The 59200-nt window shown below is 48.4% G+C and overlaps 1 protein-coding gene and 1 pseudogene across 1 annotated transcript; one reads left to right on the forward strand and one right to left on the reverse strand.

Annotated features, from left to right (window-relative positions):
• Window positions 1-15714: 15714 nt before the first annotated feature.
• Window positions 15715-15900, reverse strand: LOC118982566 (uncharacterized; annotated as a pseudogene).
• A 4718-nt stretch (window positions 15901-20618) lies between these two features.
• Window positions 20619-27275, forward strand: LRFN3 (leucine rich repeat and fibronectin type III domain containing 3). The gene is made up of 3 exons (XM_037039613.1): window positions 20619-21757; window positions 23182-24630; window positions 26658-27275. The coding sequence occupies exons 2-3, from the start codon at window positions 23198-23200 to the stop codon at window positions 27112-27114; spliced, it is 1890 nt and encodes a 629-aa protein (XP_036895508.1). The 5' UTR covers window positions 20619-21757; window positions 23182-23197; the 3' UTR covers window positions 27115-27275.
• The last annotated feature ends 31925 nt before the right edge of the window (window positions 27276-59200 follow it).

Genomic DNA, 59200 nt, shown 5'->3' on the forward strand with positions numbered 1-59200 from the left:
CCTCAACCATATGGCAGATACCAAGCAAAAACAGCCCCACCAAGCCCTTCTTGAATTTCTGCTCCACAAAGTTGGAGGAAAAAGAAAACGATCATTTTAAGCTGTTTAGTTTGGAATAACCTGCTCTGAAGCAATAGGTAACTGAAATGCAAGACGGCAAATTCAACCTGCACTCTAATCCTAAAGCAGCCAGAAATGTAAATGAGTGACTGGGTCCTGGTGTGGGAGGACAGTGCAAGGTGAGAACCCTGGAGCACTGAGGAAGCCATGCTGTGCGGCTGGGGGCTGTGTTTGCCCCCGATCTGTTCCACATCCTCCCCTTTCCGCCCGCATCCAAGGCCACAGTTCCCAATCTCTTCCTTCGTTCGTGGCGGGGGGCAGAAAGAGCAAATGGGGAGTCAGGGCATGATGTGAGGAGGAGGAGGCTACGGGGGCCAAAAGCATTTGGATTTTACTTGAAGTGCAGTGAGAAGTCATTAGAAGGTTTTAAGCAGGGAAGTAATGTGATTTGATTTATGGTTTTGAAAGAAAACCCCCACCCCACCCCCGCTGTAGTGTGAGGACTGAAGGAGGGCTCAAGACTAGCCGCAGGGAAACTCGTTTGTAAGCAACTGTGACAGTCCAGGTAGCACAGAAGGGTGCTTGGACCAGGGTGTTAACAGTAAAGGGGTGAGAGTGGAAGGGCTTGGGAGAGTCTTGTGTCACAGAAATCATAAGAGGGTGTTCAGACAGGAACAATCTGGAGAACTCATTAAAATGCCAATTATCGGGTTCTATCCCCAGAGATTCTGGGTCAGTAGGTCTCTGGCAACAGAGAATTTACATTTCTAATTTTGACCTTAAAAAAGAAAGTCACACTTACGTTACTAGCAAAAATGGGTTTATCAGCGAACAGCAAAGAATTACGATTTGGGACATGTGAGTTTTGGCAAAACCATAGGTAAATCTGGAAAATGAAGAAGACGAACTGTTCTTTCACAGAGAAAACTGGGAGTTGGGAGGAGCTGTTACAGGGAGTTCATGCGAAACGGGGAGTTGGAAGGATAGTGGCTTTTCATTGGCTGAGTTGCTGCCCAGCAAGGAGAAAAATCTTTCTTCCTCCTGCTAGGGTAGTAAAGTAGATACAAGATATATCTTACTGTTGGAGATAGAAGATGTGTCTCTTCCAGCTCCGGGAAATTGAAGGGAGAGTGTGAGACCGCCCCCTACAGGTCCTCCTGACTGCAATTTAGTTTTTTCCTTTAAGTGTCACACTAACAGGTCATGCGCTGCTGCTGCTGCTGCTGCTGGTCGTCTAGGTCTACACTTTGAAAACCACTGGTCTAGAACAACACTTTCTAATATAAACATAATGTGAACCACATATGTGATTTTAAATGTTCCAGTAGGCACATTTAAAAAGTAAAACAAAACAGGTGAAAACACGTTTAATAAAATATTTTACTCATATGTTTTCTTTTTTTAATATATTTTATTGCTTATACCATTCCAGTTGTTCTATTCCCCCCTTCATTCCCCTCCACCCTGCACACCCCTCCCCCACCATTCCCCCCCTTTAGTTTATGACCACGTGTCTCAAGTTCTTTAGATTCTATATTTCCCCTACTATTCTTGCCCTCTCCCCTATCTATTTTCTACCTACCATCTATACTCCTTATTCTCTGTACCTTCTCCCCCCTTCTCCTCCTCCCACTCCCCAGTTGCTAACCTTCCATGTGTTTTTCATTTCTATGGTTCCACTCCTGATCTAGCTGTCCTCTTGGTTTGCTTTTGTTTTAGGTGTGGTTGTTAATAACTGTGAGTTTGCTGTCCTTTCACTATTTGTGGAAAAAAAGAAGATTTTTATCTTCTTTTTCTTAGATAAGTCCCTTTAACATTTCATATAATAAGGGCTTGGTGATGATGAACTCCTTGAATTTAATCTGATCTGAGAAGCACTTTATCTGCCCTTCCATTCTAAATGAAAGCTTTGCTGGATAGAGCAATCTTGGTTGTAGGTCTTTGGATTTCATGACTTGGAATATTTCTTTCCAGCCCCTTCTTGACTGTCAGGTGTCTTTTGAGAAATCCGCTGACAGTCTGATGGGTACTCCTTTGTAGGTGACTGTCCCCTTATCTCTTGGCGCTTCTAGGATTCTCTCCATTTTAATCTTGGCTAATGTAATTATGATGTGCCTTGGTGTGTTCCTTCTTGGGACTTCTTTGGGACTCTCTGAGCTTCCTGGATTTCATGGAAGTCTATTTCCTTTGCCAGACTGGGGAAGTTCCCCTTTATTATTTGTTCAAATAAGTTTTCCACTCATGGCTGTTTCTTTTCCCCTTCTGGTACCCCTATAATTCGAATGTTGGAACATTTAAAGATGTCCTGGAGGTTCCTAAGCCTCTCCTCATTTTTTTAAATTCTCATTTCTTCATTCTTTTCTGGTTGGATGTTTTGTTCTTCCTTCTGGTCCATTCCATTGATTTGAGTCCCAGTTTCCTTTCCATCGCTATTGGTTTCCTGTGCATCTCCCTTCATTTCAATTAGTTTAGCTTTCATATGTTCCTCTAATTTGTGACTATAATCAACCAGTTCTGTGAGCATCCTGATCACCAGTATTTTGAACTGTGCATCTGAGAGGTTCGCTATTTCTTTTTTGCTTAGAGTTATCGGCTCTGGGGCTTTGAGTTCTTCTTGAGCCATATTTTGGGCATATGAGGGGCAGAGCCCTAGGTGTTCACCAGGGCGGGGCAACTCAGTTGCTGAGTTGTGACGCTGTATGTGGGGGCGGGGTCAAAGGAAAGCAATGGCGGTTCCCTCTGCCACCTCCCCCGCTGGGGCCACGCGGTCCTTCCCACTGTGAGCGAATGTGCGCCCGCAGTCAGCCTGCATGGTCCATCTCACTGCTCACTCCTCTGCTGGTTTACCTGCGCACCAATGTGTCACCGGGGTCAGCCTGCCCTGCACCCTCACTGGGTCCGCACTGCTACTCTAGCTGCCTGCGCACCTGGGTCAGGGGGATCTTTCCTGAGGGACCCTACTCCGCTGCTGGCTCTGCCCCTCTTACCAGTCCCCATTGAACGGTTCGTTGTTGTTGGACTTCCATATAGTTCAATTTTCTGTTCTTTGGCTGTGTCTTTGTTCTCCAAACCTTTGTTGTATTCAAACTTGGTTGTGGGAGAAGGCACAGCGTTTCCACCTATGCCTCCATCTTGGTGGAAGTCCCCTATTTTACTCATACATTTTTCTTAATTTTTAAATTTCTATTGACTTGAGAGACAGAGAGAAAAAAACATCGATTTGTTGTTCCACTTATTTATGCATTCATTGGTTGAATCTTGTATGTGCCCTAACCAGAGATTGAACCCACAACTTTGGCATATTGGGATGACATTGTAACCAACTGAACTACTTGGTTTGGTATTAATTATATTTTTATTCATTAATATATCCTCAATTTTTAATATATATTTTATTAATATATCCCAAATACTATCATTTCAACATGTTATCAATATTCTGAAATTCTCAAGTATTTTGCATTCCTTTTTTTAAAACTAAGTCTGTGCAATCCCAGTGTGTATTTTGTACTTAGAGCACATCTCAATTATCACTAGTTAAGCTATCATTAGCCACTTGTATGGCTAATGGCTACCATATTGGACAGTACAGCACAGGGCAGTTATTGCAGGGCTAGCCAGTTAAGTATGGTAAATTGCCTCTGAGTTTAGCAACATGGAAGGGCTTTAGCAATACACAGGGTTGTTTCTGTAGAATAGAGGGTGAGAGATGGAGGGGAGAGCATGTAGAACTTCCTTACGTTTGGAACTTCCTTAAGTTTGTCTGTAATTTTATAATGGATGGATCAAACTGACAACACTTATTCCCAACACTGGATATTAACATTACAAAAAAAAAGAGAGAGAGAGAAACATCCAGGCATTACTATGTGCTTCCTCATCAAAGGACTTGGCATCACCCACAAAGTGTACTTACCCTAAATTGCACCTCCATTTGACCCAGCATCTAGATCTACCAGGTTGCCAGACATACAGGGAACAGAAAAGCACATGAAAAGACACTGAGAAGAACTTCTTGCTACGATGGAGGTGTAGGTAGACACAGTGTGCCTCCTCACACGACCAAAAGAAGGACAACAACAGTTTAAAAACAAAAAACAACCAGAACTGACAGAAAATTGAACTGTATGGAAGTCCGACAACCAAGGAGTTAAAGAAGACACATTCATCCAGACCGATAGGAGGGCCGGAGTCAGGCAGCCAGGGCAGAGGACTCTGAGCAAGGCAGTGGCTAGCAGACCCAGTGAGGTGGCGGATTGTAGAACCAAGCATGCAAGGCAGCAGCTGGCAGACTGGGTGGTCTCACATTTGCACACAGATAAACCAGGTGAAACAAAGGGGGAGTGGGATGGACCATACAACCCAGGGTCCCAGTGCAGGGAAATAAAGCCTCAAACCACTGATTGAAAACACCTGTGGGGAGTTCCGGCCAAGATGGGGACGTAGGTAGAAACCCTTCACTTCCCCTCACAACCAAAAGGAGGATAACAACCAATCTAAAATCAATAAACAACCAGAAGCACCAGAAAGTCCAACTACATGGAACTCTGACAAGCAAGGAGTTAAAGAAAAAATCAACCAGAACAACCAAACAGCTAAGGCGGACCCCACAGGTGGGCAACTAGAAAAACCACCTCGAGGTGGCTGAGGGGTGGAGCTGCATGGGAGGGACTGAACTGAGGGGAAAACTGAGACCCAGAACTGGTTGTGGGCTACAGCTGGGGTTGCCAAGGTGGAGGATACTTCCAGTCTGACTCAAGAATCTGTTGGAAAGTGCGCTAGACACGAGCAGGCGAGCTGCATTGCTCCCTCTCTGGCCCCTCTCCCCCAGACAGCACAGCAAAGAAGGTTGCCCTGCCAGGGTGAATACCTAAGGCTTCGCCCCTTACAAATTATCAGGTGCGCAGAGACAAAGAAATATGGCCCAAATGAAAAAACACAGCAAAACCTCAGAACTAAGCAATGAGGAAAATGCCAACTTAACTGGTGGAGAATTTAAAGCCCTGGTAATCAAAATGCGCACAGAACTGATTGAGCTTGGTCGAAAAATGAAAGAACAAATGAAAGATACCCAAAATGAAATAAAGCACAATAGTCAGGGAACCAACAGTGACAAGAAGGAAACCAGGATTCAAAGCAATGATTTGGAACAAAAGGAAGAAATAAACATCCAACTGGATCAGAATGAGGAAAGAAGAAAAAATGAAAGGCTGAGAACTCTCAGGGACAACCTGAAATGTTCCAATATCCAAATCATAGGGGTGCCAGAAGAAGAGCAGCAGCAAGAAATTGAAAACTTATTTGAACAAATAATGAAGGAGAACTTCCCCAGTCTGGCAAAGGAAATAGACTGCCAGTAAGTCCAGGAAGCTCAGAGTCCCAAAGAAGTTGGACCCAAGGAGGAACACCCCAATTACATTACCCGAGATTAAAATTAAGCAGAGAATCTTAAAAGCAGCAAGAGAAAAAGAGACAGTTATCCACAAAGGAGTTCCCATAAGACTGTCAGCTGATTTCTCAAAAGAGATCTTACAAGTAAGAAGGGGCTGGAAAGAAGTATTCCAAGTCACGAGAGGCAAGGACCTACATCCAAGACTGCTCTATCCAGCAAGCTTTCATTTAGAATGGAAGGGCAGATAAAGTGCTTCCCAGATAAGATCAAATTCAAGGAGTTCATCACCACCAAGCCCTTATTATATGAAATGTTAAAGGGACTTATCTAAGAAGATTAAAAATATGAACAGTAAAATGACAACAAACTCACAACTATCAACAACCACACCTGATACAAAAACAAAAGCAAACAACTAGAACAGGAACAGAACCACAGAAATGGAGATCACATGGAGGGTTAGCAACAGGGGAGGGGGAAGAGGTACAGAGAATAAGTAGCATAGATGATAGGTAGAAAATAGACAGGGGGAGGGTAAGAATAGTGGGAAAAGAAAAAGCCAAAGAACTTGTATGTATGACATACAGACATAAACTAAAAGGGGGGAGTAGGGGTGGGAGGGGGTGTGCAGTGTAGAGAGGAGTGAAGGGGGGGAATGGGACAACTGTAATAGCATAATCAATAAAATATATTTTTTTAAAAAGACATTGAGAAGAGCAACCAGCCAAATCAGAATGTGAGATGAATGAGAGGGAATGGGAATTGTCACAGAATAAAACTTAAAGAGGTACCAACAAAATGCAATCAATGTATCTCGTTTGGATTCTGAGTTGAACAAGCCAACAGTTAAAACACACTTAGAAGACAGGGAATTTGGAGATGGGCTGATGATTAGATAATATTAAGAAAATAATTTTATGTGTGATTAAAGATGTTAGTTTTTTAAGAATCTTGTGTATATATGTATACACACACACACTTATGGGCGAAATTATGAGGGTTTGCTTTAAGCTAATTCAGTGAAGGGTGGGGGACAGCAAAAAATTAGATTGGCCATATGTTGATAACTGCCTGTGATGAGTGCCTGGAGAATCATTACATTATTTTCGTGCACAACTTAACATTACTGTAAGTATATATAGCCATATATATACTTATTATATACATTATATATTTATACGATATATATTAGAGAGGAAGGGAGTGAGAGAAACAGTGGCAGAGGAGCTTGCTCCAGGGTATACACAATTGTGGGCATTTCGCTCTTCCTGGAGTAAAGGACTATGCAGCCTCCACTGCTGTCCTATCTTCAGCTCCCCAGGCTGCGCCTCCAGGGCCAGAACGTCTGTCCGTACCCACCCTCCAAAGTTCAGCTAGAGCCACAGAACCACTTCCCTGGGCAGCACCACCCTCCTCCAGAGGCTGGGGTTAGGTCCTCCACCCAGCAAGTCTCCACTCTGCTCCGGAGGAGGCGAGCTGAAAAGAAGGGGTCACTGCCTCGAAACCAGAGCCAGGTGGGGCAGAAGCTGTCGCCCAGCCTTCTGGGAAATGCAGTTCCCGTGCCTGGTTGGAGACACTCTTTAGCCACCCCCATGCAGGGGCTGAATGGTGTGTTGCTGCCCCCACGTGGTGGCTGAGCAGTTCGGCTCCGGCCTCTGAGTGGTGCTAAGCGGCTGGGGCGAGTGTGTGTGACTGGAGCTGCTCAGGGCTGCCCGGGGAATCTCTGGGAAGTCTTTCCAGAGACGAGGCTCACTCCTACGCCAAGAAAGGCTAGTTGTAAAGAAATGGGAAGCAGAGACTGCTATGAGGGTTAAATGAAATCAAGACACTAACTGGTGGCTGCATATTATCATTATTATTATTACAACTAGTACTTAATAGAGTAAGTACTTACATGCTAGGCACTGTTTCAGGGATTTAGATGCACTGTCCCATTTAAGGTACAAACAGCCATTTGAGGTGCTATCATCCCTCCGCATCCCTTTAGAGTCAGAGAAAGGATAATTTGCCCAACGTCACTCAACTGCCCAGTGGCAGAACTGAATTTGGGCCCAGGCTGTCAGGCTTCCGTCTGTGCTCTTCTTCACTGCAAATAAAATACCCTTTGATCGCTATTAATTTATCCCCAAATGGTACTTAGCACATGAACCAACTCAAGATGGCAATTAGCATGTGGCTCTCTGGGTTGGAGATTATCACACACATGCCTACCCACGTTTGTGATTAGCCCAACTCTAGGACAGAGTTAACAGTGGTATCAATGTGTAGTGAGCACAAGAATCAGCACAGGTTTGTGTTCATAGGGACCATATTTCTGGTTAGCACTTGAATCAGTAGTGGTGTGTGTGATGAGCTGGAATCGTTAGGTTTCTGATTAGCACCAGGGTTTGCCCACAGCCATTATGTTCATGCCTGGAAAGCCGTATCCCCTTCCCCCATTCCTTCCCTCAACCCCCATATCCACCATCACCTGGTTGGCAGGCTCAGTCACTTTCTTGCCCCTCTCCTGTCTGCCATCTTGTTCATAATGGAGCGTCGCAGTGGCAAACTCAGGTTCAGAGATTATCTGTTCTCTTTCTGACTTATGAGGAGACACAGTTCCAAGGCCTGGGTTGTGTGTGATTGACAGGCATGTTCCCAGCGTTGGGCCTGCAGCACCGTGAGAGCTCAATAAATAATGAGCAAAAAATCATTGGACACTCACCATCATCCTTCGACACTGACCTAAGGGTTTGTCAAATCAAACCAGATTCACGTTGCCCTCAAAGGGGTCAAATTTGTGATCACCCCCTCCCCCAGAGGCAGGAAATAGTCAGTTGTGTGGGTGGTTAGGGTGAGGCTGGGAACTTCTCCCTGGAGCAGGGTTTAGTGGAGTGATGGAAACAAGATTACACAGCCTCTTCCTGCTGCCTTTCCTAAGGTTGTGGATCTGGTGGTGATTGATTTTTGGATCAATTGTAATCCAAACTGTCTTTGAATAATTGTGACTGGGAGGGAGTTGCCCAGACTAGGAATATGTTCTCAGCCCACCTTGCATCCTGGGTGGCCATGGGACTCATTCTCTACAATGAAATATCGGCAGAAGGAAACTGTAGGCCTCTGGGACAAATGTTTGAAGAAGTTGGTGAATCTTCCTCATCCCATCTCCTTACATTTGCCAAGTTGATTATTCTGAGCCCCGGAAAATAGTGGAGGCACAACATTAACAAGTCTGGTGTATGAATCAACAACCGGATGGAGGATAGCTGACAACCACGCAGGACACCCATGGTGAGAAATGAACTGTCACATGAAGTCATTGAAATCCAGGGGGTATTTGTTATAGCAGTTGGCATTATGCTCACTAACACACTGATCCTCCCCGAGCCCCTGATATCAGTAAAGCTCGGGCACCAGCCACTCTGTAAAATGAACCTCTAACCTCTGATTGTGGTAGTCAGGCTTTTACATGTCAGGTCTACATAGTGGCCCAAAGTCTCTATGTTTGTATTTAAAGTTGTCAGTAGGGGACTTGCAGGCAAGATGGAGATGTGGGTAAAACACGCCTCGCTTCCTCGTACAATTAAAGTAAAAATTACAGTTAGCCTACAAAACAAATATCACCCAGAATTGTCAGAACATGGAGCTGTATGGAAGTCCAATGACCAAGGATTTAAAAAAGACACACTACTCCAGACAGATAGGAGGGGTAGATATGCAAAGATACATGGAGAGGTGTGGAGAGGCACAGAGAGGCATAGTGGATAAAAATCAGGAGGGATATCCTGGGAGCAAGGGATCCCAGTCCCAGACCTGACCACCTAGCCCAGGGTTTCAGCACCAGGAAGATAAGGCCCCATAACTTCTGGCTGTAAAAACCAGTGGTGTGTGGGGCAGCAGAAGAAACTGTGGGATTCTCAAGAGACTCCTCCTAAAGGGCCCGCAGCCGACTTAGGACTCATGCAGACCCACCCCCTCTGGGATTCAGCACCAGGGAAACCGCTGGAAGGGCATCACGGGCACATGGGGAGAAAGTGAAATGACTGGCAACAGGGTGAGTGCCAGGAAACAGCCTCCTCCCAGGCAAAACTCCAGAGGCCAGGTAGCAGCATTGTTCCCTCTGTGAGCCCTCCCCCCATACAGAGCCACACAGTAGTGACCTCAGTTGCCCTGCCCAGGTGATTACCCTAGGCTCCATCCCATAGAACTTACAGGTGCGCTTTTCTACAATAGGCCACACCACTAAGACAGGGAGTCAAAGCAGATCTACCTAATACACAGAAACAAACACAGGGAGGCTCCCAAAATGCAAAGACAAAAAAAAAATGACGCAAATGAAAGAACAGAACAAAACCCCTGAAAAAGAACTAAACAAAATGGAAATGAGCAACCGATAAGATTCAGAGTTCAAAACACTGGTTATCAGGATGCTCCAGAAACTTACTGGGTATTTCAACAGCATAAAATAAAAACCCAGACAGAAATGAAGGCTACATTAATTGAAATAAAGAAAAATCTACAGGGAACCAGCCCTGGCTGGTGTGGCCCAGTGGAGTGAGTGCTGGACTAAACCAAAGGGTGTCAGATTCAGTTCCCATCAGACCACAGGCCTGGGTTGTGGGCCAGGTCCCCAGTTGGGGGCATGGCAGAGGCAACCACACATTCATGTTTCTCTTTCTACTTCCCTTCCCCTCTCTCTAAAAATAAATAAAATATTTTTTTAAATGTACAGGAAACCAACAGTGGAGGGGATAAAGCCAAGAATCAAATCAACACTTTGGAACATGAGGGAAAAAATCAGTCAAAACAGCAAGAAGAGCACCACTAAATTGCACAGGTATTCTACCACAGAAGTTCACACCATAAACCCAGAGAGTCAAAACAGATCAATTTAAGAAGCTGAGGCTAATAAGAGGAGTATCACAAACAATGGGAAGATAAAGAAACAATCCCCAAATGAAAGAAAAGGTGGAAGCCTCAGAAAGAATGTTAGATGAAATAGAGGCAAGTCAGCTATCAGCTATCAAACCACTGATTATCAGGAAGTTCAAAGAGCTCACAATGAGCTACCAGAAACTAGAGGGGAGCTACCATGAGCTCTCCGCAAACTATATCAACATGAAAAAGGAAATAGAAACTATCAGCAAAGGCCAAGAAGAAATGAAGAATACAATTTCTGAACTGAAGAACGCAGTAGAAGGAAGGAAAAGCAGAATCGATGAGGCAGAAGATCGGATCAGCGAGTTGGAGGACAAAGTAGAAAGAATCTCCCAGAAAGAACAAGAAAAGGAAAAGAGGCTCAGAAAGAATGAGGAGGGATTAAGAGAAATGCAAGACAATATGAAACATAATAATATCCAAATAATAGGAATACCAGAAGGAGAAGAAGAAGAACAAGGCATAGAAGACCTATTTGAAACAGTAATGATGGAAAATTTCCCTAATTTGATGAGAGAAAAAGTCACACAAATCGAGGAATCACAGAGAGTCCCAATCAAGAGGAACCCAAAGAGTCCCATTCAAGACACGTCATCATTAAAATGGCAAAATTCCAAGACAAAGAGAGAATCTTAAAGGCAGCAAGGGAGAAAAAGGAAGTAACATACAAGGGAGCCCCAATAAGGTTAGCTACTGACTTCTCAATGGAAACACACGAAGCAAGAAGAGAATGGCAAGAAATATTTCAAGTAATGAGAACCAGAAGCCTATAACCAAGGCTACTTTACCCAGCAAGGCTCTCAATCAAGATAGAAGGCCAAATAAAGAGCTTCCAAGACAAGAGAAGTCTAAAGGAATATGCCTCCACCAAACCAGCTCTACAAGAAATACTAAAAGGACTGCTTTAAGAAAAGGAAGAAAAAGAGAGAGACAAAGAGGAACTCAGGTATAAAAATGGCAATGAATAAGTACCTATCAATAATAACCTTAAACGTAAATGGATTAAATGCTCCAATCAAAAGACATAGAATAGCTGAATGGATAAGAAAGCATGACCCACACATATGCTGCCTACAGGAGACCCACCTCAGGACAAAAGACCATCACAGACTAAAAGTGAAAAGCTGGAAATAAATTTTCCAAGCAAACAAACAAGAAAAAAACCCGGGGTAGCAATTCTAATATCAGGCAAAATAAACTTCAAAAAAGGGGCCATAAACAGAGACCCAGAAGGTCACTTCATAATATTCAAGGGAAGAATCCACCAAGACATTAACATCGTAAATATATATGCATCCAACATAGGAGCACCCAAATATATAAGAAAAATCTTAGAGGACTTCAAGAAAAATATTGACAGCAACACAATTATAGTAGGGGATTTTAATACCCCACTGTCAAAAATGGACAGATCTTCCAAACAAAATATCAGTAAAGATATTGCAGCATTAAACAACATCCTAGATGAAATGGACTTGACTGATATATATAGAGCCCTTCATCCCAAAGAAGGTAAATACACATTCCTTTCAAATGCACATGGAACATTTTCCAAGATAGACCACATGATAGGACACAAAACGAGCCTCAACAAATTCAAGAAAATTGAAATTATACCAAGCATTTTCTCTGACCACAAGGGACTGAACCTAGAAACCAACCACAAAGAAAAAAACCCAAAACACTTAAAACCATGGAGACTGAATAGTATGCTGTTAAACAATGAATGGGTCAAGATTGAAATTAGGGAAGAAATCAAAAAGTTCCTGGAAACAAATGAAAATGAACTCATAACAACCCAAAACTTATGGGACACAGTGAAGGCAGTCCTGAGAGGGAAGTTCATAGCAATACAGGCTTACCTACATTTCAAACAAACAACCTAACCGGACACCTGCAACAACTCGAGAAACAACAACAAAGACAGCCCAGAGCAAGTAGAAGGAAGGAAATAACAAAGATCAGAGCAGAATTAAATGACATAGAGCCTAAAAGCACAATTCTAAGGATCAATGAATCCAGGAGTTGGTTTTTTGAAAAGATAAACAAAATAGACAAGCCTTTAAGTAGGCTGATCAAGAAAAGAAGAGAGAGGACACAAATAAATACAATCAGAAATGAAAGAGAAGAGATTACAACTTATACCACAGAAATAGAAGGAATTGTAAGGAATTACTATGCAGAGCTGTATGCCAAGAAATTTGAAAACCTAGATGAAATGGACAAATTTCTAGAAAAATATAATCTTCCAAAACTCAATAAAAAAGAAGCAGAAACCCTGAACAGACCAATAACAGCAGATGAAATTGAAGTAGTAATCAAAAAACTCCCATCACACAAAGGCACGGACCAGATGGTTTCACAGGAGAATTCTACAAAGCATTTAAGGAAGAGCTAACCCCTATTCTTCACAGACTATTCCAAAAAATCCAAAATGATAGGAAACTCCCAAACTCTTTTTATGAAGCAGCATCATCCTAATTCTAAAACTAGATAGAGACACAATAAAGAAAGAAAACTTCAGGCCAATACCGCTGATGAACATAGATGCTAAAATCCTCAACAAAATATTGGCAAACCGTATCCAACAATACATCAAAAAGATCATACACCACGACCAAGTGGGATTCATCCCAGGGATGCAAGGATGGTTCAATACCCACAAATCAGTAAATGTAATACATCACATAAACAAAAGCAAAGACAAAAACCACATGATCATATCAATAGATGCGGAAAAGGCTTTTGATAAGGTACAACACCCATTTTTGATAAAGGCACTCAGCAAAGTAGAAATAGAGGGAGCATTCCTCAATATAATAAAGGCCATATATGAGAGACCTACAGCCAACATCATACTCAACAGGCAAAAACTAAAATCTTTTCCACTAAGATCAGGAACAAGACAAGGTTGTCCACTTTCACCACTTCTATTCAATATAGTATTGGAAGTTTTAGCCTCAGCAATCAGGCAAGAAAAGGAAATAAAAGGCATTCAAATCGGAAAGGAGGAAACGAAACTGTCATTGTTTGCAGATGACATGATAGTGTACATGGAAAATCCTATAGACTCTACCAAAAAACTGCTCAAACTAATAAATAAATTTGGCAAAACAGCGGGTTACAAAGTCAATATCCAGAAATCAAAGACATTTTTGTATATTAACAATGAATCAGCAGAAGCAGAAATCAAGAAAAAAATCCCATTTGATATAGCAAAAACAAAAATAAAATATCTGGGAATAAATCTAACCAAGGAGGTAAAGACCTATATGCAGAAAACTACACAACATTGAAGAAAGAAATCAAGGAAGACACAAACAAATGGAAACATATATCGTGTTCATGGATTGGAAGAATTAACATCATCAAAATGTCCATACTATCCAAAGCAATTTACAGATTTAATGCAATACCTATTAAAGTGCCAATGGCATATTTCACAGACATAGAACAAACACTTCAAAAATTTATATGGAACCACGGAAGACCACGAATAGCAGCTGCAATTTTGAGAAAGAAGAACAAAGTAGGAGGGATTACAATACCTGATATCAAACTATATTACAAGGCCACTGTAATAAAAACAGACTGGTACTGGCATAAAAACAGGCACATAGACCAATGGAATAGAACAGAGAGCCCAGAAATAAACCCAAATCTCTACAGTCAATTAATATTGGACAAAGGGGGCAGTAACATAAAATGGAGTAAAGATAGCCTCTTCAACAAATGGTGTTGGGAGAACTGGACAGCCACATGCAAAAAAATGAAACTCGAGCACCAACTTACACCATACACTAAAATTAATTCAAGGTGGATAAAAGACTTAAATATAAGCCGTGAAACCATTAAAGCTCTAGAGGAGAGCATTGGCAAGAAAATCTCAGATATTCCACGCAGCAATATTTTTACTGATACGTCCCCTAGAGCAAGGGATATAAAGGAAAGAATAAACAAATGGGATCTCATCAAAATTAAAAGCTTCTGCATGGCTAAGGAAAACAGTATCAAGATACAAAGAGAAGCAACTGTTTGGGAAAACATATTTGCCAATGATACCTCAGACAAAGGTTTAATCTCCAAAATATACAAAGAACTCACTCGACTCCACTCAAAGAAGACAAGCAACCCGATTAAAAAATGGGCAGAGGACTTGAACAGACATTTCTCCAAGGAGGACATACAGAGGATCCAGAGACACATGAAAAGATGCTCGATATCGCTAGCTATCAGAGAGATGCAAATTAAAACCACAATGAGATACCACTTAACACCAGTCAGAATGGCTATCATAAACAAAGAAACAAACAACAAGTGCTGGAGAGGTTGTGGGGAAAAGGGGACTCTAGTTCACTGTTGGTGGGATTGCAGACTGGTACAACCACTATGGAAAGCAGTATGGAATTTTCTAAGAAAACTAAAAATGGACGTGCCTTTTGACCCAGCAATTCCACTGCTAGGAGTATATCCTAAGAACCCTGAAACACCAATCCAAAAGAACCTATGCACCCCGATGTTCATAGCAGCACAATTTACAATAGCCAAGAGTTGGAAGCAACCTAAATGCCCATCGGTTGATGACTGGATCAAAAAACTATGGTACATTTACACAATGGAATTCTATGCTGCAGAAAGGAAGAAGGAGCTCCTACCCTTTGCAACATCATGGATGGAAATGGAAAGCATTATGCTGAGTGAAATAAGCCAGGCGGTGAAAGACAAATACCATATGATATCACCTTTAACAGGAATCTAAACAACAAAACAAACAAGCAAGCAAAATGTAACCAAAGACACTGAAATACAGAACGTGCTGACAGGGTCCAGAGGGTAGAGGGGAGAGAATCACAGGGGAAAAGGGGATGGACTTACATGAATAAGTATGAAGGACACATGGACAATAACTAAGGTGGGGGGCAGAGATGGGAGAGAGGTGGGGAGCACTGGGAGGGGCAGGGCTGGGAATACAAGAAAGAAACTGTACTTGAACAAAAGTTAAATAAAAAAAAATAGGGGTGCCAGAAAAAGAAGGGGAGGAGCTAGAAGTTGAAAACTTACTTGAAAAAATAATGAAAGAAAACTTTCCTACTTTGGTGAAGGAAATAGACATACAAGTCCAGAAAGCACAGAGACTCCCCCCAACAAAGGTAAACCCAAAGAGGACCATACCAAGACATATCATAATTAAAATGCCAAAGGTTAAAGATAAGGAGAGAATCTTAAAAGCAGCAAGAGAAAAGCAGACAATTACCTATAAAGGAGTTCCCATAAGACTGTCAGTGATTTCTCAAAAGAAACTTTGCCAGCTGAAAGGGACTAGCAAGGAGTATCAAAGTGCTGAAAAGCAAGGACCTATATCCAAGATTACTCTTATCAGCAAAGCTATCATTTAGAATGGAAGGGCAGATAAAGTGTTTCCCAGATCAGTTAAAACTAAAGGAGTTCATCATCACCAAGCCATTATCATATAGCAATAATTGAGCCTCGGATAAACCTCATTGGCTACGATACTGCCACTGCGCAAAGCTAAGCCATTATCATATAAAATGCTAAAGGGAATTATATTTTTAGAAAATAAAAAAATCAAAGTGATGAACATCAAAGTGGCAATAAATTCACAACTATAAATAATCAAATCTAAAAAACTAACTAAGCAAACAAGCAGAACAGGAACATAGTCATAGATATGGAGATCATTTGGGGGGTTATCAACAGGGAGGGAGAATAGGGGAAAAGGTGAAGGGATTAAGAAGCACAAATTGGTAGGTACAAAATAGACAAGGGGATGTTAAGGACAGTATAGGAAATGAAGTAGCCAGAGAACTTATACGCATGACCCATGGACACGAACTAATGGGGAGAGATTGCTGGAGAGAGTAAAGGCCCAGGGTGGAGGAGGGCAAAGGGGGAAAACTCGAACAACTGTAATAGCACAATCAATAAAACATTTTAAAAAACAAATAAGTTGTCACTATATTTGTCTTTATCTTTGCACAAATGTAAACTTTTTCTCATATTCTTATGGAAAGCTTCCATGTTAATAGCTGAAAATCCTTGAAACACACACTAAAATTTGCAGTAGGTCTTCCACTGTATTAAGCAGAATGTCACGCACAGGGTCTTGTGGTTGACCTGGAGAAGTTGTTGCTTGCCTGGGATCCACCAGTCTGATGTAGGGTGGTTAGAGTATGTATATGGGGAGGGGGGGAGGTACACTAATCTTCCTGCTCTTCTCTTTTGACTTTTCCATATGGGGTACACCTTCAAGCCTGATCTTTAAAGTGAGTCCCCAGTTCTCAGCACTGATTTATATAATAATTACAAAGCTGAGCTAATTCCAGTGAACCCCATGGTTGGACTGGAGTTGGTGGGTGCTGGTTGAGAATAAAGGAAAACCACCTCCCTCCCTTCTCACTCTGATACCCCCTAACTTGGAAGGGGCCTAAGTTTGTTTATTTATAAAGTAACCTTTTTTGCAGGGGCCAGGCAGACTGACTTCATTAATATGAGTGTATTTGTGCATACATGTGTGTATGTGTGTACCTATCCCTTGTAATTGTTTGATGGGACTCTAAATACAGGGTCGGGCAAAAGTAGGTTTATAGTTGTTTATATGGAAAATAATATAATAATTAATAAATGATAACACAAGAATAAACTATGTTTCGTGTACTTACAACTGTAAACTTACTTTTGCCACATCCGGTATGTTTCTTGTATGTGTGTGATGTGTAATTCACACATGTGTGCAAGAGTCCTGGCTGGGTAGGTCAGTTGGTTAGAGCATTTTTCCCAATATGTCAAAGTTGGATGTTCCTGGTCAGGGCACATATTATACAAGAAGAAACCAATGAATGCATAGATAAGTTGAAAAACCAATCGATGTTTCTCTCTACTCTCTCAAGTCAATAAATAAAATTTAAAAAGAGAGAATCTGCCCTGGCTGGTGTAGCTCCGTGGATTGAGTGCTGGCCTATGAACCAAAGGGTGGCTGGTTCAATTCCTAGTCGGGGCACATGCCTGGGTTGCAGGCCAGGACCCCATTTAGGGGAGCACAAGAGGCAAACACACATTGATGTTTCTTTCCCTCCCCTCTCCTCTCTCTGTAACTAAATAAATAAAATCTTTAATAAAAAAACAGAGAGAGAATCTGTGTGTAGTGTAGAATGTTTCTGCACATGTACCTTCTCACATGTCTGCGAGTCTCTGTGTGTGTTTTTAAGTGTGCCTTTATGTATGTCCCCTGAATTTGTGCATAAGTCCATGTGTATGTGTGTTCCATATGCCTGCTGTGTTCATGTGTTTTCTGCTGAGCCACTGAATCCATGATGTGCATGTGTGAGTAAGGGTGTGTCCCCCGTGTTCATCTCTGTATATATGGGCAAATTCTGTGTATGGATACTGGAAGTCCTCTTTCCACCTAGGTTCCCTCAGCTCTCAGGCAGCTTAATCTCATTCTTCCTGGTGTGGCTGTTTCTGCTGCTTCTGTGTTCTTCTTCAGACACTGAAATTAAGTAAATGGAGCGATTAAGTGGAGTCCCCAAGACAACCATCCTACTAGAATCCCTTTCCGGGAGCTAAATAAGTACATGCACACCCATGCACAGTACTATCTAGGCACCCCAGGGCCCCCAGACTGCATATGCTATGGCATTAACATACCAGTGAGCTGCACACAAACAGCACAGCGGATTTCTTTGTCCACTTGCTTCATTCGTATTTATCCTTCAGGTCTCAGCGTATAGGTCCCTTCTTCCAGGAAGCCTCTTTCAGTGAAGACAGGACCTGGTGCTGTCTCAGTCACTACTTTGCTGCAGTGTCATCTAGCTCACAAATCTACAATATGTACAGAACTAGCATCTTTGCCTCTGCCTGTCTCTGTTTCCAAACCCCTCTTTATGTCTCTGAATACTTGGGTCTCTTCGGCACACATTTGAGGTGCTTCACCCTCTCAATTCACCAGTTTTTGACATGTCTGCGGGGAGGAGTTCTGTGCACATTGCAGATGTCCCAGGGTTTAGCCCAGTGATTCTCTCAAAGTGTGATTCCTGGACCAGCAGCAGTAGCATCACTTGGGAACTTGTTAGAAATACAAATATTTGGGCCCCATCTCAGACCCACTGAATCAGAAACTCTCAAGATGGGGCCTGGAGACCTATGGTTAACAAGTCCTCCAAGTGATCCTGATACAGCTAATGTGTGAGGATCCCTGGTCTAGCTCACACAAAGCACCCCTCCCTGCTTTTCTGCCTCAGATCACAGATGGTTCTCCGTACCACCCCCTCCCTCCAAAGGGACAATAATCACCCAGGTGGTAAGAATGGGTGGATACACCCTAGGTGGTGTGGTTCAGTGAATTAAGGACTGGCCTGAAAACCGAAAGGTCACTGGTTTGATTCCCAGTCAGGGCACATGCCTGGGTCATGGGCCACGTCCCCAGTCGGGGGCAAACAAGAGGCAACTGACCGATGTTTCTCTCCCTCCCTTACCCTCTCTCTCAAAGTAAATAAATAAATAAAAATCTAAAAAAGAAGAATGGGTGGATAAATGCTCCACCTGCTCTGAACGTTGCAGGGGGAAAGAGGATGAAGGACACTTCTGATGTGTTCTAGAAGGTTCCTTAATGTTCCTCAGAAAAACTGAGCCCTGGTTGCCTGGAAAGGAAACCTGCTTTTCATCTCCACCTTTTATTCATTTTTCCCCTCATTTGTTTCAGTCTGCCCCCTCCCTTGCTCATTTCTTGGAATCACCCCCCAACAAACCAGTTCCACCGAATTCTAATTCCAGTCTGCTTCCAGGATTATCTTCAGGTGTTTCCCTCTGTCTCCCACTACCTTTGCCATCTCTATAGCATCCCTGAAGCTTCTGTGTTCTTCTTCTGAGTGTCTGTGTAACCAGTGTCCACTGTGCTGGGCCAGGAGCGCTGATGAACTCTGCTAATGATCTGGAAAGATGAGCACTAGAGCTGAGTTCATTTTAGCTGCAATTTTTCAATACACATATGTGGAAGGGGCCAGAGTCTGTTTTAAAACCTTCAACAGAGCTAGGGAGGCCAAGGTGGTTGTCCCTGCCCTGACCACGGTCATTTTACTCCTCTACTCAGATGAGGATTGCTAGGGGTGGTTTGTGACCATCCAAGTTCCCCCAGGCTGGGACCATGACCACAGACCAAGGTTGTGTTCCCTCCCAAAAGATCAGGTCCCGAATGTTGCTATAACCGAGTCCCCAGGTCCAGCTTGTAGACCACTACCCACATCCCTCTTCCTGCAATACCATCACCAGGAGACATGTGGGACACTCCACCCTTCCCTCCCCTATTCTCTCACAAGCATCAGGATAGGCAGACTCGGCTCCTGGTCAGTCATGTGTTGGTGCAATTCCAGTAGGATCCTCTGTGGGGCAGTGGGTGTGAATGGGGGGGAGGGAGGAAATCAATGGACACACTTTCCTGGGTCAACCTGGCAAGCTGCGTACCTCTTTCCCATTTCCTATTTTCTCCTTCCTCCATGGGCTATCTGGTCAGTATGTCTTAATATCTACCTCCAATTCAAGAGGACACAGGGTCTTGGAGCTAAATTTTCCCTTTGCGGCCAGGGCAGTGAGACTTGGGAAGGAGCAGAGTCTCCCCTCTGGCCTCAAAGATTAGGCCTGTTCCTGGGTGGGGTCCAGGTAAGGAAGCTCCACCTGTGGAAAGGACATCCAACGAGGTGCTGCTGAAACAGAGGGGCAGAAGGAGACAGGCTTGAGGAGCCAGGGACTCTGGGATAGAGGGCCACATTCAATGCTCTGAATGAGAACTGGACACACACACACACACACACACACACGCCCATCCTCACAGCTGAGTTGCCCAGCTCAGTCGCGTCTATCTCTTTCTCTTTCATCCACCTACTGTGTCTCTTTGACTTTCTCTGTTTCTGTCTTTGTCTATCTCTGACTTGTCCTCTGTGTCTCTATTTCTGTCTGGGTGTCTCACTGTTTCTGTATTTCCATCACTCCTTCAATACGGCTATATCTTTCTATCTCTCTGTATCTCTCATTCCACTCCTCTTCGTCCCTTAGTCAAAGTCTGCTCATCTTTCTTGTCTCTGTCTGTATCCAAGGATCCTAGCTCCCAAGCAACACCAGGGCGACTCCATGGAGGCGTGGCTGGGGACTCGCCTTTGAACGAGGGAGGGCTGCCTACACCTTTAAGCTCGCGCGCGCGGGGCCTGCGCCTTTAAGTGCGAGCGCGCGCGCGGCCCTGGGTTCCGGCCGAGGAGGCCGCGGGAGCACCTGGACCCGGCCTGCAAGCGCGGACCCCGTCCAGCCCCTGCAAGGCCTCCCGCCGTGGCCCCCGCCCCGGCCCCAGCGGGGGAGGGGGGGTCTCTGAGAGCGGCCCCTCCCCCCTGCGCCCCCGACAGCGCTGCGGTGCCTTCACCCCGCTGGTCCCTGTCTGTTCGTCTGCTGGCGCCCAGGCCTCGCCCCACCGCGGCACCGGGGGCTTCCTGGCCGCCCCTACCCCCACTGCAGCCGACCCCTTCACTACGGGACAGCCCCTGCTACAGTCAGAGAAGCAAGCCGGTAGCCGCCACCACAGACCCAGAGCCTGCACCTCTACATCGGGGGGCCTGCACCCCAAGATTGGATCCAGAGATCTGGAGACCCTGGAACCCTGATGGGGCTGGAACCCCAAGACCTGGAGTCTGAACACCAGTATCTGGGGCTAGAATCTCAATATCAGTCCGTGGGACCCCAATATTTGGAACCTAAGCCCCAAGACTTGGAATATGAATCCCAATATTTGGAGCCTGAACCTCAAGATTTGGCATCTAAAGTCCCCAATCTGGAGCTGAACTCTGAATTCTGAGCCCCGGACCTTGAAATCTGGGATGAGATTCCCATGCCTATGCCCTGGGTCCACTATTTGGGACCTGAACCCTGAGATTTAGGCCTCAAATTTCAAAATCTGAACCCTGGCATTCCAAGGGGCCTAAACCTGAGTTCTAGCTTGAAGTCCTTGCTGCAAACCTGAATTCTGGAATTTGGGACTAAAGACGTCCAAACTTGACTTAGCACCCCAATAACTAACCGCAGCACGGCAGTACCAGATGCCAGGACTGGACTTAGGACTTAGACCCTTAACTCTCCATTTGGCCCTTTAGTATCCCAAAATGAGCTGAGCAGCCCTGACTCCTTGAACAGCCCAAAAGGGTGCTTGGGTCTCTAAAAGTGGACCTTAGCGGCCCAATAGTTGGGGATCTTGGACTCCACGTATCAAGGTCTAGAGACTCCATGACCACATATCTGAGCTGAGACACTACAGGGAAGGCATGACCAAGCACCCCTACCCTTGACCCCCTTGGAGCCTGAGGACTCTGCTCCCTGGGGCAGCTTCTAGCTCAGGTAAGGCTACCCCGTGACTCATGGTGGGGAGGGACTGGGGAGGGACTTTGTGGCTTGGGTGGAGGTAGGTCAGGACCCAAGAATCCCCTGGAATTCTTGGGGTTTCTCCCGGAAACAGACACTGTGACCTGTGGGTCTCCCTTCAGTTCCTCTGCCTCAGACACTGTAGACATTTGGCCAGCCCTGTCTCTCTCTGATCTCTTCCCCATTTGATGGTATCCCCAGGTCTGTGACCCACTCCCAGTCCGTCCTCCAAATTCTTCCCATCTACCTTGTCTGACCATTTCCAGCCACCTCTCCTGCCAGCCTCTCCCGCCCACCACTCCTCTCTCTTGTCTCCTTTCTCTGCCACTCTCTCTGACCATCTTTCACATTTGTGTTCACTGCTCCTCTGTCTGGACACCTCTGGCCACCACTCTGTCCACCTCTTCTGTCTTGGATTGTCTTTAAAGCTCTGTCCACAGCTCCTTTCTCTGGCCATCTGTCTACTGCTTCACTCAGTGACAATCTTTGATACCTTTGCTGTGCTCCTCTTTCATCATCTTTCATTGGCTCTCTTGCGCTTGTCCAGCCCTGACTCTCAGGTGTGGCCTCCAACTGTGTGACCATCTTTGACATTTCTGTCTATGACTTCTCTCCAGCTGCTTCGGCCCACCTCTCTTCTCCAGCTTCCTCTGTCCGCATTTCCTGCTCTGACCATCCTTCACCATCTCTCTTGCCCTGCTCCCACCCCTGACCCTAATGGTCAGTTGACAACCACGTGACCATCTCTGGCCTTTACTGACCACTTCTCTTCTCTGTCTCCCTGATCGTTTCTAACATCCCTGGCTGCCTTTCCACTGTCTGATGACCCCTCCTCACACCTGTCACTCAGCTATCCTCTCCTCCTCTCTGGCTTTTGACCCTTTCTGACCATCTTTTATCATTTCTCCTGGATCTGACCATCCCTGATTGATGCCCCTCTCTTTGCCGACTGCTTATGTTCTTCATTATCTCTAACCATCTCTTCTCTGGTCATAGCCAACTACTTCTAATGACCCTCACCCTAACCACATCTTCTCTCTTTGGCCTTCCTTGACCATCTCTCTGTGACCATGTCTAAAGCCCTCTTGCTTATCTTCTACCCACCTTGACCAACCCCTCCCATTCTCTGACGATCGCCAATCATTTCTAACTACATCTCTTCCCTCTGACCATTTTTGTTCATTTCTGCTCCCTCTGTCCTCCCAAGACATATCTGTCTGAGTCTTTGACCATTTTCCCCAGCTTTTGATATGTCTGACCATTTCTCTCTGACCATCTTTAATCAGCCCTTCTGCTCTCAGCCCATTGTGCCCTTCCCTCCCGGCCTTGGACCACCCCATCCCCCCTGGCACCCTTCTTCCGGCCTTAGCCTGCCCTAACACCTCCCTTCTTCCCTGCAGGCCACCCCTGCCCGAGATGGCCATCCTCCCGCTGCTCCTTTGCCTGCTACCGCTGGCCCCCGCCTCATCTCCACCCCAGCTAGCCACACCCAGCCTGTGTCCCCGCCGCTGCCACTGCCAGACACAGTCGCTGCCCCTAAGTGTGCTGTGCCCGGGGGCAGGCCTTCTGTTTGTGCCGCCCTCACTGGACCGCCGGGCTGCTGAGCTGCGCCTAGCAGACAACTTCATTGCAGCCGTGCGCCGCCGCGACCTGGCCAACATGACGGGCCTGTTGCATCTGAGCTTGTCACGTAATACCATCCGCCACGTGGCAGTCGGCGCCTTTGCTGACCTTCGCGCCCTCCGTGCCCTGCATCTAGATGGTAACCGGCTGACCTCACTGGGTGAGGGTCAGCTGCGCGGCCTGGTCAATTTGCGCCATCTCATCCTGAGCAATAACCAGCTGGCAGCACTGGCGGCTGGTGCCCTGGACGACTGTGCCGAGACACTTGAGGACCTCGACCTCTCCTACAACAACCTGGAACAGCTGCCCTGGGAGGCTTTGGGCCGCCTGGGCAACGTTAATACACTGGGCCTTGACCACAACCTTCTGGCTTCTGTGCCTGCCGGCGCCTTTTCCCGCCTACACAAGTTGGCCCGACTGGACATGACCTCCAACCGCCTGACCACCATCCCACCTGACCCACTCTTCTCCCGCCTACCGCTGCTAGCCAGGCCCCGAGGCTCACCTGCCTCTGCCCTGGTGCTGGCCTTTGGTGGGAACCCACTGCACTGCAACTGTGAGCTGGTGTGGCTGCGGCGGCTCGCAAGGGAGGACGACCTTGAAGCCTGCGCCTCCCCACCTGCTCTGGGTGGCCGCTACTTCTGGGCTGTGGGTGAGGAGGAGTTTGTGTGTGAGCCACCTGTAGTGACTCACCGCTCGCCACCCCTGGCAGTGCCTGCTGGTCGGCCAGCTGCCCTGCGCTGTCGGGCAGTAGGGGACCCTGAGCCCCGTGTGCGTTGGGTGTCACCCCAGGGCCGGCTGCTGGGAAACTCAAGCCGTGCCCGTGCCTTCCCTAATGGGACACTGGAGCTGCTGGTCACTGAGCCGGGTGATGGCGGCATCTTCACCTGCATAGCAGCCAATGCAGCTGGCGAGGCCACAGCTGCTGTTGAGCTAACTGTGGGTCCCCCACCGCCCCCGCAGCTAGCCAACAGCACCAGCTGTGACCCCCCGCGGGACGGGGATCCTGATGTCCTTACCCCACCTTCTGCCGCCTCTGCCTCCGCCTCCGCCTCCGCTTCTGCCAAGGCAGTTGACACTGGGCCCCCTACTGACCGTGGTGTCCAGGTGACTGAGCATGGGGCTACAGCTGCTCTTGTCCAGTGGCCAGATCAGCAGCCTATCCCAGGCATTCGCATGTACCAGATCCAGTACAACAGTTCAGCTGATGACATCCTCGTTTACAGGTGCAGTGTCAAGGCAGTGGGCAGCTTGGATCAGGGAGTAAGGTCGAAGGAGGGTTAGAGACAGGGCTACTGATACCCAGGCTGCAGCACCACTGAGAAATGAGGCTGCAAGGTTACAAAGGAAATCAGACAGCAGAGGTAAAAGAAATCAGGCAGAGAGGGTAAAAGAAATCTGGCAGGAGTGGTAAAAAGAAATAAAGGGGCAAAAGTAAATAGTCACAGACATATATAGGAAATTAGGCAGCAAGAGTAAAAAGTAACCAAGCCCAAAACATAAAGAGTCAGTGGAGGGAGGCAAGTTGGGGGAGATATAAACGAATTTAAGTAGTAAAGATTAAATAGAGACTCAGCTTTGGGTCATGTAGTATGAACTGTTCCACATGTTTGGAGTTCTTATATGGCAACATCTCAATTTTTGATTTTCTAAATTAAACCTAGTTCAAGCTCCACCCATGAGGTAAGCAGGAATATTCAGCTTGCCACCGTTGGGGATCCCCATCCCCTGTTGTTGCAAATGCAAAACCAGGAGCTTACACACTCCAGGAGGTGGGTCAGCACAGTTTCTGCCCCTGAGCCGGAGAGTACTTGATATATCTGCTGTGGCCACATGGGGTCAGTAGTGGTGGCTCTGACCTGGCACCTCCGTCCATCTTTGCATGGATAGCGGTGGATGGCTCCCTGTTCTCACTGCCAGCCGGGCCCAGAGTGCAGTCCCCAAGGCCTTGTTGCAGAGGACTAGCCTCCCTAAGACGGGGGTCTACACTTTGCAAACCCAGCTTCTAAATCTCCTTTTCCTCCCCAGGGGCCCTGGCCTCCGGAGATCATCGTCTGATCTCCCTTTCAATCCTGGAACTCTAGTGAGCATTCCACTCCCTTTCCCGGGCAGTCCTCAGTCGATTTGGTGGACCATCCACACCTGGAAATCACACAACTCTTGTCCAATGTCCCTGTGGCAGAGGATGGGATGAATGCTCTCCCAGAAAGTTACCTTCCCAGAGACAATCATCGATTTTTCTGTACCTACCTTATTAAAGCAATTTAAGAATACAACTGATCATAAAGCAAGTTAAATCTCCAACAGGGTGCTCTGCTACAAGAAAATATAGTGGAATTGGGTGCTAGGGATGAAAGGAAATGGGAAAAGTAAGGATGAAGAGGAAGTAGGCGACAGAGATAGAAGGAATCAGTAGCAGAGATGGAAAGAAATAAGGCAATGGAGAAAAAGAAATCAGTGGTGGCTGAGGCACATCAGTTTAATGAAAATGGAATTAGATGACAGGCCTCACTGGAAATCAAGACTGAGGATATAAGGCAATGGGGCTAGGAGAATGTTCATTTGCAAGTTAGAAGGTAGAGGAATCAGGCAGTTAGATTAGAGAGAATCCAGCTGTACACCAGAGGCGAGGAGGAATTGGGCACGGGCTAAAGGAAAATCAGATGGAAGCAAAGGGTCTAGAGAGAGACGAGGCAGTGGAATTAGAGGGAAATTGGATAGGGAGTTAAAAGGAAATAGCGACTGGAGTAGAGGGAGGTCAGAGCGAGGACAAAATCGGGCTGTGAGCTGGAGAAATTCCTGACAGCAGGGTGAGAAAGAGTTCAGGTAGGAGGCTGGTGGGAAGTTGGGTTGGCATTGCAAGAGGGGAAGGGGGCAACTGCATACAATGAAACAGGACTGGGAAAACTCAAGTGGTAGGCCACAGAGGAACTGGACAGTAGAGCACCGGGGAAGGGGAACAATGGTGGTGGAGGGAATTTGAGCGTGGGGCCTAGAGGGAGAAAAAATTGAGGAATTTGAGAGGAATGTGACAGTAAAGTTAGCCAGTGGGCTGAGGTAAAACTGGCTAATAGACTTGGGGGATATCAGTCAGGCCACTGGCTGAGTCAGGAATTCCAGCAGTGGGAATTCAGAGGTCAGAGTGAGATGAGGCAGCTGGACTGGGAGGAAATCCTCTAGACAGGAGGGTGGCAGAGCGCCGGGTAGGTGCTGGGCAGCTGGAGACCTGACCCCTACCTGCCTGTCCTTCCAGGATGATCTCAGCCGACAGCCACTCCTTCCTGTTGACCGACCTGGCGTCAGGCCGCACCTATGATTTGTGCGTGCTAGCAGTGTATGAGGACAGCGCCACGGGGCTGACAGCCACGCGACCTGTGGGCTGTGCTCACTTCTCGACAGAGCCTGCACTGCACCCCTGCGGGGCCCCGCATGCACCATTTCTGGGCGGCACCATGATCATCGCGCTGGGTGGTGTCATCGTGGCCTCGGTACTGGTCTTCATCTTCGTTCTGCTTATGCGCTACAAGGTGCACGGTGGCCAGCCCCCAGGCAAGGCCAAGGTACCTGCACCTGTCAGCAGCGTTTGCTCCCAGACCAACGGTGCTGCACCGGCCCTCTCTGCCCCTGAGCCCTCTGCACCCAGGGCCCACACTGTGGTCCAGCTGGACTGTGAGCCCTGGGGGCCCAGCCACGAACCCACGGGACCCTAGCTTCATGCCCACCACTATGACTTTTCTGGCCCAAGGGATGGCAGGACCCAGGCACCCTATGGGACCCGGCCTCAGACTCACCAAATTGTTCACGGTTTTTAAAACTGATGGGGAGGGTGGCAGGGGCACTGGGGCACAACAAGAAAGTCATATTTTTCTAAGCTTGGGCCTGGGCCCTTGCCCTTGTCTCTGTGTGTGGAAGTTGCGGGGGATCATGCAGGGGTCTGGAGCTGGGGACACCTCCTCTGGGGAGAGACCTGCCTAGTTCTGTCCAAGGTACCTGGATGAGGCTGAGGATGGTCATTCCTTTAGCCAACAGACATTCTTTGAGTGTTGTCTCTGGACATGTGCTGTGTGATGCTGTGGTGACTGTGACATCCCCAAGATCTCCCCTCAGACAGTAACTCAGAGATCAGGGATGTGGTAATGGGGGAAGCCAGGAAGATTGTGGGAGCCTAGAAAAGGTGCCTGACTCAGCCTGGGCCTGGCCTTAGAGTGTAGTTAGGGAGGGCTTCCTGGAGGAGACACGTGACCTGAGAATGACATCTGAAGGAGGTAATTGGCCCAGAATAGAAGGAAAGGTGTTCCAGGCAGAGATCACAGTACAACCAAGGACTTAGTAAGTGCCAGACACTGGTGGTACTGTGGTAGAGCTGAGGCAGGAGGGATGAGCAGGGTCCAGGTTTTCTAGGCTGAGGTCAGACTCTGGCCTGATAGTATTGGGAAGCTATGGGAGACTCTATGCAGGGGAGGACAGGGTCAGGTTTGGGCTTTAGGAAGATCCTTCTAGCCACCATGAGGAAGATGGACCAAAGGGGAAGACTGAGGCAGGGAGCCCGGGTGGAAGCCAGGGTGGGGGCCTGGGTGGGCAAGGACAAGGCTGGACAAAGCAGTTAGTTTGGGTGAAAGAGATGTTCAAGAATCTTAGCAGATGCGTTATGGAGCCAAAGGGCCCTGGGGGAGGGGAGTGTCCATGACAAGGAGGGGACAGTAGACCTCTGTGATGTAGTAGCAGGGGAAAAAGACAGATTTGGGGAAGATGCTGAGGCCAGTGTGGGACCTGTTGGACATGGAGAGCCCAGAGGACATCCAGAGGGCGACACCTAGGAGGTATCAGGACCACTGGTCTGAGGCAGGAGCTGGGGACAGAAATGAGGGCTGTGTCAGAAGTAATGGGGAAGTGAGACCACCAGGCTGGTGAGACAGCCTCTGGGACTTCCCATGTCTAAGAGACAGAAAAACCTAGACGCAAAGACTAAACAGGAGCAGCAGGTAGAGGGACAGAGTGAAGCAAACCAAGCAGGTCAAAGTCAAGTAGTTATTGTGTTTCATGATGTCAAGGCTGCAGTGAGAGCAGTGTTAGGGGTTCATTCGGACAGGTGCCACTCAGCTGACTTGAGAGTAGCAGGTAAGAAAATAGATAGGGAGTGTAGACCTGCGATTCTGTGGGCCTAGCGCTTTTGTTCAGGTTGATCTGGGACTTTCTGCCCCACATCTCTCCAGGGCCCATTGTCACTCTGTCTTGGACTGCCCTAGGCACCCCTCAGACACCAAGAGGTTCAGAGGACCAAACCCCAGGCCTTAGAAATTTCAGGCCTCCTTAAAGATCCAGAAACGGAACTAGCCGTAAGGGTTAGAATACTCCTTGGTTTCAGGCTGCCGCTAGTGGTGGGTCCAGAGGAAGAGGTGTGGAGGGGATCTGGGTCCGGTCAGTCTTCTCTGCCGTGATGCTGGTGTGAGGAACAGGGGAAAGAGGGCCCAAGACCGGGCTGGCTGTTCTCATGATGCGGGATGCTGCTGCTTTGTTGGTGTGTACAGGCCTTGGAAATGATCCTCCATCGGCCCTGGGGACAACCTGAGTCCCAGGGATCTGGCTTGACTCCCAAGTGTTCCAGCAGCATCATTAGGTCCTTCTCTTGTTACCCTTGGGTGGCTGAGGTCAGGAGCAGCCAGCAGGGACCTGGAGGTATATTGAGGAAAAGGCCCGGGGAAGAGGAGGTTTGAATAGCTATAGGTAATTGCTGCCATGAGGGGGAGCCAGAGTGCACTGTTCTTCCCTAGTGTTAAAATACTAACTTAGTCCGTGCCTACTTGTGCTACACGCGGGAGATTCAGTAAGGAACGTGAGCCTGTCCTGCCCTCACATACCTCACCATTTGGTGGGAGAAACAAACGGTACATAATCACATAAGCAAGTGTGATCATCTGTGTGACAGGTGGGGCCATGCAGGAGAGAGACATGGAACTGTGAGACCCTGTCGCCAGGGGACCTGACCCAGGGAGAGAGATTGAGGGAGGTTTTCTGGAGGAAAAGGGGGATGCCTCAGCTGAGATCTGAAGGACGATTGGGTTGAGTTAACTCCACCAGGGCAGGCGGGCGGTGCGGTGCAGGGGGGGTCAGTCCATGCAAGTGGGAGAGCACGTAAAGAAGTCCAGGGGCTGAGGGGTGCGTGATGAGTAAAGGGGACTGAGAGAGGTCTTGTGGCTGAAGCGTGGTGGGGAAAAGCAAGTGATGCTGTGTTGAGACAGGAGTGAGAAGGGGGCAGGCGATGCAGCCTGCTATGGGCCACTGGGAGGAGTCTGGATTTCATTCCAAGTGGCACGAGGAACCCTTAAGGGGTTTGAGCAGTGAGGAGGGTTGTGATCCCTGACCCTAAAGGCTCCAGTGGCGGGTGTGTTTGCATGCGGGGCGGGGGGGGCGGGGGGGGGGGAGTGATGCAGGGAGACCAGGGAGGAAGCTTCTGCAATAGTCCAGGCAGAAGGCTGACCCAGCCCAGGTTGAGGCCCGAGCGGATGGATTGGAGAGAGATTTGAGACTACCTCACCAGACACCTATGCAGATAAGGACAGTGTGGAGCACAGTTCAACTACCTGGGTCTCAGGCGAAATTGCAGAGAGAGTGGGGAAGAAGAGTAGTGGGGCCCGGTGTCCAGTATCCAAGGATCCATTCCTTAGATAGTTAATGACCTTTTCCAGGTTCAAGCACTAGGCAAAGCAGTGCACCAGGGCTCTGTAAGGCAGAGACAGTAGCTGGTTGGGGGCATATGGACACAGAAAATGTGGGCCCACAAAGAGGGGCCACACTCCAATGGTAGCTTATTACACATTTGGAAGCAGGGAGGGTTGGAGGGAGTGTATGGGAGCAGGCTGCTCCCACCCCCATGCAGAGAGAATATGACCAGACAAATAAATGGTCACATGTGTCTAGAATTTAAAGTTAAAATGTAGCTTGTCCAACACTGCCCAGCTGAGTTCACCAATTTCCTGAGTTCAGGGAGCGCTACTCCTTCCACTGCCCACCCCCTGTCTGGCTTTGAAAATGCCCTGCACATTTCTGAGATGGCTTTCCTGGTGCCAAAGTGCCTGGTTCCTGGAGCATTTTTTTTTTAAGTGATTGGTCCTGGTGCTGTCTGCCTGCTGCCCAATCCCACCCTTGCACCTGGGTGTGGCTAATCCAACATAGGTCCAGTGTCTGGGCACACCTGTGATCCCTTGCAGGGCCTCATCTTATGCCAAGCTCTCACAGCTCTTAACATGTGGGAGAGTCAGATAGAGGGGTCCTCTTCTTTGGGTTGAACCTGAGCATGGTTCTTGCCTTTTATCCTCCCTGGTGTCGTGCCCTTTCGTGCCTCACAAAGCAAGGATAGGTCAGAGTGCTCAGCGTTGCCCTGACCAGTGCCCCAGACCCTCCCCTCTCCGCGTTCCAGTCCAGCGGAGGAAATAGATACCAAACAATGGTAGTCCAGAGTGGCCAGGGTCGGGGGTAGGGCAAGGGGGAAGCACAGGTGCGAATCATTAGGGCCTGTTTAAGCCCGAGGAACTTTGGGAGTCCAGAACTTTGGGCTTCTTACAGCCTGGGATGGGAGGGGAGGAGACTAAGATTTCCTGAAGGCAGGGCCAGCTTCGTGGCAGTATGACCTGTGCAGTCACCAAAAGCCCCACTTTCAGGAAGACCCTGCACTTGGTTGAATGCCCCGCTGTCACGATCAGGAAATTCTTCATGATTTAAACTTTTTTATTCCATTTTTTCTGTTACCATGTAGCCCCTTATGCCACCCTCCCCTCTTAATGGTTTTCGAGCGCGGGACTCCACATTTTCGTTTTGCACTGGGCCTTGTACCGTCGCAGGATATTACAGAGAAAGCCAGAAGAAAGGATCTTCCAAAGAGAGAGAACATTTTGTGCAAATGACAAGAAAGGAGGACAGAGGATTATGCACTTGAAGAGCTGGCCAAAGTTCTGTGTAGCTGGAGAGAAGCATGGGAGAAGGGGGGGAGCGGCTGACAGCTGAGCTAAATGGGCAGTCGCCAGCTGCCAGGCTGAGGAGCTGTGGTTCCATGCCAAGAGCACTGGGGAGCCATGGGGAGGAACAGGGTCAGGTTAAGACTAGAGAGATCCACCTCACTCACTACCACGGGGAGGGTGGCTGAGGGCAGGTGACAGAGAACAAGGTTGGGGTGGGGGACTCGGTTGCCTGCGGAGAGAGTTAGGAATATCTGGCTGCTGTGGGCAGGTTTATAAAGAGCCTTGAAAGCTTGAGTGACAGACACCCTAACGCACCGGGAGACTGGCTGGGTGGACCCAAAACCACAGACTGAGCCCACAGCTTCCTTTTCACTGGAAGATTTTCACTGTTGAGGCTGAGAGGGGTGTCTAACGGGTGTCACTGGTAAGTACTTGAAAATCTTTTTTTTTAATTGATTTCAGGGAGGGGGGGGCATCAATTTGTTGTTCCACTTATTTATGCATTCAGTGGTTGCTTCTTGTATGTGCCCTAACCAGACGGAGATTGAACCCACAATCTTCGCATATCAAGACGATGTTCTAACCAACCGAGCACCTGACCAGGGCTTGAAAATCTTTTTATATGAGAACTCATGGATAGACTGATGACGCTTAATGAAAAACTGGTAAAACTTTACAGTATAAATGTGCGACTTCAAGGAACTTTATTCTGGGTATATTCTGGCCTCAACTCTGCGAAACCCCTGGGGTGCATCCTTCTCCCCAGTCCTCTGGATAAAATATCAGTTCTTTGGGAACCTCCTCTTCATCCACAGCCCCGTGTGCTGTGGCCCCAGGGCTGGGAACTGATCTCCTTCCTGCTCCTCCATTCACCACCCTCTGGGGCATCAGCGCCCCCTCCCCACATGCCCCACTGCCTTGGTTTTCCTTTTCTGCTCATGACCTCTACTATTTCTGTCTCCAGAGCTGGCACCTGTTCTAACCCCTTAGACCTCTCTCATCCACTGGGTTCTACACTAGCCTTAGCTTCTTCCCACACCTGAAGAGTCTGGGAAGGATCTTAAGTGGGTGATAAATGAAGCTATTCTAAGAAAGTCAGTTCCTCCTGTAATTCTCTGCTACTGCCCCTACAAGGCAAGGGTTCTGGGGGAGAAGGGGGCTAGGAGTGCAGGCTTCTAGGACGTAGGGGAGGAGGGTACTAGAAACTGGATCCGAGGTCCCTTGCCGGTCCCTGTCTGGAACGAGTCTTGTCCTTCCTCCATGGGCCTCCTGGATCATCCATGAAGCTCCATTGTTCTCCAGCTCAGACTGTTCTGGGAGGAGGGGAGGAATGTGGAGGCCCTTGTCGTCCCTTGGGGAGCTCCACCCCAGATTCTTCAGACCTCCACGTCTGGCAGATGGCACCTTCTCCTGCCCCTGTCTCTAGTTACTTCCATGACCTAGAAGTTCCGGTCTCCAATTCTCTGTTCCCTCAGACACAGACCCCTCCTTCCTCAGAATCCAGGAGTCCTGGCTCTTTGCCCCCAACTCCCCAGGACCCCAAAAGTTCAAGCCTCTCCTCAGCAGGCTCAAGAGTCTTCCCCTCTTTTCTTAGGAACCACGGTATCCCTGCCTTGCCCCCTTTGCTACTCGGATTCATAATTTTCTCTCTCAGACCTGGACCCCTCTCCCCTCCAAACACAACCACGTCCTCCACACTTACAGGCCCTTTTCTGAAGAAATCTCTTGTTTCTCTCTTGGTCTTTATCTCTCTCCCCCACTCTGTCTTTTCCTCTTCATTCCTTACGCTCCCTGTCCTTCTCCCAACAACCATCTCTCCTTTTGGCTGTAATTTTCTTGTATTTTTCTTCTTCCTCTTTTAGTGTTTCTGTTCCTCTCAGTTTCTCCTGTCCCCATAACTGTCTCTCCCCTCTTCTCTCTCTGTCCCTCTTCCCTTCTCTCTCTCTCTCTCTATCTGCCCCTTCTCCCTGCCCTGCCCTGCCCACATAGTTAAGCCTTATTATGCTCAATGGCACTAGGTTAGGCTGAAGTCAGTCCTTAGAGAGACATCTGCATGCTGACCCAGGGAGTGTGTCGAGGGCCAGACCCAGGCACCTGGGACTATAAGTGCCCCCACAACGCGCCCGGCCTCAGCCCAGCTCAGGGCAGGTGAGACTCCCAGCTTTCCTTTTTCCCCTAGACTCAAAGGTGGAGCCCTTTTCTGGCATTCCCCTTGTGCTCCTCTCAGGTTTTGCAGTGGGGGGGCTGGAGGGCAGGCGGGCAGGAGAAACTACACTGATGAGCCAGTAGCTGTGTACTCCCTCCCCAGCCATGGCTCTCTTCACACCTGCCCTGCTGCACCCTGAGGTTCCTGTGGGGTAAGTGATCCATGGGAGGCACAGAAGGCTGGTGAGCTGGTCTGGATCTGGACTGGTTGTGCATCTGGAGTTGGGAGCCTGCTTGGCCTGCGTCTGTAGCAGGGGACTGGCCACAGTAGAACTTCTTGGGACCAGGCACGGGCCAGCTATGACAGGGACTGCTTCGGCAGATTCTGGGGCAAGGGACTGATCAAAGTAATTGTGGGAAGGAGGGCCAGGAATGCCTTTCTGGTACAAGTGGTCCAAAGGAAGCGACTTGACTTTGAGCTGTTACTGATGTAGTAGACGGTCCACGTCCTTTACCTACAACATCTAATCTTCCCATAGCTCTACGAATGATAGGCTAACAACCCTTTGTACAGATGAGACAATTGTGGTCCAGAGAAATGAGGTACTTCAACAGCGTTCATGTGTCCAGAGTGGCAGAGTCAGGATTATAACCTGATGTATTAGGCCTCAAAATTCACCTAATTATGCTGACTTCCTTCTCTCCTCTCCCGGTTCCCTTGGGCCTGAGGGCTGTGTCTGTGAGTTTCCAAGGAGACGTCACTTCATCATGGCTTTCTCGCTGTGCATGTTGCCACCGCCCCTGACAGCGGTGTTAGTGAAGGCATAGCCAGTGATGGCACCACCCTTACTGAGCCTGAGCCTGCGGCCAGGCCAGGCTCAACCACACCGGTGTGCCTACCTAGTGCTGTGAATCCATGAGGCTTTCTGTGCGTGGCTGGTGGCCAGGTGTGCCTAGGCACGTGGCAACAGGTAGGAGGGACAGCAGAGGACATGTGCGGGCATGCCCACCTGGATGCGGAGCTAGCACTGCCACACTGCCTGCTGGGTGATGGCTGCATGGTGGTGACACTGGCATTGTCATGGCAGCCCCATGACTGGTGAAGGAGTTTGCCTTGCCAGTGCTGCTGCACAGCGTTGAGCATGCTGCCCACCGGCTACTTCTCGGGCATCCGGAGCCCTTCTAGGTGCTGCAGGTGCAGAGTGCAGAGGATTTGCTGGGCCCCCATGTTGTGGCCACTCATCCCGTCATGCTACTGCTGGCCACAGTTGTCTGCAAGCAGGAGACACCACCTGTGGCCACGTGCCCAAACAATTGCTGCCACAGGGTTGCTTGGACCTATGACTACACAGTGCCCCACCCCCCTTCGCTCCTGTGGGTCTTTGTGTATGGACTTTGTGTATGGACTGCTGTCAGCCAGGGCAGACTGCATTTTGGGGAGGGCCAGGGAGAAGGTGCTGAAGGGGTGTGGGCTCTGGGCCCTGGCACCCTGCTGCACTTCGAGGTGGACCTGGTGTGCCTGCTTGTGATACGTTCCTCTGCTCACATGCAAGTGCTTTTTCTGGCCATGCCTGCACCCAGTGGGGGCGTCGCCTATGATCTCTTCTTCAGTTCATGCCCTGGGTGGGCACGTTCAGCTATAGCTTCCAGCTCACAGTACAGTGGGGCTTTTCCACTGTGGGGTGCTGGGGATCTCTTGGACCAGAGTTTGCTGTCCAACATGTACTAGCACCTCATTCCCACCAGCTCCAAGCAACATCACTGGTAGCACTCTGACCAAAGCCAAGCCGTGGCTCAGGGCTTCCCCTGGGCCAAGGTGGCATATGTATGCGATGCCATGCACCACCTGGAGATGCGCAGTGTACCCGTGGGCATGCTAAAGCTCCAGCACCACTATGGCACCAGCTTTTAGCCCAGCCTTCCCCCTGCTCCAGGGGAAGCTGATGGCCAGTGAGCAGCCCTGGGGCCCAAGAGAGTCATGAGGTGGACAGGTAATGAGATCCCTGGGGATCGTGTACAGGAATATATAGCTTTACATTCAATTGCTCACAGAGCAGCCAAAGAGACGGTTTTTAAATGTAAGTCAAGTCCTTCCTGCACTCAAATCCTCCCATGCAATCATCCCACCTCAATCCCAGCAAAAGCAAAGTCCCTTCAGTGTTTTATGAAGCCCCATATGGTCTGCTCCCATTCCTTCTTTGACCTCATCTTCACTTTTGTCTTTCCTTTACTCTGTTCCAACCACCCTGCCCACCCTGCCTTCTCCAACCTGCTCCAGGGCCTTTGCACTGGCTTCCCTCATGCTGTCATCATGGCGCTCTCCCTCGCCTTCTTTAACTCCTTGTTTAAATGTCAGCTTACTGAGGCCAACCCGACCACCCAACTTAAAATCACCACCCCAACACCTACGATCTCTAGCCCTCCCTGCTTTTTTTCACGGCCCATATCACTTTCTATACACTTACTTATTCTCCTTCTCGGCTACACAGTTGTTCCTTGAGTAAGTGTTAAGATACACAGTTATTTGTACCATTTTTAAGTATCCAGCCTGATGCATTTTCACACACATACACACCCATCTAACCATCGCCTAGATCTGACTACAGAACATTTGCGTCACCCCAAACAGCTCCATGAAATCACGTTTTCACAAAAATGCTTTGTTCACTGTTGAATTGCCAGCACCTACGACCGTGCCCAGCACTCGGTATATAGTTGAAGAAGGAACAGTAATTAATAGTAGAATAGTTATACTCTGGTAAATGGGTGCCACATCATGTTCCAGGTGCCGGGCCAAGAGAAGAAGAAGGTCACCTGCTCTTCTCTTTATTACAGAGTAACATGTGAACAATATGGTGGAGGGAATGGATAACATAATAATAGCTAATATTGAATGCTTAACTTTTGTGCTAGTCTTTAAGGTAGTCTCTTTGATAAGATTGTAATCATTCCTTTTCCCTGGAGAAGGGATGGGGAAAGGGCTGGAGCTCAAATCTTTTGCCAAGTTCACTCAGCTGGAATTTGAACTGAAGTCCTCTTGCTTCCAGAGCACAAGTTTTTAACCACTTTTTGTTTTGTTTTATTTTGTTTTGTACTGCCTGACAAAGACTTATAAATAGTCCATAGTAATGAAGTGAGTGGTATGTGCTTCTATATAATGTATTCTTAACAGCCAAGCCTGGAGGCAGGTCTTTTATCATCCCCATTTTACAAAAGAGATAGTTTAAATCATCACTGAAACGCAAGAAATCACTGAGCGGGTGGCGGCTTTGTGTATCTGGACTCTGTGTAGCTGAATGCTGACCATGGTTCTGAACAAATTATGCTATGGAACTCGAGGGTTTTCTGTAACCCTGGAATTAGGAGACTCTCACCCAATCTTTTCCAGTCCTGAAAAACAGCTGGAGATGGTGAAAAGTGAGGGAATGCTCAAAGGGAATATAGAGTTTCTTAGAAATGAAGGCATGGATATCAATTCACATATTCATAATCGCTCAATATCGCTAGCTATCAGAGAGATGCAAATTAAAACCACAATGAGTCCAGAGCTTGACTCTGGAGCCAAGAGGCCTGAATTAAAATCCAACTACAAGCTGTGTGATCTTGGGCAAATCACTCTCTGACCCCCTATTTTCTCCTCTGTAAAATGTGGATATAATACCAACATCATAAGGTGGTTGTGGCATTTTTAAAAATGAGTTTATAGAGCAGTACCTAGCATTCAGTAAATATCTGCTTTTTTAAAAAAGTAATCTTTTAAAATAATTACCTCAGGCCAGACCTATTCTAGGCACTGGAAATGCAATAATGAGCAACGCAGACTGCACCTCTACTTTGGGGAGCGTACACTTTAGCTCACATTCTAATCTACACCGAAACTCGGATTCAGGAAGACAGGTTGAGAAAGGCTTCCTAGAGGAAGTGATGCCTCAGCTGAGATCTGAAGGATGATCAGGTTGGAGTTAACTACATGGGGGGCGGAAAGGGCGTTCCATGCAAGTGGGAGAGCACGTAAAGAAGTCCAGGGGCTGAGGGGTGCGTGATGAGTAAAGGGGACTGAGAGAGGTCTTGCGGCTGACGCGTGGTGGGGAAAAGCAAGTGATGCTGTGTTGAGACGGGAGTGAGAAGGGGGCAGGCGATGCAGGCTGCTATGGGCCACTGGGAGGAGTCTGGATTTCATTCCAAGTGGCACGAGGAACCCTTAAGGGGTTCAAGCCGTGAGGAGGGTTGTGCTCCCTGATCCTAAAAAAGTGTTTATTCTGTGCAAGGTGGGAGCCAAGGAAAGGTTTTGTGCAGAGGAGGAATGAGATTTCACTTGGGTGTTAATAAGACCTCTGTGGCTGCCATGTGGGGCAGGCCACAGGGCTAGTGAAGGAAGCACTGGGAGGCCAGTGAGGAGGCTACTGCAATAGTCCAGGCAGGAGATGATGGAGATTGGGCCAGACTGGAGGCAGGGAAGGAGAAAGTAACAGATATGTTGGGAACCTTTTGGGTAGGTGCAAGAAAAAATAAAAGGAGATCATGGAGTGGGAGGAGTGGTAATCTGGAGAAAGACCTTTGGGTCGTGCATGAAGGCTCTCCTATTAACTGGAAGCTCCTTCGTGGAACTGCTTATCCGAATTCCTGAGACAAGGACCTCTGAGTTTTGCATGAGGACACATCTAGGGATCGGAAACAAGTCTCCTGGTTAGTGGATGAGAATGAGACTGTCTAGATCCTTAAGTGCTCACTCTCTCTGCATCCCAATATCCAACTCCTCTGCTTTCATCCCTTATCCCTCCTCAAATGCTCAGGAATGCAGCCTTTCTGCTGGCTCCAGGTCTTGAGTTTCCCTGCTTTTGAACCAGCAGCAGCAGCTGCAGCAGATGCCAGAAATCCTGAGCAACTAACAGCTTCGGTTGTACTTCGGCAGCTTGGAAGTATCGACAGGAGCAGGTCTGGAGCGAGAACCACTATACTGTGCCTGGTCTGCAACGGGCAACATGTGCTGTCTCTGCAAGTGACCAATGGCTACCATGAGCACATGGTGGGCCTGTGGAGCAACGTCAGTGAGGACTTACCGACCCTGTAGGCGGTCCTGACCTGCATAACTTCTTGTGCACTTGGGCCCCTGCCGTGCCCCTTGCTATGCCTCTGGATGTTCCTTGGGCCAAACCTGCATCCCCACCAGAGACCCCAGGGCCCTGTGCTGTCCTGAGGGCTCTGAGCAGGTCCTTGAGTCACTGCCACAGGCTGCAGCCCACGCCCTTTGAGACCAGCTGCAGTCTGAATCTGCCCCTTCTCCAACTACTGACCTTCACCTTCACCTTCAGGTCTACACATATGCCTGTCAGCACATGGATGTCACCATCAACCCCAGGAGATTCCAGGTTGGATGCCATGAGTGAGCCCTAGAGGGAAAGGGCTATGGACTGCTGGAGAAGGGGATTATGGGACTTAGGGGTGACACTCCTTGATATTGGAGTCAATTCCTGGGGTAAAGCTTCAGGGTCCCTGGAGTAGAACAGCCTCTGGGTCTTTGGGGAAGGACTGCTGAGGCCCAAAAGGCAGAGCTCCTTAGGTCTGGAGATGGGGAGTCCTTCGCTATAGGGGCAGGACTTCGGCGTTCTGGGGCCTGGAACACCTATGTAGGTCCTGGGATCTGGCTTTTGGATCTTAGGGCTAAAGACTTATAGGCTCTGGGGTCCAGAACTACTCAATTCTTAGCAAGATTCCTGGATTTGGTGGATGAAAAAGTCCTCTAGGTACCAAGGACTCCATGGTCTGCAGTAACAGTTTTGCGTCCCAGAGGAAGACTTTTATGTCCTGGGAAGATAACTTGTTTCTGAGAACAGACACTTCTTTACTATGTGAGATGGAGACTGCTGGGTCTGGGGGCTAGAAAGCCTCCATTATAGGGGGTAAGGACCCCAGGACCCTGGGGGAGACATTTGGTCCGGAGGGTGTGGGTGTCTCCATGCTAGGCATAGCTGAATGCTTAGGTCTCCAGAAACAGACTTGGAGGTCTTTTTTTTTTTTTAATTTATATTTATCTTTAGAGGGGAAGGGAAGGAGAGAAGTATCAATGTAGGGTTGCCTCTCGTGAGTCCCCCACTGGGAACTGGCTGCAACCCAGGCATGTGCCCTGACTGGGAATCGAATCGCGATCTGTGGTTCGCTGGCCCGCGCTCAATCCACTGAGCTATGCCAGCCAGGGCCAGACTTGGAGGTCTTAATGCGTGTACACTCTTTCCCCTCCACCTTCTTCCACCACCCCTCCCCCATAGCTGTTGAGTGTCCCCAAAACAGCCACCTTGAGCCTTGCAGCTAATCAGAGCCAGCAGTGTGCACCTGTGGTGCTGGCTACACGCACAGTAGCTGGGCCTGCTGCTGCGGTACCCCCAGTTGGGCAGTTGTGGCAGTACATGCAACTAGATAACTGCGGGCACCCAATGAGGGCTTGAGAGAAGGGCGTGGGCTGTGCACTCCACTGCCCCCATCAGGCCTTAGGAGGGAGCGTAATCTGCACCAAGGCCAGTTTCAGGCTGGGCAAGCACTGGGCCCCGCTGCACAGCCAGCTCACATGTGTGCTGGCCAGCATGACACCTGTGCGGCAGTGGGTGGAGGCCAATAGGTCAACTTCCATGGGTGCTTCCTCCTTCTCCTGGCTCTTGTGCATTCCTGCTGGGCAGCCTTTCTTCTCCAGCACCACACAAGCTTTCTGACTTCTGTGTGTGCCTGGGAACCAGTCCTGATGGCATCCTCAGCAGCCTCAAAGTACACGTGCCTGGATGCCACCTGCGGCTCGACCCTGAGGAACCCAGTTGGGTCCTGATGAGAAAACCCTAATCCTGTTCAGACATACACATAAGGACCCCACCTTATGATCTCTGACCCAGAGTCCTCACTTCAAGACTCCCAAACCTAATACCAAGATCACTCTAATCTCACCCTAGCATTGTACCTTGAGTTTCTGTCCTATAGTACTAGACCTTAAACCCAGGACTTCCGCCTCCTTCCTTTTGCCCATGATCTCTGACCCAGAGGCCTAAGTTAAAAGGCTACCAAACCTAACCCCCGAATTAGAACTCAAAACAACACTTTAAACTGAACTGTAAGTGCAGAACCCCCTACCCCAGTCCCATACAACTTCTTGGAGAAGACAGAAAAGAAGTTGTGAGGCTGCTGGAAAGGCCACATGTAAGCCACTTACCAGGCACCAATATAGTGAAACATAATGCACACCAGTCCTTTCAAGATAGGTACAATTGGTATTACCATTTGCCAGACAAGGAAACTGTGGCCCAGAGAGGTGAAGCAACTTGCCCAGGGTCACACATCTAATAAATAGTAAAGCTGGGATTTGAACCTTGGCAGGGTGTCTCCAGGATCTGTGATGCTGTCTGCAAATGGTGAAAAAATGCATGACCATCCCTGGACAGGTGGCTCAGTTGGTTGGAAAGTCATCCCATACATCAAAAGGTTGAAGGTTTGATTCCTGATCAGGCACATACATAGCTGTGGGTTTGATCCTGGGCTAGGGCTTGTATACGAGGCAACCAATGCCTGTTTCTCTGTCACATCAATGTCTGTTTATCTGTCTGTTTTTCTCTCTTTCTCTATCTAAAAAAAAATCAATAAATATATCCTTAGGTGAGGATTAAAGAAGATACATGACCACAATCACCTCATTTGCAAATGGCAAATTTTCCCATAAGATGGAAAAGACAAAGAAAAGATAGGAGCATTGGAAGAGTAGTCCCTGGGACTGTGGGGTGAGTGAACTCACTGACCACAGAAGACAAGGCCCAAACAGTGTCGGTTATTTTACACTGGTGGTTTGCCCTGGCAACATTGTAAATGCATTACTGAATCGGTTACCGCTTTCAAATGAGGATGGCTGGACTATGGCATCTCTTAAGAAACCAGAAGCTCTGGCAACTATTCCCTGTTCTCATGGCCACTCATGTGTAGGGCTTTCCCCTCTAACCAGGGCACTTTCTCTCCAGCATGTGACAGTCCTCATCACATCTCTACCTCACTCATTTAGTTATTCACCTAGCCTTTGGAAGTATGTCAGTTACAACCAGATTTTGTTCCTTTCCTGGGGCCAGATGTCTGGTCCTGACTTCAGCTCTGTAGGAGGCCCTACCTAACTCCTCATGAACCTTATTCCTGGGACCCAAGATCCCTTTCTTGCCCCAAGATGTGTAAGGCACAATTATAAATCTTCCCTTTATTCTTACAACAATTATTTCCAATGGGTACTATTAGCTCCTTCATTTTACAAAGAAGTTAAACAAACTGCCAAAGTGAAATAATTCAGCAAACCAGGAGACAAGGTCTGAACCCAGACAACTTGGCTCCAACTTGGGAGCTGTTGGGAGCTGCCATGCCTGGTTTCAGGAGCTGTAACCCCCTCATGGCTAAGGCTGAGTGAGTGACCTTTGGACCATAAGCCACTAAGGAGACAAAGCTTATCTCCCTGGCAGGAGCGCTGCTTCTGCTCCCTTTTCCATAACTGGCCTCAGTTAGCCAATGACAGGTAAGATTCCCCAAGGGGGGAATGACCTAAGACATGCACGATGACATAGAGGCCCCAGGGAAGGACTTAGGGGGCTATGGAGAAAGGGGGTAATGGACCCTCGCCCCTCAGCTTTGGCAAAGCCTGAGTCCTCATTCTTTCCATAAGTCTCCTAAAATTCCTTGGCTATCTCCCTTAAGTCAGGGAGCCTCCTCTGTCTGACTTAAGCCTGAAACAATGACAGAGGGCAGTGCAGCCCTGTGCTGGAAAGGGTGGGCTCCCTGGGGGATCAGGCCTGAGAAAGGATATGGAAAATCCTGTGAAGCCTGCTTTGCTAAGAATGCTCTTAGTTAAATGATAAAGGCCCAAGCAGGAAATGAGTTTGTTTCCCAAAGTTTTGTAGCCTCTTAGCTGATAGATCCTGACTCAGAACTAGCCTTGATAGTTCTTTGTATGCTATCTACTGTTTGATCCTTACTGCCTGACAATGATTAATGAGCTGTACCTGTATTCCTTCCCAAATTAAACCAAATAAAAGCCTGTCTAGGCAAGGGCCAGCGTGCTCTCTCCTTGAAAGAGTGGCCTGCCCCTTTTCCTCCACAGGACTCAATAGTCCATGTGAATTTGCCTTGAATCCCATCCACACCACCACGGGCACTGTGAGCCGGTGTCCACGTCAAGCTGGTACAAACAGTTGGACCATATGAAGTTGCTAATATTTGATGTCCTATGAATGTGACAATTTCACCTAGTTCGACCTAAGTGTTTGTATCCTGGGACAAAAACTTCTAGCCTTCATGCAAGATTCCTAGAACCTTCGATGTGAGTCCTAGCATACCAGAGCTTTCAGCATTGGTTCTGGGATCTTGGATCCAGTACTAACCCCAGAATTCCATTTATTCATTCAGTAATCACTTATTGAGTGTCTACAGTGTTTCAGGCACCATCCGAAGTGGTTTTTGCATGATTTTTTTACATGAATTTGAAGTGCTTTATTTTTTTTACTGAATTCTGACCCCATTCCCAGTCTGTGTCCTGGTGATCCTCAGACCCAACCCAGAAATTCTGAATTCCCAATTCCAAAGTCTTACAAACCTTCACCCTCTCCATCCACCACCCACCCACCCAATTCCTAGGTTCCCAGGCCCAAATGCTGTGGGCAGATATGGTCAGAACCACGGACAAGAGCTTCAGCATTTGTAGGTGCTGTGGAAAGCCCTTACCATCCTGTGCCACTCATTACACACTCTGAAAGGCCTCCCATTACCCTGAAACTCCAGCATTTCTGGGGCTCTACCGACTGACTTGGTCTGTGAACCTCATTCATCCATCCATGCATTAATTCAACAAGTATTTATTGAGCACTGACTATGGGACAGACATTGTTCTAAATGTGTTGTACATATGCACTTTCAGAGTCTCCCCAGCTTTGAATCACTGAGATCTGATCAAGGAATAAATACTACAGCCCCAACCCCCAGAATCCACAATTCTCACCTTCCAAGTATTGCTGGAAAAGATGCTAGGACCATGGACAGCACCCCAAGCATTTAGTGGCCACTGTGAACAGACCCCTACCCCTCAATAGTGCTCCCCACCCCAACCCCAAGATCCTTGGTACTAACACTGAGTCTCCAGAGCCCCAGCTTGATATACCTTCTTTGCATGGGTGAATGGTGTCTGGCAGAAGCTAACATTCCAGGCTCTGGGCAGCAAGCAGTACACTCATCTTTCGCTGTGGCTGTGACACTGTGGTCAGTTGCTGCCCCTTTAGCCTGCATGTGACCTATGTCCCTGGGATCCATGGAGCTCTCTAGCTCTCCCAGCAGCATACAGGAGCCATGTGGTGGGGCTGTGGGCTGATTACAATGGAGACCCCATGGATGACCTCCAGGTGCCAGGAGTTGTGGCAAACACTAAGTGGCCTGAAGATGCATTGGACTGGGCCTTGGGCAGTAACTGCCTGGTTGTTTCTCCACATGGATGCCTAAATGCTGCTGTCAAGATACCACCACTGCCACCATCCTGTGTCACCCTGCCAACCACCAACACCTCAGCCTGTTTTGTCCACATCTGTGACAACCTTTTGGTTTGCGAGATGACACCCAACCAACTCAGCCACGCTGGTTGGGGCCTCTGGTTTTAAGGTTGCATGGTGGATATATGCCTGAGCACCACACCTGCCCCATACTCAGCCTGTACTGTGAAACCTGGGGGAAGAAGTCAAGCCTTTGCAGGACTGCCCAGGGCCTTAATCCAGGCTTTCCTCCTGGTCATCTGGGAAGCCCATCCCCACTGCTGACCAGAGTTCGGCTCCTTGACTATTACCCATCCCAGGGTGCCAGCCCATCCCTGCACAATTTAGGCCTTGTACTTCTCATGGCATCAGCCTCCAACCATCCCTACATGTCCCATCATGATCCAGACCCTCAACCTTGTCCATCCTAAACTGTCAGCACAGCTCTGGTGAAAGTCCAGCTCCCAGCTGAGATTCTTCACAATTCTCAGTCCTGATTATGGTCCAGCACTTCAACCTTAACCACTTTAGGGTTCCAGACCTGTTCATGGTCCAGCCCCCAATCCCTTACCCATCCTATACCTGTAATCCAGGGTTAGCCTCCTGGTCTTCACCTATCTGAAGTATTAAGCTTCAGCTCTGCCCAGGTTGGAACTTCCCAGCCCTCACCCTTGCAGGACCCCATGCCAGGTCCTAGCCCCAGAGTTGGGTGGTGAGACACCAGCAGCTACTTGCCACCAGTAACCCTACTCCCTCCTGCAGGCCTACTGGGCCCTGCACACTCTCACTAGGTGCTGGGCACTCTGGCATGCCCAGCCACTTGCACGGGGCTTGAGCCACCACCAGGCTGTGAGGGCAGTGGGTGCTGCCACTAGGGTTGTGTGTGTGATGCAGCCTTTGTGCTGAGTGATGCTACCCGTGTGCCACAGCTCACTGTGGTGCCTACAGATACCCCAGACCCATGTGCTGCTGCCTCCCCTTCACCCTGCACCCAGTGGCTGCTGTCATTGCCACTGCAGCACCTGGGTAGCCTACACACGCTGACCCGCAGCCACAGGTGGCCTAGGCCTCTACTTTGCCCTGGGTGTGCTCCATCACAGAACCTTCTACACCACCGCTCTCCACCTCCTGGGCGCCGGCTGTCGGTGGGGGGTGTGGCACATTGTGGTGGTGGTGGAGATAAGCCCACGGATGCTGGAACTCCACTGCCTGCGGCTCCGCACACATGGACACAGCTTCAGCCTGGACTGCTAGGGCTCCGGATATACAAGTGTTGGCAAAAGTAGGTTTACAGTTATGATTATGCAAAGCACAGTTTATTCTTGTGTCACTATTGATTAATAATTGTATTTCTATTACAACTGTAAACCTACTTTTGCCCACCCCTGTATTTCGGTGACGCCCCCCCCTCCCCCGTCCTCCATCCTCACTTCAGCTGCCTTTAAGTCTCTTCACAGAGGGCAGGCCCTTTGTGTACTGCCCTCCTTATGCCTTCCCTTCTTCTCCGCTCTCCTCTCCCTCCTCCCTTCTCTCCTCTTCCCCAGATGCCCAGATCCCCTCTCTTCCTCTCCTTCCTCTCTCTTTCCCCACAGCTGAGGCTGCATGTCTCTGCTCCATACTGCCTGGGTTCTCTGTCTCACTTCCCTCCTCCTCTCTTCAACATCCCAGCAGGCCCACCCACCTGTCTCTCCCACCCCCCAGTCTTAATCTCTGCATCTTTTTCTCCTCCACCTTGATCTCCTCGCACCCTTCCATGCTCCACAACTACTGTTACATCTTCCCAAGCTCCAACCCCCCCCAACCTCTGGTCCTCACTTGTCCCAAAGCCTTCTCTGCTTGCCCTCTCTCACTGCTGCCCTTCTGCCCCATGCCTCCCAGTCTCCTTCTCCCCAGAATGGCCCCTCCTCCTGTCCCTAACATCCCCTCTGTTCTCTTTTCCAGCTCTATAGACCTTCATTGACTCCCCCTGCTCCAGGTCCAAGGATGCCCTATAGGCCACCCTTCTGTCTGAGATAAGAGTGTCCTCTACATCCCCATGCCCACCTGACCACTTTCCCTTGCCCTCACTTTCCCTCCCCTCTTGGTCTCCACACACCTCCCCTCAATACCTACTCAGAAGCACTGCCTTGAATGCCCCTTCCCTCCTTGACTCTCGCCTCCCTCTTACTTCACCCCTTTACTTCACTTCCCTCTCATCTCTCTCCACTCACTCTCCCTCTGTTCTGGCACACTACCTCTTACCCCTTGCATACACTCCCTGCAACAACCCTCCCCACTGGTCTTCTTCTTCTTGATTCTCCCCAGGCCAAGACATACTCCCTACCCCAGCTCCACCCTAGGGTACCCAACCCCTGACGGCAGGTGGGCTGTGTATGAGTATCCCTTCTCTTAGTGCTGACCAGTGGTAGGAGGAGTGGGTGGTGTGTGCCTTTGTGCATTCACCTCTGTGGTGCTCAGGGTTCATGGAGGCCTGTGCCTGCTTTCAGGTCCCTTGTCCAGATGGCACCCAGAGCCCGAGCTGGCATGAACTCAAGGGCTGGAGACCCAGGCCAAGTCTTGTTATACCACAGGGGTTAGTTGAGAACCTCCTATGTATTAGGCTCACACTGGAGATACAGCACCAAACAGGACAGAATCCTGCATATATTCTTGTTTGGAAAACAGATTTAATTTTAGCTTACTTAAAATTTACAGAGCACTCATTCAATATCAGGCGCTGTGTTAAGACAGTGGTTCTAGAATGGTTGTCCCTGAACCAGCAGCAGCAGCAACACCCAGGGCTTGTTTACAGTGCAGACTCTTACCCTGCCCCATACTTACTGAATCAAACTCTGGAGCAGAACTTTGCAGACTATGTTTTAACAAGCTCTCCAGGGGATTCAGATGCAAGACTAAGTCTGAGAACCACTGCTTTACCTACTTTAAGTCAGTTCACTTTACTTGCAAACTGCTCTAGGAAATAGAGACAACTGTCTGTTTTCTGTCTGTTTGTTGAGGAAACTGAGGCACAAAGAAGCTAAGTACTTTCTCAGATCTCACAGCCAGTAAGCTGCAGAACTGGCCTTTCCACTTAGCTCCAGAATCCTTGCTCTGACCCCTTATGCTATAGCATTTCTCCAACAATGATGTAAAAATAGCCCCAGTAATAACGTGAAAAGAGCAGCTGACCTATATTAAGCCTTGCACTACCTCAATTCTCCCTATAGCCCCATCATGCAGGTACATTTCATGGATGGAGAAAACCAGAGCATCGATGGTTAAGGGATTTGGCCAATGTCACACACCTACAAAGTGATTTAGCTGGCATCCAAACATTTGTTCATTTATTTAACAAATTCTCACCAACTTTGAGTCTTTATGTCCATGTGATTCCACCATGCCCCTCGGGGACCCTTGGCTCCACCTTAACATCATTTTTGTGCCATTGTCCATCTCTTTCTGGTCCTTTTTTGCCTTTAGTTCAAATGCTCCTGGTGGGAATGTTTGCCTTGCTCTTTACTTAAAGATTGATGACTACCTCACCTCTCTCTGCCATGGTCATTTATCCGGCCTTGGCCCATTCAGCTGTGGCAGAGGTGGGGTCATGGAGACACAACATGGCCACTGTATCAGGCAGGACTCTTAATGGCAGTGTCAGAATTCCCACGCATATTGGGAGGAGAAAGAAAAAAGGATTCAAACATATAATTTCAAAGGCCAATGGTACTTCTATTTTGGGGCTTAGCTAGATTAAGAATTTCAAATGCAGTTATGGAAGAAGTCTCTCCCCTTCTGTCTCACTCTCTCTTCTCTGTCTTGGTCTTCCTTTCCTTCCTTGCTCTATGTGTTATGTTTGTTCTCAAGCAGAAGAGTCTCTTCCTGTCCCATCAAGTCTTCAGCAACTTTAGGCTGACAATTCTACCAGCTTCAAAGCTCTCCCCAAAATGTAACACCCTTTTCCCATTGACCCCAGCAAAAGCCCCAGGTCCACGACCCACAGGCTTTGCCTGACCAATTATTAGGGCCTAGAGGAGAGAGGAATGATCTGATTATCCGGCCCTGGGTCACCTCAGTCCACATGTTGAAGGTAAGGATAACTGTTGCAAAAAAGGAGGTGGAGGTATTATTATTAGAATGGCAGTAAGGACAAAAAAGACATCGTGCAGCAGTCCACTGACAGGTTCCTCACAGACATAAACGGGCATGAAAGGTGGGGTCACTTGGTTCAAGGGATAATCACTCCTTAAGCAAACACTGGGGGAGGGGACACAAGACCCCAAAACAAAGAGCAGGGCAGTCATGTTAGTCTTATCTAGGGCCCATTAAAATACACACTGTATGGTGTGCAGACACCACCCAAACATTGCTGGTTATTATTGCTGTTGTTATTACTCCAAGAAGGATGAAATCTGGGGGTGCTGGTTGCATGGAGGGCCAGCCCCTGGCTTGTCTGATCCTACCAAGATGCCTCTCCCCAGTCATGCAGGGCCCTCCACACAGCTGCTACAGCCTCTGTGTGAGTCCCTGCTCTGTGGCCTGTCAGGCTGTTCAGGAGGTGGCGCAGCTCCCAGCTCCCTGTGTGATTATGGATTCTTCCTGGCTGGGGGTGCATGTGTCCCTCTGGCTACAGGTTGTTTTTTTTTACCCTCACCTGAGGACATTTTTTTCATTGCTTTTAGAGAGAGAGGAAGGGAAAGAGAAACATCGATGTGAGAGAAACATCAATCAGTTGCTTCCCATATGCACCTGGTCCCACAGCCTATGACATGTGCTCTGTATGCAAATGAACCCACAGCCTAGACATGTGCTCTGTCCAGGAGTCGAACCTGCAACCCTTTGGCTACAAGACAATGCTCCAACCGACCGAGTCACACTGGCCAGGGCTGGACCACTGTCCTTGCTTCTACAATGGCTAGTACGTCCCTGTGAGTACTTGTTAGGGTTGCACTTGGATCCTTCCACTTTGTCTCTGATCCCCATGCACTTGCTCGTACAGGTCTTACCTCAGAACCTCTAGCTGCACCTTCCCTTCAATAGCACCCTGCTCTCCTTTCACCCTCCCTCCCTTCCTCCACAGCTTTGCCAGACCATCCTCACCAAGAATTGCTCCTGCTCCCAGACCTGCCAAGTGGGTGAGGGTGTGACCTGTGTCCCCTTCGGCTGCCCTATGGAGGAAGACTGTGGTATCACAGAGAAGTCCTAAGCTGTCAATTGCAAGGTGAGTAGGACTGTGGTCTGAGGGGGTCAGGGACTGGAGCAAGACTCCTGGCTCCTGGAATAAGGGAACTGATGACTTAGATTCTTGCAGCTTATGGGTCCCTGACCCTCTCTCTTCCTCCAGGTACCTTGCCTCCTCTCCTGAGCCCTGTGACCCCAATGCTGGTTTCCCCACCTTTGCTCCTCAGCCCCAGTGCCCAGCAAATTCCCACTTTGTCCCACGTGTCTCTGCATGCCCGGCCACATGTGCCAACCCTCAACTCCAGAGCCCTGTGTCCCTACCTGCCCGCGCCTGCCTGGGTCGATATATGCCCTGTGGCCACTGTTCCTGCTTCCTATTTCAAGGCCACACTTTCTAGAAAAACAGCTGTACTCAGTACAGCTACTGCCTTGCCCCTGGGGCCCTGGTGAGCAAGGTTCCCCAGTGCTGGTCTGATAAGTGCCATGGTTGCTGCCAGGCCTCCACCGGTGGCTGGCACCACTGCCTGTTAGTTCAGTCCTCAGCAAGCCTCACTGTCCTGGAGGAGCCACTAGTCTGCCCTGTCACTGAGGACTTCCATTCACACCCATGTGGAGGAGCTCTCTGTGAATTCTCTGGCTTCTGTCTACTGCCTTGCACACTGCTGGAGCATTACCCAGGCCAATCTTGATACCTTTAGCCTGAATTCAACCCTACTTCTGTGGCCAAATGGCTGTACTGAGGCCCTGATCTTTTCAGCCTGAGGCTGGACATGAGTCCAGAAGTTCTCAGCCACATCCAGGTGAGTCTCTACAGGACCCACACTGACTCACCATCCCTCACTACCCTCGGGACACCCACAGTGGCCCCTTTTTTCCTGCTGATGTCCTCTCTTTTTGACTCTCCCACTGGTCCTCAAAGATGTCCACCCCAACTCTCTTGTGGCCCTATTCATCCCCTACCAATAGCTACTGACCCTCTCCTTATTCACTTGCCTCTTGACTCTTTCTCACTGATTCTCCACTTGTCATTATTAACCACCTTGAGACTTCTATTACTCTCTTTTTTAAAAAAAGATTTTTAAATTTATTTATTTTAGACAGAGGGGAAGAGAGGGAGGAAGAGAAAGTGAGAAACAGCAATGGGTGGTTGCCTCTTGTGAGCCCCTCACTGGGGACCTGGCCTGGCCCAAAACTCAGGTGTGTGCCTTCGCTAGGAACAGACCCACTGACCCTGTGGATCACAGGCTGCTGCTCAGTCCACTGAGCCACACCACCCAGCGCCTATTAGTCTCTTATTAACTATCCAGAGTCCTCATTGGACTCCCTAATTGATTCCTCTTTAACCCACAGGCTCATCCATGACTTTCCCACTGACCCTCCCTTTCACCCCCATCGAGTATCCCATTAATCCATTGCTCCTCCCCAACTGATCCTACTACTGTTAAATTGACTTGTCCATTAACCCCACTTACTATCCTGTTGATTCTACCCCACTCCCCTACCCCATTGATCTGCACTGACCTGTCCAAGACCTTCCCGGGGATCCACTGACTGACCCTTAATGCCCACATTTACACCCCTGTGCATCTTCCCATTGAGCTCCCACACCATGTGATTCTCTCATTGAGCTTCCTATTGATCCCTCCATTAAATGATCAGGGCTTTGATTATCCCAACCGAGCCTCTCTTTGACTAATTTCCTCTCACACAGAGTCTTCCATTGATTCATTGATTCAGCTTCTGACTACACCCCAATTTACCCTCCAACTGAACCTCTCCATGGCCACCCAGAGCCACCTACCAAGCCTTCTCTATGTCCTCAGTGACCCAGTGATTTGTCCATCCACTTCGCCTATTTGCTTTCTTCTTGATCCTCTCATGGACCCTTTATGTGACCCCTCTCCACTGGCTCCCTAATTATTCTTTCCGACCCTCATTGAGCTCCCGTTAAAAAAAATTCTATTTATTTCTTTCTAGAGAGAGGGGGAGGGAGGGAGAAAGAGAGGGAGAGAAACATTGATTGGTTGCCTCACATATGTGCCCTGCCTGGGGAACAAAGCCACAACCTAGGAATGTGCCGTGACTGGCAACCTTCTGCTTTGTGGGATGATGCCTAACCAACTGAGCCACACTGGTCAGTGTCCATACACCTTTTTAAAAAACTGACCATCCAATTATTCTACTATTGATTCTCTGACCCCATTAAATCTTTTACTGACCCTCCATTTAGCCTCCAACTGACTTCCTATTGACCCCTCCATGATCCCTAATGACTACTTGCATTAACTAACCATTAATGTTCTCCTTGACCCCTCTCTGACCTTTCATTGACATTTCCAAGAGTGTCTGCTTACTACCGCCACCACCCGCCTTCCCCAGCTTGTTCTCAACCAAATGTCCTCCTTGTAAGCGGACAGAATTCTGGAATCACTCCCTTTCTTTCAGGGCTGCTGCCTCTGCACTTACTGCCAGGGCCTCCAACTCTACCGAGACATACTTCAGTTTCTCACTAACCTAAAATTGGACAGCCTAGCACATGTGCTGCCATGGAGGGCCTACCTGTGTGGTTCCCTGTAGCCCAGGGAACCCAAGCAGCCCCTTGCACCCTTGCCCAACACCTGGAAAGTGGCAGAGATGCCAGTCTTCAGGCCCCTCTGCTCAGGCCCAAGCCCAGTGACCGCACACTCAACTCCCAGAGGACGTATAGTGTGAGCTGCTGGAAGTGGCCAAGTCTCCTCTGGGACCATGGTATGCAATGGCAGACCTGCTCTCTTTTTTCAGTGACTTCTTGGACAACGTGTGCTGCCACAAGGCCTGGCCAGCCCTGGCAGGTTTTTGGCATGTGCCTTGTGGCCCTGGAGGATGCCTGGCTTCTGTCGTGAGTGTGCAGGAATTGGCGGACATAGGTGAAGCTCAGGAGAGCTCCATTTTGAGCCACCAGGGAACAGACGGGAGAGGACCACTGGAGAAGTTCAGGCCTGGGTGGATGGAGAAGGATGTGACTTGGAGAAGATTTAAGACTAGGCTTGAAAAGCAGCCAGACCTGGAGGGGCAATAGTTTCATTAACGAGTTCTTTCTGTCTTTTGTGCCCGTCTATTTTTCTCATAGTCTCTATATCTTGCTGTGCCTCCCTCTCTACGCCTTCTTATTTCTACCTTGCGTTCCTATTCTTCCGGTCCCTCGTTCCCTCCTCCCAAGTACCCCGTGTTGCTCTCCTGTTGCAATCCACAGTCTCTGCCTTGAGCACATGTTTCTGGGTCTCTGCCCACGATACCCGCTTCTCGTCTTTCGCTCTCTCTCTGCACGCGGCTCGTCCCAGCGGTCGTAACGCTTGACTGCACTCACACTACAAGCTGTGCTGGGGGATGGGGGAGGCAAGGGGTGCCACCCAGCCTTGTGCGTGACAATCGCGTGCACTAGCGAGGGCTGCGTGTGCGATCGGAGCGGCGACTTCTACGTGCCTACAGCCTTCTGCGCCGGCAGCTAGACATAGCCAGACGTCCCCGGCGCGGCAGCGCTTGCGTTGCAGCTGCAGCCCTGGCACCAAGTCACGTGCGCGCTGCGGCCCTGCGGGCGTGGGCGTGTGCTGGCCTCCACTGGGGCGTGCGCCGCTTCCCGCACCGCGCAGCGCCGCCGTCACTCTGCCTTCAGCCCTGTTCTCACACTGGCCTGCTCCGCACGATCCGCCTCCTAGGCGTGGACTGCGACCCGCCTGGCTGCTCAGTTTGCAACTCAACCTCTCCCCACGTTGCCTGCAGCAAGACCGCGCCTTTGTTGGCGTCACTAAGGTACTCACGCGGGACCGCGCCCAGGCCCCGCCTTCCTCCTCCCGCCTGAAAGCGCTTTGTCCCTCAGAGTTGAAAAGATGATGCAAGTATGTAACGAGGTATGAGCGTTGCCTGGAACATAGTAATGACTCACTAAAGGGAAGCTCTGAGTACCCGTTTGTATTTGTATTATCACCTAGTACACAAGATTGGATAAAGTCAGTCATTCATAATTACTTGTGTAAGTATAACAGTTACGGATAGTCTCTTTATGGCCCACAGCAGGATAAGCCCTGGAGGATTTGGTGGTGAGCAAGTCCTGGAGGAACTCACATTCTTCTGGGAAAATAAATAAGTAAAATAGGTGGTACATCACATGGTGGGTATGAGAACTATAAAGAAAAGTGAAACAGGAAAGAAAAAGTACAGAGAAAGTTTAGACTTTTAAATAAGATGATGAGGAATAATCCACTGCGAAAGTAGTATTTGAGTAAAGATCTGAAGGAAGTAAGTGAAAGAACCTCTGGGAAGGAGCAAGGCAGATGGAACACCAAGTGCAAGGGTAAGGGGACTGGGAAGGTGCCTAGTGTGTTGGAGAAACAGTGAGAGAAGCCAGTGTAGCTTGTGCTGAGTGAGTGAGTGAATGAGAGGTTGAGGGGCAGGAGATGATGAGGTCAGAGAAGAGACAGGGTCCAGACTACTAGGGCTTCATAGGGTATGCAGTGGTAATAGCAGCGAAAGCAGAAGTGTGATGAAATTCAGCATCCAGAAGTAGAGCTTTAAAAAGGGGTGTGCCCTGCACTCCTGAGGAATATAAGGCCAGAGAAGGGGCCCTAGAATTTATTTAGTGCTCATTATGTGCTAGGTACTATTCTGAGCATTTTGTATCATTTCATTAAATCCTAATCACAGTTGTATCAGTCAGCTAATGCTGCATAACGAGCAAGCTCAAACCTCTCAGTGACTTACCCCAAACAGCTTTTTCATTCACATATTTGTGAGTTGACTGGCCTTTGGCTAATCTTGGCTCAGGTCCTAAAGCATTTACCATATGCCTAGTAGCATTGCTCTAAGCACTTTTTGATAATTCTTGTGATTTCCCCAACAATGCTATTAAGTAGGTACTCTTATCCTCCCACTTTACAAATGGAGAAACTGAAGTTCAGAGAGGCTAAGTCCCTCACTCAAATCTTACAGCTTGTTTGTGGCAAAACTGGGAGGTATGTCCAGGTTGCTGAGAAGTATGGGAGCAGGCTCAGACTTCTCAGCTCTTTCCTCCTTCACAGGTGGGTGGTGAATGCTGCTGGCTTCCCTGAGCACTACCAGGCTCAGACCTGGGCTACGTAAGAGGGTCATCATGTGGTGCACACAGCCAATACCTTGCATCTCGTATATGACTGGAGCAACCAGGTATGCCTAATTGTGCCTTCTACCTTCCACAGCTAGCTGATGGGGCTGTGTGGGGTCTTTGGTGGCGATATTGACTCCTGTGACCTGTGTCTTGGCACCATATTCTAGCCCAGGGCCCAGTCACTACTCCCTGCCACTGTCCTGGACAGACCTTGGCTTTTGCATCAGCTTCCCCATGAAGCTTGCGCAGATCTTCAAGGCTCCAAAACTGTGTGGACTCCTACAGGCAAAAGATGGCCCCTTTGACAGCTGCCTGGGTAATATCAGTCCCAACGCTTTCCTTAGGATATGCCTAAGTGCTGGTCATGGGTGTGTCATACCCGGGGCCAGCACTTTGGCCTCTGTGATGCCCTCAGTCTCTACTGTAGCCTGACAGGAGGCTGGGATCTCAATGATGCCCTGGAGGGGCCTCAGGCTTTGTTGTGAGTGCTCTTGCTAGGTCTGAGATGCATCTGAGCAGATTAGTCTTTTGACATAGAACTGTTCTCCCATGATCCTCTGATCTCACCTTGGTCTCCATTGGCTCTGTGTCCTTGACCTGTTCTCCCAAGATCCTCTAGACCCCACATAAACTTCACCTTGGACTTCTCAGTACCAGCTGACCTCACCTTATTGCAAGACCTGCCAAACTCCTAGGGGCTACCACTGACTGAGTAATCAAAGCTGTAATTGAAAAAGCACAGGACAGAGTGATCAGGGCTGGGATGGGGGAAGCACAGGTAGGTTGTGGAAACCCAGAGGAGGTGACCCCAGTGTAGGGGATCAGCGAAGGCTTTCTGAAGGAGGTGACAAATAAGCTGGACCTCATGGTTAGGCTGTGGAAGACATTGTTAGGCTATAAAATTGCAGAACAAAGTTAGGTAAAGAGAGGGACTATATTTGGGGGCTGTGGTGAAAATCAACCAATGAGTATAAAAGAGCCCACTAAATGTCCATTGACTTAGGGCCAAGGAGGCTGTTGGTGACTTAAGAAATCACAAAATCGCCCTGGCTTGTGTGGCTCGGTGGATTGAGGGCCAACCTGCAAATCAAAGGGTCACTGGTTTGATACATGTCTGGGTTGTGGCCCGGGTCCCTGGTGAGAGGCAACCACACATTGATGTTTCTCTTCCTGCCTTCTCCTCTCTTGGAATGAATAAATAAAATATTTTTCACTGTAAAAAATAAAAAAGAAAGAAATCACAAAATCCAGGGAACCGTGGAGCAGCACCTGGATTGCAGGGTTGAGGAGTGAGGAGACAACAGGCATAGACACCACATTGACAAGTCATCTATGCAGCAAGGGGAGAGTAGAAATCAGCCAGGAAGAGGGGAGAGAGTCTTAGAACTGATTTATTTTGATAACGATTTTCAAATGGTAGAAACTCAGGGATGTTTTAAGTGCTACGAGGAGAAACCAAATAAGGAGAAGTTGGAAATCAGAGAGATGCCAGGGTGGAGCAAACCTGGCTCTTCGGGGAACTTGGAAACCAGAGAACAGCAGAAAAATTGGAACCTGAGCAGACAAAATGGATATAGTATTTATAAGAGAAAAACTTGAAGTCCCACACAGAGAAACAGAATCCAACCAGGGATTCGAGGCTAATTGTAGGAGTGGGAAGATGGGCCACCAAGAGAACAGCTAGGGTATCTGCCACAATCTGGCAGGTAAACTACGCCAGAGCCTTTGGTTAAAGGATCAAGAGACCCCTGACTGTGTCTTTTAAATGTCATGTAACCTTGCTCGAGGGACTCAACCACTCTCTGTGCCTCAATTTGCTCATTCGCAAAAAGTGGTATTAATAATACCCACCACATAGGGTACTTTTTGAGAACACATGCTTGGCATCGAAGTGTTCAGTAAGTCCTTGCTCTTGCTGCAACTTTTATATTATTATTGCGGAGGCAGTATATAGAGCACAGTGGTTAAGAACGCAGGTCATGTCCTGGCTGGATGGCTTATCATCCTGATGCTCTAGGGTTGTGGGTTCGATCCCCAGTCTGGGCACATATAGGAATCAACCAATGAATGCATAAATAAGTGGGACAACAAATGGATGTTTCTAAAACATTGATTTCTCCCTCTCTCTAAAAAAAGATTTTTTTTAAAGAAAAAGAACACAGGTCATGAAGTCAGAACCCCTGGGGTCAAAACCTGGCTCTGCCACTTACCGGCCATCTGGACCTCTGCAAGCTCTGTTATGTTTCTGGGCCTCAGTTTCTTTATCAGTAAGAGGCAAGAAGCATAATTAGTATAGTATATAGTACTGCTGCTCTATCTTGTCAGAGTATTGGTGAGCATTTAATCATTTAAAATAAATGCTTAGGACTTCTAGCCAAGATGGAGGTGTAGGTGGAAACACTGTCTCCCCTCCCACAACTAAATTTAAAGACAGCGACGTTTTAGAAACAAAAACGCAGCCAAAACAGTGAATAATGAACTGTACGGAAGTCCGACAATAACAAGCCACTCAGCCAGACCAGTAAGAGGGGCAGAGTCAGCAGCAGAGCGGGGTCGGGCTAGAAAGATCGTTGGGTCTGACAGACCCAGGAGTGGAGGCAGAGGCGGTTGGTGGATCCTAGGTGTGTGGTGGCCACGGGCGGACCCAGTGAGGGTGCAGGGCGGCTGGCTGACTGCGGTCACATATTTGCGCGCAGATAAACCAAGTGAAGGAGCGAACAGTGAGACAGACCGCTCAGGCTAGGGCCCCAGCGACGGGAATTAGAGCCTGAAAGCACCAACTGGAAAGACTTTCTCCGGGTCAAGGAGCTGGGAGAGGCTCCCAGGCTTACAGAGAGTTCGTTGGAGAGACCCACAGGGTCCTGGAGAGTACACGGGCCCACACACCGGGAACCAGCACCAGAGGGGCCCAATTTGCTTGTGGGAAGCCGCAGAGGGGACAGAAATCTGAGAGAGAGTGGAGCGGAGCAAAGCGCCATTTTTACCCCTCTCTGATCCCGCCCCCACATATGGTGTCACAACCCAGCAACTAGGTCATCCAACCCTGGTGAACACCTAAGGCTCCACCCCTTAAACATAACAGGTGCGAACTGACCAAACATTATGACTCAAGAACAGCTGAAAGCCCCAGAGCCTATAATTCTAAGTGACCAAGAAATAGCCAACCTTTCAGATGCACAGTTCAAAATACTGGTGATCAGGATGCTCACAGAATTAGTTGATTTTAGCCACAAATTAGAGGAAGATATGAAGGCTTAACTGATTGACATGAAGGGAAATGCACAGGAAACCAATCATGATGGAAAGGAAACTGGGACTCAAATCAAGGGAGTGGACCAGAAGGAAGAAACAACCAAACAAAAAAGAAGGAAGAAACAAGAATTCAAAAAAATGAGGAGAGGCTTAGGAACCTTCAGGATATCTTTAACGTTCCAACATCCGAATTATAGGGGTACCAGAAGGGGAAGAGGAACAGCCACAAGTGGAAAACTTATTTGAACAAAGAATAAAGGAGAACTTCCCCAGTCTGGCAAAGGAAAGAAACTTCCAGGAAATCCAGGAAGCTCAGAGAGTCCCAAAGAAGTTGGACCCAAGAAGGAACACACCAAGGCACATCATAATTAGATTGCCCAAGATTAAAATGAAGGAGAGAATTCTAGAAGCAGCAAGAGATAAGGGACAGTCACCTACAAAGCAGCTCCCATCAGACTGTCATCGGATTTCTCAAAAGAGACCTTACAGGCAAGAGGGGGCTGGAAAGAAGTATTCCAAGTCATGAAATCCAAAGACCTACAGCCAAGATTGCTGTATCCAGCAAAGCTTTCATTTAGAATGGAAGGACAGATAAAGTGCTTCTCGGATAAGGTCAAGTTCAAGGAGTTCATCACCACCAAGCCCTTGTTATATGAAATGTTAAAGGGAGTTATCTAAGAAAAAGAAGATAAAAAATATGAACAGTGAAAGGACAGCAAACTCAGTTATTAACAACTACACCTAAAACAAAAGCAAACTAAGAGGACAGCTAGATTGTGAATGGAACCATAGAAATGGAGATCACATGGAGGGTTAGCAACAGGGGAGTAGGAGGAGGAGAAGGGGGGAGAAGGTACAGAGAATAAGTAGCATAGACGGTAGGTAGAAAATAGACGAGGAGGGCAGGAATACTATGGGAAATACAGAATTTAAAGAACTTGTGACACATGGACATGAACAAAAGGGGGGAATGGTGGGGGAGGGGTGTGCAGGGTGGAGGGGAGTGAAGGGGGGAATGGGACAACTGTAATGGCATAATCAATTAAAATGTATTTTAAAAATAAATAAAATAAAATGCTTAAATCATTTTAAATATTCACTATTTTAAATAAATATATTACATTTGGGTGACACTTAAAATATCAAATGCATCATATTATATCGCATGTTATATTAATATACTGTGTCATATATTATACAGAGGCTTTTTTTTTCTTTAAACCTCCCTTTTAGGAAAGTGTTTACTATGGAAATTTTCAGGCATCACAAAAGAGAGAATAGTGTTATGAAACCCTGTTATGGTTACAAATATTTTGCCATTATTTTAATCTTTTCCTCCCACTCTTTTTATTTTAGTCATGCTGGAGGATTTTAAAGCAAATCCAGACCTTATTCCTCTAGCAAAGTCTTAGAGATAGATGTATTTCTGATAGAGAGTCACTGGCAGGATTCACAGTGGTTTCTGAGCATCCCCTTGACTCTGGGGCTCTAGTCCCACTCCCCGCCCCTAACTTGCCTCCTCTCTCCGCAGATGAACCGTCCAGGTGTGCACGGTTGTGGTTGCACGCTGGGCAGAGAGCAGAGGGCTACGATGTAGGGGTTCCCACGCTTCAGGTAGAGCCTGAGGGCCCCTGGCCCTGAGGGCCTC

Source organism: Sturnira hondurensis, unplaced genomic scaffold (genome assembly GCF_014824575.4).
Source record: "Sturnira hondurensis isolate 20B ecotype Veracruz unplaced genomic scaffold, ASM1482457v3 Scaffold0025395, whole genome shotgun sequence".
NCBI classification, from domain to species: domain Eukaryota; kingdom Metazoa; phylum Chordata; class Mammalia; order Chiroptera; family Phyllostomidae; genus Sturnira; species Sturnira hondurensis.

Bases quoted from the DNA above. Each gene is read 5' to 3' on its own strand.
- LRFN3 (XM_037039613.1), top strand. From the start codon at position 23,198: ATGGCCATCCTCCCGCTGCTCCTTTGCCTGCTACCGCTGGCCCCCGCC. The intron at 24,631-26,657 runs GTGCAGTGTCAA...CTGTCCTTCCAG, and splicing joins GATGACATCCTCGTTTACAG to GATGATCTCAGCCGACAGCC.